This window comes from Gopherus flavomarginatus, chromosome 1, assembly GCF_025201925.1.
Source record: "Gopherus flavomarginatus isolate rGopFla2 chromosome 1, rGopFla2.mat.asm, whole genome shotgun sequence".
Taxonomy (NCBI): domain Eukaryota; kingdom Metazoa; phylum Chordata; order Testudines; family Testudinidae; genus Gopherus; species Gopherus flavomarginatus.
Genome location: NC_066617.1, coordinates 74,182,146 through 74,254,234, shown reverse-complemented (window position 1 = coordinate 74,254,234; position 72,089 = coordinate 74,182,146). Strand labels below are relative to the sequence as shown.

The window sequence follows — 72,089 nt, the reverse complement described above, 5'->3', positions numbered from 1 at the left end:
CAGTCAGCTGATGTCTGACTGTTACGGGGTTTGATGTACTTCTGTCCCCTTTCTGGGACCTCTGAGTGCAGTCCCCTCAGGTCTCAGATCTTGTGCCTTTACCTATCCCAGGATGGAATTCCACAATTCTTCCACTCTTTAGACCAGGCTCTGGGCTGAAGTTCTCTGTGTGTTAACTGTGCTTACCCAGCAGGCCCAGCTCAATTCTGGCACCCAGAGTTCTTCTCTTAGAGAGTCTATGACCACGGCTATACAGTGATAAGGCAGCCTTCTTAAAACCAAAAGTATTATTTATTTAATCGGTAGGAACAAAGCATTAGAGAAAAAGGATTTTAAAACAACAAACAGCCTCCAGGCATGTCTGGCTTAATTTAGGCAACCCTAACTTCTTCAGACATACTGGTGAGGTCCCTGTGTCATGTCTGGTTTCCCCTACAGCTCCGACAACTTTTGAGAGAGCGTTCCTTTTTGAACTGCTATAGACCTTTTGTATTTCTGTGTTCTTGGGCTTTGGTTCTTCTAGACAAAACCAAGCTGTAGGATCAGCAGAAGATAAAGCCAAAGCCCTCAGAGCCAGTAGCTCTACCATCATCCCTTAACAATTCTTAAGTGTTTGCCTAGGGTTGGCTCTTCCTGAGCCATTCTTTCACTTTCTGCTTGCTTTTCCTTACAGCTCCCTATTAACCTAAACCAATATAGTTTCATACACCATCCCAGGAACCAGGTCAACATACAGTATTCATAAATTCATAAAGTATTCAAGAACAACTCCTATTCTGTCACAGCAGGTAAAATTACCCCACACAATGTTTTATCACCTTCAACATATTTCCTATCTCAACTCATTATGCTACTTTTAAATGCCCAAACCTGTCACATTGCCCCTCCAGAATTGTACCTTAGGGATCAGCCTATGGAAAACATTTGTAGCCTAGGAAAAATGATTGGGAAGTGTCCAGACTAGGCTATAAAAAGGTGTTAACTACCTCAGTAAAACTCTAGTGTAGACTAACCATTAGTCAGTGATGTTACAAGGAGCTGAGAAGTAGGTACTGGGAAAGAGTGGCAATTGGGTTGCTAGACAGAGGAAATAAGAAGTGTTAAGGGCTGGTCTGATCTGGAAACTTACATCAGCATAGCTACGTCTCTCAGGAGTGTGAAAAATCCACATCTGGGAGAGGCATAGCTATGCTGTCATAGCCTTAGGCCGTGTCTATACTACAGTTTTGTTGACAAAAGGGAGCTTTCATGACAAAACTATGGTGGTGTACACACTGCAATGCTCCTTCCGCCAATTTAACTCCCCTGCTATGTGATATAATCAAACCACCTCAGCAAGAGGCATAGAGCTTTTTGTGATGAAGTTCAAGTGATGCAGTTTGAATATAAACACTGAGCTTGCTTATGACACCCTAAGGGGCCTCCAGGAGGTGTCCCTCAATGTCCATCGTGACCATTCTGGTCATCAGTTTGAACTCCACTGCCCTGTGTCCAGGTACACAGGCATGTGCCCCTCCCCCTTTAAAGTCCTGGGAATTTTTGAAATTCCTTTTCCTGTTTGCTTGGTGTGCAGACTTCACATAGCATCTTCTCAGCTAACCATACCGGCTCCCCGCACCAAACAATCCCGCCTCAACAGCTCTGCTCCAATTGTAGAAACTTTGATATCTATTGGTAGATTACTCTTGGCATGGAGGAAAAGGGGCATGATAGGGACACGCAGCAGTGCTGTGCTAAGGTCAAGGAGCTGAGGCAGGCGTACCAGTTCGTTGCTCTGGTGCATCACCAAAGACATGCTGCTTCTGCAAGGAGCTGAATGGTATCCTTGGCAAGGGAACCCACCTCCACAACCAAAAGCCCTACTTGGGAGCCTGGAGACTGGCCAGCAGAGTGAACCCCAAGGATGAAGTGGTGGACAAGAAAGTGGAGCTGGAGGAGGATGGGGGCAGGCGACAGGGTCATCTGGTGGTGTGATGAGCCAGAACCTCTTTTTATCTCTGAGGGTCTAGCCAGCCCCAGCTCTCTGGCTCTGGCGCACCTGATGCAGGAAAGGGGAGCTCCAGTAAGTACTCATTGTGCAGGAAGACATGAGGTAGAGCACAAGCAGCTGAGCCAGTTGCTGAAGCGCTCGTTGATGGTTTCTGATGTAAGGATTCATGAGCCATAGGAGCAAGGGGTAGGCTTGGTCCACAAGGATCACTTTTGGCACTTCCACATTCCCAGTTGGAATCTTCTGGTCCGGAAAGAATGTCCCTGCTTGCAGCTTTCTGTACAGGCCAGTGTTCATGAAGGTGTGTGTGTCATGCACCTTCCCTGACTACTCCACATTGATGTTGGTGAAAAGACCCTGGTGATCTACCAGAATTTGCAGTGTCATAGAAAAGTATCCCTTTCTGTTGATTTACTCTGTTGCAAGGTGGCCTGGGGCCAAAATGGAAATATGCATGCCATCTATCCCTACCCACCCCACAAACAGTTAGAGAATCCCATTGCTGCAAAGCCATCCACTATTTCCTGCACATTGCCCAGAGTCATAGTTCTTCATAGCAGGAAGCAATTACTGGCCCTGAACACTTGTATCACTACAGCCCCTACGGTGGACTTCCCAACTCCAAACTGATTCGTGACTGATCGGTAGCAATCTGGCGTTGCCAGCTTCCACACAGTGATTGCCACTCATTCTCCATCTTTAGTAAAGCTCTCGTTTTGGTGTCTGTGTGTCAGACGGCAGGGGTGAGATGCACACACAGTTCCAGGAAGGTGGATTTGTGCATCTGAAAGTTCTGCTGCCACTGCTCGTCATCCCATACCTGAATCACAGTGCAATCCCACCACTCAGTGCTTGTTTCCCAAGCCTAATAGCAACAGTTCACTATGTGAGCAGCTCTGTGAATGCCAAAAGTAATCTGGAGTTGTTTCTTTCCATGGCACACAGCAGCGCAGACACCACGTGTTGGTGTCATTATCAGATTTGCAGCTCATGAAATACTGCAGGATCATCCATGTTGTGTTCATAACACTCATCACAAGACTGGAGAGCAATGTTGGATCCATGCTTTCAGGCAGTGATGGCAGATACAAAGTTTGCAGTGGCTGTTGAAAATCAGCATGAAACAGTCAGAAGCCCATAGAATGATTGGATAGAGAAAACTGCATCAGCAGATGGTAAGCCTGCCCCCATGATCACTTTCCAGAACTACCAGTAGCAGTTGGTGGCAAGTTGCAGAGTGGGATAGCTACCCACATTGCTCTCTCTATTGATGCAAGAGCACCAACTGTGGATGCGCTCTGCCATCACAAGGAGAATTGTGTGGACATACAAAAATGGTTTAATTACAGTGGTGGATGATTGGCAACATAATTTAAGTTGACTTAATTTTATAGTGTAGACATAGCCTTAGATGTAGACAGTACAAGGTCGACAGAAGAATTGCAGGTTGCAGCTGCAAGGAAAAAACCCACAAGGTTAGCCTTACAGAACATACATTGTTCACAACAGATGGTTAACTCTTGCAATGAATGAAACACTTCACAGCAGTAAATACATTCCCTGGCCACATTTCGTCTTTTAAAAGAAGCGCCTACCAGAAAGGTACAACATACGGCAGAGCGCTGGGCAGCAGATTTTGGTTTGCAGGCTGGCATGGTAAGCACACAAGAAAGGGTAGGCGGTGTCAGAGCACACCTGGGGACATTTTTTGATGGGGAAACTCTTGGCACATAAACAGGCTTTTCTGGGGAGCACCCTTTGCATGGCTGCACTGGCCACCAATATATCCCAATTGTTTACCTCAGATTAAACATTAACCCACAATTGCGTTTAACCCCTGTAGTGTGATTACAAGTGTGCACCCACCAGAAATGCCTTTCCCACCATCACGGTCCTGCAACAGTAGGCCCTGAAAGGTGATTGGCTCCGGACTTAGGAAAAGGTCCTGGCTGTCGGGGAGAATGGATCTTCCACTTGCCTGCTGCACATTCTCCTCCTCCTCCTCTTCCTCATGAACAATGTCATCCTCATTGTTGCCCATGGCCTGTGGGAGGTATCCACGGAGAGTGTTGGGGTACTGGTGGGGTCCCCACTTAGAATCATATGCAGCTGCTCATAGAAGTGGCATGTCTGTGGCTCAGAACCAGAGCAACTGTTTGCCTCCCTTGTCTTCTGGTACGCTTGCCTGCGCTCCTTTATTTTCACACAGCACTACCGTGTGTCCCTGGTATAGCCTTTGTCCCCCAGGCTCCCGTATGATTTTGGCATAGATGTCAGTGTTTCTTCTGCTGGTTTGGTGCTCTGCCTGCAGAGACTCTTCTCCCCACACAGCAATCAGATACAGTGTCTCCTGTATCCTCCACGCTGGAGCACGTTTGTAGCCCTGGGCAGGCATGGTCATCTGTGCTGGTGAGCTCTCCATGCTGATCAAACGGAAATGGAATTCAAAAGTTCCCAGGGCTTTTCCTCTGTACCTAGCTGAAGTGCAGTGGAGTTGAAAGTGCTGTCCAGAGCGATCACATTGGAGCACTCTGGGACATCTCCTGGAGGCCAATCCCATTGAATTACACATCATTGTGTCTACATTATCCCTAATTAGACCCAGGAAGGTCGACTCTAGCACTATGCCTCTTGCTGAGGTGGAGTATAGGCATTGATTTTACAAGCCCTTTAGGTCAGTGGAAAGGGCTTGGTAGTGTAGACACGCACACTATAAATTTGACCTAACGTGACATATGTTGACATAATGCTGTAGTCTAGACCAGACCTCAGGGAGGTGGATTAACTACAGTGACAGGAGAATCCCTCCCCTCACGGCAGTTGCACCGCTGTAGTGGTTTAAGTGTAGACATAACTAAGACAGAGGAAAAGGAAAAGCAGATGAAGGGAGGAGTGAGAGGGTGTGTGTGTGTGTGTGTGTGTGTGTGAGGGAGAGAGAAAAGATTCATAGATTTTTATGAACAGAAGAGACCATTAAATCATCTAGTCGGACCTCCTGTGTACACTGGTCACAGAATGTCATTCAGTGAAACCTATGCTGAGCCCAGTAACTTGTGTTTGATTAAAATCTCTTCAAAAAGGCATCCACTGCTGGGGCCTAGTCACCTGTGCAGAGGAGGGAGAGGATCACCTGTTGCCCACCCAGTGCTCTGGGGTGGGGGCTGCATGTTGCCGGCCTGCCTGGCGCTCTGGGATTGGGAGGAGGCCACACAACACCTGCTCATGCTCCAGGGCTGGAGGTGCTCAGGTGGCCTGGGGCTGGGGGGCTGGCAACCACGGGAGGTGCCTCTGGGCTTTGGCGGGAGCAGGGGGATGGGAGGAGTGGGGCCTCAGGTGGAAGGAGTGGGCTGGGGCAGGGATAGCCTCCCTGAGCCCATGGTTCAGCCACTGCCCATGCAGTCAGCCCATCCTCCATCCCTTTACTAGGTCTTTTTTCCCCCTTACCACCAGACTGGCTGAGACTGGTAAACTGGTTGTGCTTTTTTCCCCCCTTCCTCACAGCAAAGCCTATGATTGGGTCTTGGACAACCCCAAGGGCTGGAATTTTCCCCATCTTAGAAGTCACAGTTTAAACCTATGTGAGAGTTGTTTAGTTGTTACAACTTTTGGCAGGTGCCCAATGCTAAAGTGCAGGAACTTGCTGATTTAGGCTCCAGATCCAGACAGCTAAAACGCAGTAGTCAGTATTCTGAGGGCATCTCCTTACAAAGTGGGGTTATTGGGTAGAGTGGCTACACTAGAGAGCTTACAGTGGCAGAGCTGCATTGGTGCAGCTGTGCTGCTGTACGCCCTCTAGTGTACCCATAGCCTTGGACTTCTTCTCAACATCCTCATTTCTTAATTTGGGCTAAGGGCTGCAAGGACTGCTACTAGTTAGCACAGTGTCAACAGCTCTCTCACTGCATGATCCTGTGCCTATTGACGTCAATGACAAAACTTCCATTGATTTCAGTAGTTCAGGATCAGCCTTAGGAGTGATAGAAGGGAAATGATGCTGTAACAGTTAGTGGTGCTGAGTAGATCTGGTTGAGAATTTTCCAACAAAATGTTTTTTCATTGGAAACTGCTGGTTTGTTGAAACTGTTCACAGGAAAGGGTTGGTTTTGACCAATTATCTGACTCAAATGTTGAAAAAATCATTTTCATATTTTCTAAATGAAATATTTGGTTTTCCATTTTGAAATGGCTTTTCATTTTGAAATTTAATCTAATTATAGTACAAAAATTGATGGTCAAAATTGAAATGAAACATTTTGAAATTCTCAAAAACAAAATGTTTCAATTAACCTGGACCAAACTATTTTTTGAATATTAAGATAAGAGATTTTTTTCCTGATTCAATATAGGATTTTTTTTTTTAATATAGCAAAAATTTTCACAGGATGGGAAAACTGTTTCCTGCCCAGCTCTAGTGCTGACTCCTCCAGGGCGAAGTACACACTGCACTCTTTCCCATGTTTGTACAATGACTATTTCAGGGGGGGTTCCTGCAGCACAAGGTTACTGTGGATTCTGTTGCAGTGCAAAAATTGAAAAACTGAGCTGGTCTACACTGAAAACTTACAGTGACATAGCTACATCTCTCAGGAATGTGAAAAATCCACATCCCTGACAGATGTAGCTATGCCAACCTAGCATCTGGTGTAGACAGTACTCTAGCTACTGCCTCCTGGGATGATGGATTACCTATGCTGACAGGAGAAACCTTCCCATCACTGTAGATGAAGGTTTCTAACCATTAGGGGAGTGAAGTTCTGGAACAGCCTTCCAAGGGGAGCAGTGGAGGCAAAAGACATATCTGGCTTCAAGACTAAGCTTGATAAGTTTATGGAGGGGATAGTATTATAGCCTAATTTTGGCAATTAATTGATCTTTGACTATTAGCAGTAAATATTCCCAATGGCCTGTGATGGGACACTATGTAGGGTGGGATCTGAGTTACTACAGAGAATTCTTTCTTGGATGTCTGGCTGGTGAGTCTTGCCCACATGCTTAGGGTTTAGCTGATTGCCAGATTTGGGGCTGAGAAGGAATTTTCCTCCAGGGCAAATTGGCAGAGGCCCTGGGGGTTTTTCACCTTTCTCTGCAGTGTGGGCACGGGTCACTTGCTGGAGGATTCTCTGCACCTTAAAGTCTTTAAACCACAAGTTGAGGACTTCATTAGCTCAGACATAGGTCAAGAGTTTGTTACAGGAGTGAGTGGGTGAAATTCTGTGGCCTGCATTGTGCAGGAGGTCAGACTAGAAGATCGTAATGGTCCCTTCTGACCTTAGAGTCCATGAGTCTATGAGTGAGTCTCTATACTGAAGCACTACAGTAGTGCAAATTAAACACTGCAGCTGTGCCAATGTAGCGGTTTAAGTATAGACATACCCTGGTTGTCAAAGAACCAGCCATATAAAGGCTATTGAAAAGTAAAGTGAGAAAGCTAGATGGTCCTCACACCTTTACATAATAAATTAACCATTTTTTAGGAGCTGGTCCCAGTGCAGCCATACCCTGGTCCCAGGAGCGGTGCCAGGGTTTTTGGCACCCTAGGTGGGGGTCCTTCCACACTCCCAGTCTTCGGGGCACTTTGGCAGCGGGTCCCAGAGCGAGTGAAGGACCCGCTGCAGAATTGCCGACGACGACCCAGAGCACGGAAGGACCTCCCACCGCCTAATTGCCGCCCTTCCAAATCCTGGTGCCCTAGGCAACCGCCTAGGTCGCCTAAATGGAAGCGCCAGCCCTGCCTGGACCATGATACCACTCAATTGGATGAGCCTTAACTGAATCACAGTAAGTACCCAAAGGCAATAAGGACACTGACATTCCAGTATATAGCCTCTTTTGTGAAACTATAGGATAAATTTGGGATAGCCGCAGGCACTCCAAGGGATATAGCTATTTCCATCCTATTTCTCCTCCCTCACCTTTCTTTAGGCCCATTTCTTTCATATACATTAATAAAAGGATTTGTTCTTTTCTATTCTACTAATTTTATATGTCAATAGAAATGAACTACTTAATGAGGAATTTCTACCCAAGATTGATATTTCAGTTAGGACCTGACCTTGCATTGCTGTTTCCTGGTAAGGGTACGTATGCCACAACAGACACCGTTATTTACAAATTTGAGATCCAATCCACTGGTAGGTTGTGATGCTGTATGGAATATGGGTCACTATTTATATTATTGATACCAATATTAAAAAATTGCTATGAATCTTACAAGATATGCCATGTAAGGTATCAGTGGAAAAGTTATGATTGCTAAATATGATAATTGTGTTTATATGTATGCATCATCTTTGTCTTGTGAGTTATAAATACATGTGATATATTGATATCTCAAACTTGTGCTGTGTATCTGGGTGACACCCACAGACAGATTGGTATCAGCACTATCCAGCCTGCTTAATGGCCTATTAAGGGCAATCAGCTATACAGTGAACTCATTGAAAGAAGCCTGGGGCTACACTTATGAGTCAGCCGAACATGTAGGGACATGCCTGTGGACAGGGGACTCCAAGTGCTTTTTCACGCCCATGTGCTGTGAGCTTGTGTTTGGGACAAAGGCTATACAAGCCACATGGCAAAGGATATAAAAGGGCAGCTGCATCTTCTCCATTTTGTTTTCAATCCTGCTTCTCACCTCTGGAGTAACTTCTCTATAAACTGAAGCTCTGAACAAAGGACTGATAGAGCCATCCAAGCTTTGGATATGTTCAAGAGAGACTTTACAAGCCAGCAAACTCTCTAATGCAACTAATAATCTGATATATGGACTCTGAAGTCATATGTATGTATCTGATTGCTTTGACCATTTAACAATTCTCTTCTTGTTCTTTTCTTTTATAATAAAGCTGTAGTTTTAGATGCTAAAGGATTGGCTGGCAGCGTGGTATTTTGGGTAAGATCCAAAATAGTATTGATCTGGTAATGTGGCTGGCCCTTTGGGGATCAGAAGAACTTTTTGTATGGTGAACAGAGTTTTAAATAACTCCTCACCTTACTGGATGCACTAATTGGGACTCACCAGCTGGCACCTCCTGCTGATGACTCTCGGAATTAGCTCGATTCCAGTGGAGTACCCCCTCCTGGTGGTGTCCCATCCGTTGTTCTGCCCTCTGCTCTCCACTGCTGTTGCTGGACCCGCATTGCTCCCTGCTCGGTTGCGTCCTCTTCGAGGCCACTGCCCTCCAGCAGTGTCCCTTAGTCCATCTGGACCCCCTTCTGGGGATCGGTGATCAGCAGTCCTCCACTCCAGCCACCATGTGCAACCCCACACCCCAAAGTCTAATCCTTCTTGTCAAGGATCTGACGTAGGCTGTAACAGCCGCTCCCTACGGCCCATGGCTGGGTGTACTGCAAGGAGGAAGGAGGGGACCCAAGTCCACCCTCTACTCTGGGTCCCGGCCCAGAGACCCTCTGGCGTCAGCCTCACGGTCCTCTTTCTTTCTCCTCCTCTGTCTGTTCCCCTGGGCCGCTTCCCCTACGGCCCCTTGCTCTCGCTAGGCCCTTCCCTTCAGGGTCTGCACCCTGGTGGCTATGGGCTATAGCCTTCTAGCCTCCCTGAGCCTGCCCAGCACTGCACTGCACTATCTGCAGTGCTAGTCTCCCCCTTGGAGACTGACCTTCCCCTGTCAAAGGCCTGGGATAGACTGACCGCTCCTGCTCTGGGCAGTCTTTATATATGGGTGAGCCTGGCCCTGATTGGCTCCCCATAAGCCCTTTTCTGATTGGCTTCTGGGCTGTGCAGGCTCCCTGGCCTGCCACAGCCTATCCTCCCAGGGAGTGGGGCAGTCCACCCCACTACAGGGAGCCAGAGAACTGAAATGCTATAGAGGGGTCTGTGTGATTTATTTTTTTTAGCTTCTTGATAACCAGTGTGGAGGATCAAGAGCAGAGTTTGTGAATGGTTGGTGAATCTAAGGCCTGTCTACACTGGCAAGTTTCTGCGAAGTAAAGCAACTTTCTGTATTGTAACTCCCAAGGTATACACACTGCCAAGCCACTTAGTGCGCAGAAACTGCGCAGTTGCAGCGCTGTAAAAAACCCACCCCAATGAGAGGCGTAGAGCTTTATGCGATGGGGGTACAGCGCTGTGGTGCCAATGTAGACACCCTGGTCGATTACAGCACTGTGATTGACCTCCGGGAGGTGTCCCACAATGCCTGTTCTTGCCTCTCTGGTCATCAGTTTGAACTCTACTGCCCCACCCTCAGGTGACCAACCTTCATCCCCACCCCGTAAATTCCTTTGGAATTTTGAAAGTCCTCTTCCTGTTTGCTCAGTAATGCATGCAATGGTCTCAGTGCATCTTTCCAGGTGACTATGCCTGCTCCACGCACCAGGCAATCTCCCACTTGGAGCAGTGCTGAGCTGCTGGACCTCATCAGCATTTGGAGAGAGGAGGCTGTCCAGTCCCAGCTGCTCTCCAGCCGTAAGAATTATGATACCTACGGACAGATTTCACATTGCATGACAGAAAGGTGCCATGACCGGGACACACTGCAGTGCAGAGTCAAAGTGAAGGACCTGCAGAATGCCTACCACAAGGCATGGGAGGCAAACTGCTGCTCTGATGCTGCGCCCACGAGCTGCTGGTTCTACAAAGAGCTGGACCCAATACTCGGTGGCGACCCAACCTCCACTGCAAAGGCCACTGTGGGTACTTCGGTGTCTCATGTGCCAGTCGAGAGTGGACCAAGCCAGGAGGATGTGGAGGGAGAGAGGGATGCAGAGGCAATGGCAGACTCAGAGGTCAAAGATGCATGCAGCCAAGAGCTCTTTTCTACCCCGGAGAAGGCTATCCCAGTCACAGTAGTCAGATCTTGTTGAAGCACAAACAGGAGAGGAGGGCCCTGGTAAGTGGATTTGATTTTGGGAATCGCTGAAGTGAGTTGTTGGGGGCAGGAGGGTTGTGGAAAGCAGGCTTGTGTCTGTCTGATGCACATACAACCACATACTTACTCTGAGTGGTGGAACAGGCTGTTGATTGACTGCCTCACTTCATGGGAACACTGATAATCTTCACGGGAATCTGCCTCAGAGATCTCCTGGCTCCAGTCTGTACCCGTGGCATTCCACTCCTCCCCTGTCACAGTCCAGCACTACGGACTACCCACTGCGCTGAACATCCATCCCTCTGCAGTTTGGCCCTGCTGAAGTACAGTAACCGCTGCACTTACTCCAAAGGAGAAGGCTGGATATGATCCCTGGATGTACACAAATCTTTAACCATGCCAGGACCCCACCTCCTCCTGGGACCTTCCCTTCCCTCATCCCCCTCAATGCTGATGTGTTTTTTGTTTGACTCTCTCCTCCGGTTGTTGTTTTGTAATAAAAGAATTGTGTTGGTTTGAAAGCAAGCTTTATTCTATTAATTGAAAGCAAACAGAGTCCTGCAAAGCAACAGACAGTTATCTTAAATCTTCATATTGCATGGTCTACACCAATCACGTTCCCCTTCTAGCATTACAAGCACTGAACTCCCAAGCATAGCAACAAATATTAGTGTCTTTCAGCTTCAAATTGCTGCCTCAAGGCATCCCTGATCCTTATGGCCCCGCTCTGCCCCCCTCTAATAGCCCTGGTCTCTAGCTTTTCAAATTCAGCTTCCAAGCGCTGAGCCTCAGTGGTCCAGCCCTGAGAGAAGCTTTCGCCCTTCCCTTCACAAATATTATGGCGCATACAGCAAGTGGCTATAGGCATAGGACTGTTGTCATCGGCCAGGTCCAGCTTCCCATAGAGGCAGCGCCAAAGGGTCTTTAAATGGCCAAAAGCACACTCAACAGTTATTCTGCATTTGCTCAGCCTGTTGTTGAACCACTCCTTGCTGCAGTCAAGGTGCCCCGTGTATGGCTTCATAAGCCATGGATTTAAGGGGTACGGGGGTTTCCCAGGATCACAATGGGCATTTCTACTTCATCTATGGTGAATTTATGGTCCGGGAAGGAAGTCCCTGCATGCAGCTTCCTGAACAGGCCAGTGTTCCAAAAGATGCGTGCGTCATGCACCTTCCTGGACCAACCTGCGTTAATGTCTGTGAAATGCCCACGGTGATCCACAAGAACCTAGAGAACCACTGAGAAATACCCCCTGTGATTAATGTACTCAGTGACTAGGTGGTCTGGTGCCAGAATTGGAATATGTGTGCCATCTATCATCCCTCTGCAGTTAGGGAAGGCCATTTGTGCAAAGCCATCCACAATGTCATGCACGTTGCCCAGAGTCACGGTCTTTCGGAGTAGGATGTGATTAATGGCCCTGCACACTTCCGTCAACATGAGTCCAACAGTCAACTTTTCCACTCCGAACTGGTTAGCAACCAATTGGTAGCAGTTTGGAGTAGCCAGCTTCCACAGTACAATTGCCACACGCTTCTCCAATGGCAGGGCAGCTCTCATTCTCATGTCCTTGTGCCGCAGGGCTGGGGTGAGCTCATCACACAATTCCATGAATGTGGCTTTCCTCATCCAAAAGTTCTGCAGCCACTGCTCATTATCCCAGACGTGCATGATGATGTGATCCCACCACTCAGTGCTTGTTTCCCAAGCCCAAAAGCGGCATTCCACTGTGGTCAGCACCTCAGTGAACGTCACAAGCAATCTCGTGTCGAAGCTAGTATGTATGCCGAGATCCATGTCACACTCCTCTTGCATTTGTAGTTTAAGGAATAACTCCACTGCCACTCGTGACGTGTTAATTAGAGCGAACAGCATACAGGTCAGCAGTTCGGATCCATTCCTGCAGAGTGCAGAGATTGCTGGGATGTGAAGTAGTGCATCAGAGGGCATTGGGACAGGACCCCCTCCGCCTTCTCACAACTCTTAGTGTCAGAAGAGGAAAAGATGCCCTGTGGGATAGCTGCCCAGAGTGCACCACTCCGAATACCGCTGCAACTGCTGCCAGTGTGAACACACCATTTCACAGGCTGGTGTCAGTGTGAACACACGACATTGGTTTCCTTTCAATGCTCTCTGAGCGGTGCTGTAACTGCTGCCACTGTAACTCTGCCATTGTAGACATACCCTAACTAAAGTGTTAACCACCAGTTTTGGGATAATCTGCTCTCTTTTCGCAGCCTCCCCTTTGACATTTTCAGTGTGGGCTACCCTAGGCACCTTGGGTCACATAATAGTGCATTGTATGTTATATCTAATATAATTCACTTCTGAAATTATCACTACAGCAGTGGATATGAGATCTTAAAATTTCTTCTCATATTTCAACTTATTTTTGTTGTTTTCTTTTTCTTGAGTTTACCAACTTCACATTATAGCTCTATCTTCTCCACATCCTGAAATTTATTCAGGTCTATGTCTAATGCCAATTTCTATGTTACTACTTTTTGGCTTCTCTTTTCTATCTTCATGAGCAACCCTAATGTAAGACAAGAGTCATAGTTTATCCCTGGAAAGTTAAAAATATTGAGAAATGAAAGATGCTGAAAGTCTACTATGTCAACAGATGTATAATCACACCCTAGCATTTCATTGTGTCCATACCATGTCATGTATCAGAGGGGTGGCTGTGTTAGTTTGGATCTGTAAAAGAAGCAAAGAGTCCTGTGGTACCTTATAGACTAACAGATGTTTTGGAGCATGAGCTTTCGTGGGTCAATACCCACGTCGTCGGATGCATGTCATTTTCTTTTGTTTTCTATTACTGTATTTCAAAAGTTCCATACAGTAGATTTCTTTAATTTGCTGTTTCCACCGTTTGAAAATGTGCTTCTCGTAGCAAATTTGCTCTCATATTACAGAAGCAGAACCAAGTACAAAACAGAAAGTTAGGAGGGAACTTCATTCAAATCTATATAGGAATTTGCATGCTTTGCTAGCTCTGCCATGTGACAGTTCAACAGCACTTCTGTTGTGCAGAACTGTTTATACACTATGTTTTTTTTTCTGAGTTGGTGTTCTTCTATTGTTGCTAAAAAGACAGTCCATCTGAAAGTAAATAATAAGCGTGAGAAATGGTAACTGCTCTAACTTTCATCATTCACTTGGTTATCCTTGTAACTTATGGTAATTATTCAATAAAAGCTAAAACGTATACCTCTTGCCACAAGAATGTGGTTCATTTTTTTTGAAAACCTGCCTTATTAGAGGAGACTCAAAGAGCTTGTCTTGTTTAGAAGAATGAGGGGAGATATGCTTGTTTTCTATAAATACATCAGAGGGATAAATACCAGGGAGGAAGGGGGTTATTTAAGTAAAGCACCAATGCTGACACAAGAACAAATGGGTATAAACTGGCTATCAGCAAGTTTGGGCTTGCAATTAATCAAAGGTTCTAACCATGGGTGTCAGGTTTGTATAATTTTTGGTGGTGCCCAGAACAGGTCCAAGCAGAGCCATCCCCTACACAGGCTGGACTGGGGCAACCGCCCTGGGCCCCATGCTTCAGGGGAATGTGGGGTTTAGGCACAGCTGTCTATAAGACGGACCAGGGCAACTGCCCCGTGCCCCGCACTTTGGGGGCCTGTGCTTCAGGGGGATTCGGGGTCCAGGGCAGTCTGGTGGTTTAGCGGGGGGCCTGGCGCCGGCAACAGCAAGTGACCTGGCCCCAGCCTGCCCCTGCTTCACCTGCTTCACCCCCTCTCTGCCCCCATTCCACCCCTTCCCCCAAGTCCCCGCTTTACCTCTTTCCAGCTTCTGCCCCCTCCCCCAGGTGACACCAGGAACCAGCGAGGTAGGGCGGGGCAGGCTGGGTCTGAGTCATTTGTTGCTGCCGGTGCCAGGCCCCCCACTAATCCCTCAGGATCCCACATCCCTCTGAAGCATGGGGCCCCCCAAAGCACAATAAACCCAAACATTGGTGGAGCCCAACCCATGTTCCTAAATATTGGTGGAGCATGGGCACCACGGGCCCATATACCTCTCCGTCTATGTTTCTAACCATCAGAGGAGAGAAGTTCTGGAACAGTCTGCCAAGGGGAGCAGTGGGGGAAAAAAACCTAACTGGCTTCAAGCCTGAGGTTGATATGTTAATAGAGTCAATGGTATGATGAGACTGCCTATAGTGGCATGTAGTCCATCTGTGATGGCTAGTAGCAATATCTCCAACAGCTGGTGATGGGACACTAGATGGGGAGGGCTCTGGCTTACTACAGAGAATTCTTTCCCAGGTGTCTGCCTGGTGGGTCTTGCTGAAATACTCAGAGTCCAACCGAATGCCAAATCTGGGGCCAGGAAGGAATTTTCCCTGAGAAAGATTGGCAAAGACCCTGGGACTTTTCTGCCTTTCTCTGCAGCATGGGGTACTGGTCACTTGTTAATTTAGACTAGAGAAAATGGTGGAATCTCTGTTTAAATCAGGATTGAGAACTTCAGTAACTGAGCCAGAGGTTATCTGTCTTTTACAGGAATAGGTAGGTGACATTCTGTGGTCTGTGATGTGCAAAAGGTAAGACTAGTGATCATGATGGTCCCTTCTGGCCTTAAAGTCTATGAGTCTATTGTCTCTGGATGTATTATTTTCATAAGATATAGATACACATAGTGCTGCAGCGCTGCAGTTCATGGCCGTTTGAAAGAGAACTGAGAAAAATGCATCCCTTTGTGACATCTGGTGAGCCTTAAGCTTTTTGCTGTTATTTCACAGTGGAACTCATCTCTTAGCCTCTTTAGTAATAGCTGGTTCAGAGGTGCGTCATCTCTCAGCTGCGAAGCTGCTCTAAATCATTCTAAGGGTCAGACCTGCCCCAGGCTGATCATAGATTTGGAGTGAGAGCAGAAAGGTGATGTACAGAAGCCACCTTTACTTCCCAGGTGTGGCCAGGGCTGCTCCAGTGCATTTACGGTTGCCAGTCATCCAGGGCTGTCCTGGAGTCTCCAGGAATAATTAAAGATTATTTCATGTGATGAAACTTCCAGGAATACATCCGACCAAAATTGGCATACTTAAGTGCACTTGAGGATTGCATTCCAAATATTTAGTTGGTAGCAGGGCTGCTGTAATACTACCTAATATGTGAACAAGGATTTCTTCCTGGCCACTGAGGAGATCCTATGACATGTAGATCATCTGCTACTGCAAGCTTCAGAGATGCTTGGAGCCAGCGGTGGGATGGAAAGTTTCATGAAGAGGAAATGAATTGGTTGTTTGAATGTTAGAAAATCACCAGAGCAAGGTGACATAAGCCAGTATGTGTGCAGTTTACATAGCTGTGGTGCCATTTTAGCTGATTGAATAATGTTAACATGTTTACAATAAAATATAACTAACGTTGCAGAATAAATATTGATTAAATTACTTGTTTCTATTCAAAGTATGGCTATACTATGGTGACACAATGGCAGCACTGCAGCTATGTCACTGTAGTGATATAGAGTAGGAAGGGATTTTTCCATTGCTGTCAATCAGGGGTGTGAATTTTTTTACAGGTTGCTATGTTGACCTAAATTTTAAAGTGTAGGCCTGGCCTGATTCTCATGGTTCATCCGTTTTTTCAAAATTAATACATAATAGATTGCATCTCAGTTGGTATACCAATCTCTCCCGTTCCTTCCTCTGTCATTCTCTGTTATTGTCATTTCATTGTCATATTGTTAAATAACCTCATCTGGGTAGCAAAATCTTTAGGGCATGGACAGTTTTTATTTCTGTAAAGTACCTTGCAAAATTATAGAATCGCATAAATCTTAAGTATGATAAATAATAAAATAAATAGTGACACCAAGTTGTTTTCCTGCGGGTATAGCCCATGTGAATATGGTTTCCATACTTTGATGCAGGTGAGTTTGATCTGTTTTGGTACAAGGTGCTGCTATGGTGGCTTAAACGAACTGCCTATTACACAATGCATGCAGGAAGAGCAATACAATTTATTGAAAGATTTCCATTGAATACCATGGCACTGAGACTCATTTAAACAACTGTAACAACTAGCCTAATTTGGTGTGGGTCTGTCAGGCCTAGTAGACGGGTGAAGTTGACCTGGTGTGGCTGGCCAGGAGAAGAGATGAGTCCCTGCCTGAGATCTCAGGGTGCAAGTGTTACATTGTGGCCTAGGGGGGAGAGGGTTGGATGTGTTTGTGTGTGTCACCTTTCAGCCCATGGGGTATGTGTATGTGTGTGTGTAAGAGCTCAGATAAAGCCTGGGGCTGGCTGTGTTATTCATGTTGTGTGCGTGGGATCTCAAGTGGGGCCTGGGGCTGGGTGTGTGAAATCTCAGGTGGGGCTGGCTGAAGGCTGTGTGTTCACGCTGTATGTCGTGAGGCCGCCTGGGCCGTGTGCATCGCCCAGGGCGAGCCGTTTGTCATGTTTCGGCCTGGCGGTGCCTGGCTCTGCACCGCCCGCGAGCCAGACCACCCCGCGCGCCCAGTTCTCCGACTCATGGGGGCGGGGCTGATGCCGGACAGCTCCCGCCCAGGCGCTCACCCCGGCGCGCGCGCGTTGCCTGGGGACAGGGGCGCGTGGGGAGGAGGGGGTTACGTGGTGACGTCATTTCTATATGAGCGCGAGCGGCGGGAGCTTGGGTCTTTTTACCGCCAGTCGCGCGGCGCCTCCTCGTCGTTCCTGAGTCACTGCGAGCCCCGGTCCGGCGCAGGTACTGAGGGGAGCGGCTGGCAGGGGCCGTTGCGGAATGAGGGGGCCTGGCTCTGGGCGGTTGGGGGTTCGCTCAGCTCTCGGGGAAGGCGTCTCTCGGCCTGGCCGGGCCCCTGTTCCGGGGTCGGCAGGCGGGGGTGGGCCGGGCCGGACGGAGTTGGTTGTCCCGGTGTCTGCGTGGAGCGGGGCCCCTCCCCTTCTGCGGGGCCTTTCTGCTCCTCCCAGGGGAGCAGCGCCGGTCAGTCGCCTCCCCCGGGGCCGCCATGGCCGCTGGGGTCGCACTAGGCCGCGCTGTGGGGGGCCTGGCGGCGGGGCGGGGAGAGGTCGGTCTGCCTGGTAGTAGCACGTGGGGACTGGGCTGCCCCCGACTTTCCCAGGGGCGCTGTCCCGCCCGATGCTGGTGTGTGTGGGGGGAGGGGAGTCGGGGTGCGTGTTGGGGGTGAATAGGGGAGGCTGTGCTGAGGCGGATTGGGCGAGAGGGGGGCTGTATGTGGGGTCGGTGGCTGTGGCGGGGGGGGTGGCTCTTGTGGGTAGAGCGTGGGGCAGGAGATGCGTCTGGGGAGGGTAGAGAAGAATGCCTTGTGCTAGCTCTGGCTCTTTGCTCTCTCTCCGGAGAGCGTGGAAGCTAATGTGCTGCGCAACTTGTTACTGACAGGGAGGCCCAGAGATTCAGAGCCTGGCGATGAATCGCTTGTGCTCCCAGCCTTGTCTCCGCTCAGTTCCTAGCTTCCGCCGGTGCATGGTATCTAGTGAGTTGAGAGCAGCATGCTAGTCCCCTCTGGGCTACATTCTTGGTGCTTACTCACAATTCCGTGTAAAGGTCTTGGTTAAAGTACCATTAGTGACTGTAAGTGATGATGAGTGGTAGCTTCGCTTGTCAGAAAGAAAACTTGTCCTATTAGTAACCTCCACCACCTGGAGTAAGTTTCAAGCAGTGCTGAGGGGTTGTTTTTATATTATCAGTTGCATAATATTACTAGTAATACCAGAATTTAGACTTCAAAAAATCCACTTGCCCCAAGAAGCCAGGGAAGACACTTACAACATGAATAGCTACATAAAATAGTTTAATAAAAAACATTCTATCTCTATTTGGTTGGTAAAATAACTCTCCAAAAGTGAACAAAGGGTAATCAATATGCTGATGTTTACTTAGTCTGTAGCCAGACATTCAGTGCCTCTGCAGCAGTAGCAGAGTGCAGTTCATAAGATTTGTTAGATTCCTTGCTGCTGTTTGGAACTTGGTGGAGGACTCGTGTACAGCATGCTGTAGTTCCTTGGGAAAAGTTAAGACCAGCAACATCAGAGGTAGACTCTGAGATACTCACAGGGGAAAAGGAATCCAAAGACCAGGAGACTGGAGTAGTGGCAGAAGAGTACCAGTGAATTCTTCTGCTCCTCCACACATCAGGCATAAGGCTCTGGAGGGAGAGAGAGAAGTGAAGACTCTTCCCTTGAGAGCAGTTTAGAGGCTTTGGAAAGTGTATGGGAGCACTCCTAGCAGGTTGGGATGCTAGGTTTCTTACCAGGGCCTTGCCCTGTGAGTGTATTTTGTGTCTGGTAAACTTTTCAAGCTCTTACCCGAATTCTACTGAACTTAAATTGAAATAACAGACTTATTTGTTTTCAGTCCCTCATAAATTTAGAAAATTCTTGTTTTAATCTGTCATTTACACAAACTTGTAAAGATGTTCACTTATGGGAATTGATGACATTGAGCAGAGTTAGGCATTGTGCAGGTATGTTGCAAAGCTTCCCTGCAGCACTTCTTTCTTGTTGTGAGACATGGTTATTCTAGGCAGAGACCGCATTCCTGAGAATGTCACCATATTATACTAAATTGAATTTCTGCAAGTCAATGACATTGGTAGAAGGTTGTCCAATTTCTGAACTTCCAAAATACAAAGCAACCACATGAAATAAACTTATTCATTATCAGAGAAGTGTCAAACGAAGTAGCTGTCAAAGCAATAAAAACAACTTTTGGAGTGGTTGAGTGTCTGTTTAGTTTGAATTATCCTAAAGGATGCAAGACACAGCATCCATCTACGGTTAATCACTCCACGGTCCAGTGGATGTTTTAGAAATGTTCAGCTGTTTGTCTTTACTGGTACCATGTTTGAGCACCAACTGATTTTGTGGTCTGTGGTCATAGGACTTTGGGATGTGCACATGTTCTGTCTCAAACTAAACTGTTCTAAGCCTGGTCATTACTTTTATGGGGAACTTGGAGAACTTAAGCAACAGCTGGATGCTGCAGAAAGTGGTGACATCTGTTGTATTTTAAATATGTTCATTATTCTGTGGGAAGTACAAAATCTGATTTAATCCACAAAATGGGTGGCATTCTCGCCTCTAAATTAAATACTGAACCAGAAGTTCAGCCTGTCACTAGGTTTTAAGATGCCACCAGATGAAATGTGAAAGCTGGTTCCTAATTGCTTGTGGTTAGAGCCCTTGGCTTTCAAGAGTAGGCTACTGAACTTGTTGTCTGGTCACTTTCTAGTTTGGGTAAATGCCTTGTAACTACTTTCCATCTGTCCTAAAACTGCAGAGCAAATCTACAGATCTTACAACAGCTGTTTCACTCCAAAAGTGTTGGTTGATGGTACATTTTTTGTAGATTTGTTTGTAAATTGCTTTTGGGACTTTTTGCATTCAAAAGTGGTGTATAACTAAAGTTAGTTAATTAAAAATAAATTGTTAATGCCACTAACTGACCTTGGCCTGCAGAAGCATAATTCCACCTAAACCACATCTAGCTTTTATATGCAAATGTTTTTTATATTTAGTCCAGTCAACACATGTATAGAAGTTTTACAAAAAGTGCTTGTAGACATCTACATTTTAGCTTCTGACTGACTTAATTGGATTTAAAAACACAATGTGGGTAGCCTGTTGAAGATTTCTTGTATGCATTTAACAGATTTTGTAGATGCAATAAAATTAGTGCAAAGTGGGCATGTAATGATAAAGCTCAGGCCTCATGTACTCTATAGCAAGGCTGGACCTTAAATTTGCAGGAATATTTCTGAATTTTATGATATACTAGAAACTTTGCAGCAACATCATTTGTTAGAATTGACCCAAGCTGCCTTGGGGGGCACCAGGAAGCAAAAAAATATGGCTTGAGAGAACCAAAACAGAATTTTTGTTCTTAAACCCTTCCTGTTAACTTTTTCATGTTTTTGGTGGTTTGTCCCAGTTCAGCCTCCTCCCCCGCTCCAAAAAAAAAAAAAAAAACCCACTTTCAGATGTGAATTTTTCTTTTAAGATTTTTTTTTTCCTGGCCAGCACTATTTACAGTTTGTTCAAGTGTGTGAACAGTTCAAAGCATTGAATTTCACCTGCCATTGTTTTGCCCATTCACCTAGCAAGTATCACATTAAAAGTGGGAACTTGGGAGCTCTCTTCCATTGCTGGTGCCGCAACTACACAGCCTGGTAGCACTTTAACGTTGCTAGTGAAGATATACCCTAAGACAGCAGTAACTTTCCTTAGACTTCAGCTCTCAAATTCTCTACAAGCAAACTATCGTTTAAGAACTCATGGAGCCTCAATTTCAGCTCCTACTATTAAGGATAAACAAGAACTGCTCAGATTAATAAAGGACAAATATCTACATGGGCTTGTACAAAAGCCTTCTGAGCAACTCGGGCTAGCTCTAACAAAAGGGTTTGATTTCTCTTCCCTCCCCACCCCCCCATCATAAAGATTCTCTTGCATGTTTCTATCAGATAGTAAACAATTCAGTCAACAAGCACTCAGCAACCCCTCTGCTAGTTTGTAGCACTGTGATGTCTACCTGACAGACTTACATCAGTGTAACTGCGTCACTCAGGGGTGTGAGAAATCTACACTGCTGAACGACGTTATAACGACCAAATGTTGTCTACTTGGGCTATGTCGGCAGGCGACCTGCTGCCACCTACTGCAGAGGTGGATTAACTACGCAGATGGCAGAAGCTCTTCTGTCAGCACAGGAAGGTCTTCACTTACGTGCTGCATCTATGATGATGCAGCATTTTAACTGTAGACCTTCCCTGAGTGCTTGTAATTTACTCTTGCTGGGAACATAGAATAGGATCCCAGATTCTAGTGAAGTGAGTAAGGAAACATACTACAGAACTAGTTTAAAACTATGACCAGTCAATTAATTCTACCCTTTTATTCTGTTGTTCAGACTCTCTGAACTGGTTTTAAAAGTGGGGTAACTAGAATGTAGGGACCTAGAATACAGGCCACACGCTACTAATACTTGCTATACCGCACAAGCTTTACTTGTGTGTTGATAGAGAAGTACAATCTAGTGTTCTAAAACTAGAACCAAGAATCAGGGACTTAAATCTGGAATTAGTGTTTAACAGACTGCCTCAGTTTCTCCATTTCACCATCAGTAAAAAGGCAATAATGCCTATCGTGAGAGGATGTTGTGGGGGCTAGTTACATCATGTATGAAGAAAAAAAACACAACCTATGAAGTATTCATCCAAAGACTTCAATGTATTATTTATTCTCCATGCCCAATTCTGCAGAGGAGTTATCCGGGAGTTGGCAGAAATGCCAGAAAGGGATACATGCAGTGGAGCAATTTGGCAAAACAATTAAGGGCAGCAAGGGTCAGTTTAATATCTTATCTGACAAGATCAACTTGTACACATTACAAAATCACCTAAAGGAAAGGATAATGTCAGCTGGCTGTTGAGATCAATTGCACTCAGACATGACATGGTTGACAATTACACTGATATCTGCAAGCCTTTGGAGCAGTGGTGGGCAACCTGTGGCCAGGATAATCTGCTGGCAGGCCATGAGACCATTTGTTTACATTGACTGACTGTTTGCAGGTGTGGCCGTGGTTCGCTGTTCCCGGCCAATGAGAGCTGTGGAAAGCAGTGTGAGCCAGCCACTGTTTCCTGCAGCTCCCTTCGGCCGGGAATGGCAAACTGCGGCCACTGGGAGCTGCAGAGGGCCATGCCTGTGGATGGTCGATGTAAACAACCTGTCTTTTGGCCTGCCAGTGGATTACCCTGATGGGCTGCATGCGGCCCACAGGTAGCAGGTTGCCCACCACTGCTTTGGAGCATTGTGCAACATGAAGGTGGCTTTTCTTCCACTAGCTTACATTAAGCATATTTTTAACAGCTGTACCTGAATAAAGCTTTTTAAAAGTCTCTTAAAATGTTGAAAAGTGCTTCAAAATTAAGTACTTTGAAGAAGTCTTTTGAAACCTAATGTCTAACAAGGCAGAAAACTCGGCAGCTCCAAGTCTGAAGCCTAGTAGCTAACTCTTCTACTGCTGGCTGCAGTTCATTCCTGCTCCCATGGAAACCAGTCTTTCAACAATAAACTGTAAACCTGATTTTAAAAAGAAAACTCTCCTGTTTTCAGCCACCAATTCACTGTTTATAGAATCAGAGAGGGCAGCCAGCAACAGTCTTGAACTGTTGTAAGTTTCAGTTACTGTGGCTTGGAAAAGCCACTATAGCAATAAGCCACAACAAAAGCATGCACATATTAATTGTAAATGTCAAGTGAGGAGGCCTATTGTAGAGTAAAAAGCACACCACTAATGTACTAATGATGGCCACATTCCAGCTTTATTACAGAGTATGGCTCATTTGCTTAAAGTTTTAAGAGATTCTAAGGTCATTATAGCACACATCCTTCCATTATGAAAAACAGTTCTAGTATAACAACAAACTAAGTGTGGAATATAATTGAAGACTTGGGAAAGATTCCAATGCTTTTCCAGATTTTCCCTCTCCCAACCTATGTTGCCTCTATTAGCTTCAGTTTTCATGCCCCAAATAACACTTACTGCTCACTGATTTAACAAATGGCAATAAAGAGCCCTAATTCACAAACTAAATCCTTAAGCACTAGTGCATGGGGATGTGAGCAAAAATATCTGAGGAACTAGCCATAATGGGATTTTGAATCATCTGTAGCCTCATTCATAATCCATAGTTGCTAAAACCCATTCGCTGCCTAGTGTTTTGAGGTTTTTGTTTTCAAAGCTTATTACTATTTCTCCCTTTTCCATAAATATCCTGACTTGAGAATGCTAGTTAGATCATATTACATCCAAAAAAGCACATTGACAATATTAAGGTTGCAAAGTCAAACACTCAAAAGTAAGGGAAATGCCAGAGTTGGGGGTGCCCATGTAGCTCCCTTGGACATGTTTATTTGATAGTCTTTAACTGCACAATCACATATTGCTTTTCTGTAGAACTTTTAAAGCTCATTCAGTGCACATGCTGAACAGTGCTCAGTGAATTGGTAGCTACCCATAAATATTTGTTTTTACCCTCATCATTCAACGTGTCCCCATCCTGTTACTGTACACCATTCAAATCTTGCATTAAATAAAAAATTATTAATTGGCTCATGGGCTTTATGGTACTCATCCTAGTATCTTGGTTCTTTACAAACATTAATGCTTTTATCTTCACAGCAGCCCTTGATGTGAAGTGGTGTTATCCCAATTCCATATATGGGGAACTGACAGAGATAAAAGCTAAGACTGTCAGAAATCACAACTAGTTTGGGGTGCTCAGTTTGAGATGCCAAGGGTCTGTTTTGTGTTTTTTTAAAGAGTACCTAGAACTGTATAGCACTCTATATATTTGGAGCAAAGCTCCCACTGACCTTTGGCTGCAGCTGTTAGTGCTTCTGCAAATCAGCCCCCAAGTGACTCAAGCTGGGTATTCAGGGGAGGGAGGGTACATGTGAAAATGTTTGCTCTTCTTACAGTTGGCCATCTCATTCGTCATGCACTTTTCTCCAACTTCTGAAGCACCTAAAGTACAGGTCCTACAGACAACAGCCTCATTCACTATACAACCCTGATTCAGCCCAAGAACATAGTCCAGCCTGCATGCAGAAGGCAGTGAGTGTCATGGAAAAAGTGTGTGTAATCATGATGTAACTAAGATTGTGATACTGCATACACACAAGGGGCCAAATTAAAGTGTCACAGGTAATTAATTCTGACATATTCTAGCCTGTGTGCTTTAATGTAGTTTGCTATATTAAGATTTTTAAATGCTTACAAGTTTAAAAAGTCATCATGCAGAACCATACTGACCTCCCATCATGGGTCATCCACAGGGCTGTGATCTACAGGTCCCCAGCAAAGTCTTCTATCCCTTAAGCTAATGGAGTAACTGATCGCAACAGAAGCCTGTTAACTTCTCTGTGAACTTGCCACTAGAGAGGGATGGAGATGCTTTGCCTGTGTGTTTCATAGCTATTTGCTGGACAGCAAAGGAATCCTGAGACTCTGGAGTAACTGGTTCTTTCCAGGTTCTGTAGTGGAATGATCTAATGGCTAGATCTTTCTGCCCATCTACCCAGCCTGTTCTGCTCTCGTCCCCAACCACCAGCATGTGTCCTTTCCTTTACCCTGATTTCCCCTCCCCTTACTCTCCCACACCTCTTGTTCTCGCCTCCCTACATTGAAGTCAGGCAGCTTCCCTTGTCTTCCAAATTGCCTGGGAGCCAGCAGGGAGACAACTGAGGGGAAGAGACTGTCACTACTCAGTTCCTGCAGCTCCTGGAAACTTGAAGGAGCAATTGCAGAGAATTTGTGCTCAACTTCTGCAGTCCAGGTTAGAGAACGCTGCATCACTCTGTGTGGATGACACTTGTGCATGTAGATGCAAGAGGATAGAGCATGTTCAGTGCTTATTCAGAGAATTTAGCCACCAAACTTTAACTAGTCTAATGAGCATGTATGAACTGAGATTTTTCAGAGGCTTATCATTTGACCAAATTTGGGTGGCTTTTCAATGGGAATAAAAAAAGGGATACCCCTACCACAGCAAGCCTCTTGCGAAATTTCACGCCCTGCTCCAAAGTATGGAGGTGAACAGCTTCTGAACAAAACTGCTAATCTTTTTAACATGAGAAAACATAATTTTTCCCTACCTTGCTTTGGGAAATGGTTCAGCCATTTCAACACGCTTTTCAAGATACTCTTCCTGAAGCAGACACTTAGCATACAAAATTTGAGCCAAAGTTATAAGCAACTGAAAACAGAATCCTATAGTGGAAAATGTAACATAACTACAGGCAACATTACTACATGTAACTTAACACCAAGAGCATCAACTGTCATTTAATCAAATGCTTTCTTTCATAACACCTATTTTATAATCACAAATACTAGTAGACTTCTGAAGGACGCTTGCTTTCTGGAGGAGAATCTCCAAGTACATTATGGCAGATCACAGTAGCTTGAACATTTGTCTCACTGGAATAGGAGCCACTTACAAAAGACTTTGAAACACTTCAGTTGTACCACACAGAGAAGATGCAAAAGGTGGGTAATACACCATTAGATAACGTCATTATCTCAGCCCTGTCTAAAAAATTAAATGTTTTACAAAACGTTCCTGTTTGTCTTTGTACCACTATTGGGAGCCCTGAGTATGGGCAAGACAGTGGTGGCAAATATGATGGTATAAATGCTAGAGGTCACAATAGCTTTCATGCCTAAAGTAAGGCCTCCACCAATTTTATGGGGGTATTTTTGGTAAAATTCTATAGTTTAGACACAGTCAGTACAACAAAACATTAGACCAACTCAAAACCTTATCAGTTACTTGTATTATCTTATTCCTCAGCCATGAAGTCCTCCTCTTGCTACAGAACTGTGGCTCCCAGCACTGGTGCACTGTCTTCACTGCCACTTTACAACACTGAAACTTGCAGCACTCCAGGGGGTGTTTTTTCGCACCCCTGAGTGAGAAAGTTGTAGCGCTGTAAAGTGGCAGTGTAGGCAAGGCCTTAGTCTCCAGTCCCATAACATTGGTACTGGGCAGAATCTTTCGGGCACTAGTGAAAAGGTTAAAGTGAGGAATAGACGCTTGTGGTGGCTTCAGCCTTGAATCATTAACTGGATTTGTTGGAAACATGGTTTGATTTTCAGAGGTATGAACATCTGCAACTCCCATGGATTTCAGTGGAAACTGTGAGTACACCAGCACCTTTGACTATCTTGTGCTAATTATTTAGGAGGAAAATGTCAACATGAAGGGGAAACAGGTCTGAGTTTCAGTTCCTCAGTAGTACTATTTTAATGTACTGTATCAGACTACAGCTACTTATTTTTTTTTCTTTTTGATATTCTGATATCTTGATGCCAGTACTAGCAAGTGCTTGTTGCATCTGAATGCAGCACTTTACCCAATAATTCAGCTGCCAGTTGAGTAGTGCTATATACGGGATGTGGTGGTTTTTCCTGATCATCATCAGATTATTCACATTGTCATGAGGTTTAGATGCATATTTCATAAACTTATGCCGTCTTGTAACTACAAGAATCTGTGGTGTCTTGGTGATCTCATGTGCAAGTGGATTCCACAGGTTTGACTATATGGCTATTTCTACATCTCTGGCAAGATGTGGAGTAGAGGGTTATACATATAGCTGCAGCGAAGGCAAGCTCATAGACTTTAGGTGATGATATTGGTCCCTTCTGACCCTAGTCTGACCTCCTGCACAAAGCAGGCCACAGAACCCTACCCATCCACTTCTATAACAAACCCCTAACCTATGTCCGAGTTATTGAAGTCTTCAAATTTTGGTTTGAAGACCTCAAGCTGCAGAGAAGCCACCAGCAAGTGACCCATGCCCCAAGCTGCATCCATGTTTGTCACTGTGTATAGCTACATGCTGCAGTATGCATCTCCAATAGTGGGAATGCAGTGGAGAAAAGTTCTGGCAGCCTTTCACTCTGCTGCCTTCCTACTGCTGGAGCCTTTCACTGCAGCAGGAAGAGACTTTAGCAGTGGAACCCTGCACTGCTAAAAACAGCAGTGCAGATTTGGGAGCCAATATTTGGGCATGTAGAGAGTATATACCCTGGGGGTTCAGACATAGGCAGTCTACTCACTATCTACACTGCTGTTTGTACCCATGCTAGCTGGGCCTATAGTGTCTGCTATACGTGCTGCTGTAAGTGAACCTTATGTTGTGTGAAGTATAACTACCTATTCCAAACTTCCTGTCCTTAAATTTCTCTTTATAGTCCTTTGTTCTTGGTTTGACTGTAGCAAATTTAAACTAACTCTGCCAGTCGGCCTTATTTATCATACAAGTTAAACATTATCTGCCACTGTCTCTATACCTTAATGTGCCTGAATCAATGGAATTTTTCAAAAACTTCTGTAGCCTTTGTTAACAATATAATATTTCATGGGAAATGTAACCACTAGCTGAATGTCACATTCACTTCTCTACTCTGAAGGTCAGTTACATATTTGGGAGAGGAGGTAGAGCAAGTGGAGGTATCTGAGCTTCTAGCTATTATCTTTGGAAAATCATGGGAGACAGGAGAGATTCCAGAAGACTGGAAAGGGCAAATATAGTGCCTATCTATGAAAAGGGAAATAAAGACCAGTTAGTTTAACTTCTGTGCCAGGGAAGATAATGGAGCAAGTAATTAAGGAAATCGTCTGCAAACACTTGGAAGGCGGTAAGGTGATAGGGAATAGCCAGCATGGATTTGTAAAGAATCTGACAGCTTTCTTTGATAGGATAACGAGTCTTGTTGATAAAGGAGAAGCAGTGGATGTGGTATACCTAGGCTTTAGTAAGGCATTTGATACAGTCTTGCATGATATTCTTATCAATAAACTAGGCAAATACAACTTAGATGGGGCTACTATAAGGTGGATGCCTAACTGGTTGGATAACTGTACTCAGAGTAGTTATTCATGGTTCCCAATCCTGCTGGAAAGGTATAACAAGTGGAGTTCCATAGGGATCTGTTTTGGGACCAGCTCTGTTCAATATCTTCAACAACTTAGATATTGGCATAGAAAGTACACTTTTTAAGTCTGCAGATGATACCAAACTGGGAGGGATTGCAACTGCTTTGGAGAACAGGATCATAATTCAAAATGATCTGGACAAATTGGAGAAATGGTCTGAGGTAAACAGGATGAAGTTTAACAAAGACAAATGCAGAGAGTGCTCCACTTAGGAAGGAAGAATCCATTTCACACATACAAAATGGGAAGAGACTGTCTAGGAAGGAGTACGGTGGAAAGGGATCTAGGGGTTATAGTGGACCACAAGCTAAACATGAGTCAGCAGTGTGATGCTGTTGCGAAAAAAGCAAACGTGATTCTGGGATGCATTAATGGGTGTGTTGTGAGCAAGACACGAGAAGTCATTCTTCCGCTCTACTCTGTGCTGGTTAGGCCTCAACTGGAGTATTGTGTCCAGTTCTGGGCACCGCATTTCAAGAAAGATGTGGAGAAATTGGAGAGGGTCCAGAGAAGAGCAACAAGAATGATTAAAGGTCTTGAGAACATGACCTATGAAGGAAGGCTGAAAGAATTGGGTTTGTTTAGTTTGGGAAAAAAGAAGACTGAGAGGGGACATGATAGCAGTTTTCAGGTATCTAAAAGGGTGTCATAAGGAGGAGGGAGAAAACTTGTCCACCTTAGCCTCTAAGGATAGAACAAGAAGCAACGGTCTTAAACTGCAGCAAGGGATGTTTAGGTTGGACATTAGGAAAAAGTTCCTAATTGTCAGGGTGGTTAAATGCTGGAATAAATTGCCTAGGGAGGATGTGGAATCTCCATTTCTGGAGATATTTAAGAGTAGGTTAGATAAATGTCGGTCAGGGATGATCTAGACAGAATATGGTCCTGCCACGAGGGCAGGGGACTGGACTCAATGACCTCTCGAAGTCCCTTCCAGTCCTAGAATCTGTGAATAAGTGGAGATGGAAATTGTTCTTCAATGACGTATATTTTAGGATATATTAAGTGCCTATTGGCATTCATGAATGAGAGCTATTGAACTAGATTTGTAGAACATGTGACAAGAGGATGTGCAAGGTAATGCTTCAAACCCTTTTCTTGATACCCACTTCCCATGCTAGTGGTAGGTGGGTGTTGCATGGATATGACCACAAGCACCTCAAGGTAAGAAGCACTTTGTTTCCATCTTCTGAGTAGGCCTTTTTATCCAGTAAACAATTGGATTACATACCCCTGTGTTTCAGGGTAATCAAGTCTACTATGTCTTCTACTTTGCCCACTGCTGCTGTGTAGTGGAAACTCATCCTAACCAGTAACAATTGCCATGGGTTCCCTTAATTGCTGTGGAGAGGTCAGTATAATTGTTTTAGTGGTCATTTAATATACATCCCTCATAGCTCGAACCACTACTGAGCTGCCACAAATCTGTGCTAAGTAAAGTGCACTGTTTAAACTTTACTGGATGTTTCACCAATCATATTTAGTGAGTGAACAATATGAAGACTATACTGATCAAAGCAGCCCAGCCATTGAGGGGAGCACAGTGCAGAAATCCAGAAGAGGGCTACTTGGAATGTCAGAACTTTTTACAGTAGATTTCCATTCAAAATAGCATTTTCAAATAACTTGTTCAAACAATTATTGCTAAGCTTGAAACCTCTTTAATTTTTTTCATTGATGTTTATGCTGCCAGCTTCACAAATGAAATTCTTTGGCAAGATGATAACCAGGAATACTAGGATCACTTGCAAATTAAGTAGCTCTTATAATGAATGTACGTGCCCTAAGTTCCCAACTTGTAATGAGCAGAGGACTTAGCTGTTGTTTCCCTCCTTAACATCATGGCTGAGGGGGAGAGGAGGCGGAAGAGATCTAAAACACAACACACATATACATTGTTTGTAATTGTACAGGTACTGTATGGTGTTATAAGGTAAAGTGAAATTTGATTGAGAGTCCCAATTGTATTTCCATAACCTTAACATGTTTGGGTTTTGTTTAAGTGTAACCTTAGCTCTGAATTTCCTGGGTTTGTAATGTTTGGTTTTGGGTTAATTACAGCATCCCTGTAACATTTTACCCTTAAGTTACTGATATCTACTCTGAACCTTAATTTCATCTTCATGTACACTTTTCTTGGAATCTGTTTTTAATTGTTAATGTCAAATATGAACACTCAACAGGAGACTCAGAATGCTGCCATGCTGTGTTTCTAGTGATTTGAAGATATGTAGTTATCAACCTTAAATAGGTTTTTTAATTTTGGCTCTTAATGCCAGAGTGCACTATTTAAATTGGGGGTTTATAGGTGCATTGCCAGAGCAGTTGAAAACAGCTGGAATATAATGTGAATCTGACTCTTAAATTTACAATTGATTTGTTGGTTTAAGAGACTGTGTTTAAGAGGACTATGCAGAAAGGAAAACAGGAGGGTGGAGAGCCCAGTCCTGAAATCTCAATATCTTTTCACTTCAAGGACTTGTGTTGTGCTCCTGCCTCAGTTTCGCTGCCATTGCTGCCTTGGTGAACAGTGGAGCTGAGACAGCAGGGTCATGTGGAATCGGTAAGACACTGATGTCCAAAGCTAGCACATGGCCATGGACTTTAAGGAGCTCAACTGGTCGCTGCTCTCTGATCTGCCTTAGAACTCTTGACACACGTCCAGTCTAAGGGCTAACTCATTAGAACAAATAGAATTGTTACATGCAAATTAGCTGTAGAGGAGGGTGCTTGATTCTTTCCTCTGATCTCAGTGGACCTATTTTAATTACCTGTGATATTGATCTAACTCTTCTTGTAAGTATATATAATGGAACAATTAGATACAAAAAATTAATTTGATTATACCTATGTTTGTAGACTGTTAAAATCAGTGAAATCATATGCAATATGGAAAATATAAAGCCTGTTCTCCTTTTAAGATTCAGGAAAAAGACTGATGCAGATATTGTTTAATGAGACCCAAAACTTTGGTTTTTTTACTCAAACTAATTAATTGAATTTCCTGAGAACTAACATCCTTCTGTACTCAAAGCATTAGAGCTATAAATTTCTGGATAATAATCCTATGTTTTTATAACACAGGGTGAGTCTATGCTTTCATTGCAAAAAAGAATTCAGCCTCAACTATGGAACTGCAATTGGCGCTTCCATACTTCGGTTATGTAACCATATTTTTCTTTGCAAGACTTTCATATTTCTAGAATTGTGCTAATTTAGCATGAACTTGGACATTTTAACCTGATGATGTAGTCAAATATATGTTAATGACTTCAATACCATTTTTGTGTAAAAATGTTTTTCGGCCACTATTCAAGCACCAAAAACAAAACGTAGCAGTGTTTCAAGTGTAATTGAAAACTGTCTCAATTTTTTCATTAAATTTGGTGTTGAGATCGTATAGTCTTTCTAAAATCATCATCTTGATTTTTAGATTCCTTTAAAATAAAACCAATCAGACTTGTGAATTTATGGATTAAATGTGTTTGCAGGTGAAATACACTTCAGTGCGGAAAACTGTTGCTTCAGATTAACAGCAGTTGCGCAAGTGGAGGAAGGGGCCACTAAGCCACCTTGCTTGCACATGGAGTCAGGTATGGGGCAACTGTGACTGCCTGTCTCCAAAGCAAAGCAGCAGCATACCTCATGAACCTCTGAGTATTAACAACACCCCAATGTCAGAGTTGGCTTTTCTAATTTAGTTCTGTAATTTATCCTGCCTCTACCTCATCTGTCAGTTCTTGTTTCTTCTCCTCCATGACACTTCTGCTGCCCATAAGTAAATTGCTCCTGTGAAGAATGTCTTTCCAGGCCCTTTGCACTTGTACCCCTCTATTTCCACCCATATAAACCATTTTTTTGCATATCATTTTTCATTTCCACACACAATGAAGTGTGTGCATGTATGTTTTGATAGATATTGTTGGTACTTGAGTGGATCGTAGGTAGCCTTGCAGCTGGTTAGTTTTCATTGCTGAAGAGAAACTGAGGTCCTAGTCAGTCATAGAGTAAAGTTAGTTCCTAGTTTTTTTTAACATAGAATTACTGTTACACAATATACATTTCTAATCTCTAAATTGGCTTTAATTTCAAAATGAACATATTTCAGTGGTCGTATTCATTAGATGCAAGTTAGTGGGAAGTCGTGGGACAGATGTTGAAATATATGCAGTTCTAATGAATCTCAACTCTACCATTTGGACTAAGTGTTGCCTTTTTACTGACTGCTTTAATATTAGAGTTTTAATGACTTAGCCAAAACTTTGTTCAAGTAATTTTCGTATTTGTAGCTAGCTAAATTAGTGTAAACTCAAGTTGACTGGATTCTTATGCCTGTCCCAAAAGTGACCATATTGTTCCTGTCTTACTGGAACAGTCATGGCTTCCCATTTCATCATCTGAACAAAGTTTTTGTTTTGTTTTTAAACTAAAATATTTAAGACCTTGCCGTAGGGCAGGGGTCGGCAGCCTCTGGCACATGGCTTACCAGGGTAAGCACGCTGGTGGGCCCAGGCCAGTTTGTTTACCTGCTGCATCCATAGGTTCGGCCAATTGTGGCTCCCACTGGCCGCAGTTCGCTGCTCCAGACTACTGGGGGTGTCAGGAAGTCACAGCCAGCACATCCCTCGGCCTGCGCTGCTTCCTGCAGCCCCCATTGCCCTGGCGTGGCGAACCGCAGCCAGTGGGAGCCGTGATCGGCCGAACCTGTGGATGCAGCAGGTAAACAAACTGGCTCAGCCTGCCAGAGTGCTTACCCTGGTGAGCTACGTGCCAGAGGTCGCTGATCCTTGCTGTAGGGAATAGAATGGGTGTGGCCAAACCGCAAAATGCAAGCCACATGTGGCTCATTTTACAGTTAAAAGTGCAGCTCATAGAGCCTACCATGCCCCTCATTCTCTGTCTACCAAACTTGCGGGGGAGAAGAGCCATGGACTCCAGCCCCACGGGGCAGCCCCAAGCTCCAGAAGGCAGCTATGCAGTGCTAAAGCCCAGCACTCTGGCAGGTATGCCCCGCTCTTCTGAATCGCTCACAATTTTCATAACTTGAAGGTCAGCAAGTTTTGGCCACCTCCAGAAGAGAATTTGCTCAGTATCAGAAACAATCCATTAGAATGTTCAGCATATTCGAAGTAATAGGTTAAAGTGTACACTCTATCAAAGTTGGTCGTCTAATTAGTGAATTAATGACAATTATTCACTGTTTCCTAATAGCTTTTTTAGAAGATTAAGACAGTCTAGCATGAGCTAGGGGTGTGACTCTTCTGTTCTCTTATGCATACTTGTGCTAACTGTAATCGAGCTAGCATGATTAGTAGTATAGCTGGAATAGCATGGGTGGAAGCAGTGGAGACATGGCTTCAGGTGGGTTTGTATTTGGCTCAAGTTACTGTATTAAAAAAAGGTCTCTAATCCAAGAAATAAACACGTATTGCTATTGAGTGAGAAGCTGGCAGTAGTGATATAGCACACATTTAAATGGTGTAACTTTGTGTTACGACGTTTTAACCCTAAAATGTTACCACCAAGTATTCTGTGTTGTACTTTGGCAGATATAGCATTGTTACATACCAATTTGTTAGTTGAAAATGCAGTGTATGTCTTAATACTTGCATTCTTCAAGAATCCCTAAAACCATACTGGGTTTACTCCTGGGGGAGTTCCGTGCCAAAAAATTAAATTCTGCGCACTATATTTTAAAATTCTGCAAATTTTATTTGTCAAAATAGCACTATATAATCACACCAGTTTCAAATATTTTGGTGATTTATTTCAAAATACTTGTCAGCAAGAATGTCCATAACTATATGGAGACACAGTCCAACAGAAGTAGAGTTTTAAAGAACATCCCCCCCACACACCTAGTTCTTCTCTGCCCTTCCCCTCCTCCCCTGAACCTAGCCATGTGCCACTCCTCAGCCCAGGCATTCACAGTGCCTCCCTCTTCCCCAACGCCATCTGCAGGCCCAGACACTCCAAGACCGTACCCTTCTAAAGCTTAGGATCCAGAGGGAGAAACAGCATGATGCTGGGTCCTGGGCTTGCAGTTTTCTGCATGCCACCACCTTCCTTCCTTTTGGAAATGCAACTGCTGGGAACCCTCCAGTTTCTTCCCCCTCCTCCTGGCCTTGTCTTATTATTTGCAAGCTGGGCTGTGGTGGGTCCAGCGGCCCCAAGTGGCAGCCAACATCTCTCCAGCCCATTTCTGTGGGGTGCGGATGCGGGAGAATTTTGCATGCACAACTTTAATTTCTGCAAAATTCTTCATTGTGCAGTGGTCCAGAATTCCGCCAGGAGTTTGGTGGTTCTTATGTTATGCAGACTTGATGGAGGGAGCTTTGTCAGTTTTCAGGTCCTAATAAATCAATAATTAAAAATTTTATTCTGATGTGTATTAGGCATAGCTTTGAAAGTTGAGGCTTATCTTGAGTATTTTGAATGCACCTGTCACCATGGTATTTAGGTGTTTTGAAAACTCCTTCACCAATGTGATTAGATTCTTTCCTTTTGAAGACATGGGAGTTAATTGCCTTAAATAGCTTAGCAGCAAAACATTCTGAGCACCTAATAGCAACAATGAATTCTTCAAATTTGTCTGAAATTGGACATGTACTGGCACTGTAAATATTCTGTCAGTTCCCTCAGAGGTCTAATATGAGGGATGAGATTGAAGTTTAACCCATGAAAAAGCAAAATCTGTGTCCAATATTTGAAGAAATTTCTTGTTCAAGACATCCTTAACTAGAGACCCATTTACCAAAAAATGCACTGATTAGCTATGCTACTATAAGTAAGCACAGTCCGTCACAAAAGGTTCTGTTTTTGTTGAGTTTTGTGCTGCAGCTGAGTCAGTTGGCTCATTGGTTTAGTCATATAACATACCTGCTGGTAATCTAGTTTGTATTCTTCATATTGGAAAGCGTCTGCAAAATATTGTATATTTCTGCAGCTTCTGGCATTGTATAAACATGATTAGTACTTCATTGGGAAAGTGTAGGAAACCAATACATGATGGGTTTACTTCAACCTGCATGAGAACAATTGTCAACCTTATACCAGAACTATGTATATCAGAACTGCTGTTTGTGGGGGACGTGGAAAATTACAGCAGTGTCATAGGAGCAACAAGAGTGAAATCAGTGGGGGAATATGATCAACATCTTAGATATCTGTACACAAATGCAAGGAGTATGGGGAATAAACAGAAAAAACTGGAAATATTAGTACATGAGCTAAATTTATGATGTAATTGGCATCATAGAGACTTGGAGGGGTACTGGAATAATGATAGGAGTATAGCTTGTTCAGGAAGGACAGGCAGCATAAAAAGGGAGGCGGTATTGCAATATACATTTGTTCCGAGTCTCAGAATGAGGGGGGAGGCAGAACAGTTGAGTCTCTGTATAAAGATAAAAGCCTAGAAAATAGAGGCGATGTCCTGGTCGAGGGTCTATTATAGACCACCGAATCAGGAAGAGTAAGTGAATGAGGTATTTCTAGAACAAGTAACAGAGAGATCCATAAATATCCAGGTTTTGGCCTGGTTGCGATGGGGGGACTTTAACTACCCAGGCATCTGTTGGAAAAGTAATATGACAAAACAATTTCCTGTAAGTTCTTGGCATGTGCTGAGGACAACATTTGTTCCAGAAAGTGGAGGAAGTAACCAGGCGGACATCAATTTTAGACTTGATTCTAATGGGGAATTGGTAGTGAATCTGAAGGTGGAAAGCAATTTGGGTGAAAGTGATCATGAATTAAGAGATTTCATGATTTTAAGGAAAGTAAAGAGTGAGCAGCAGAATAAAGACAATAAGGACTTCAAAAAAAGCAGTCATTAACAAACTCAGAGTTGGTAGCTAATGTCTCATGCAAAGAAAAAGTTAAGGGAAAAAAGTTCGAGAGCTAGTAGTTTCTCAAGGAGACAGTACTAAAGGCACAGCTGCAAACTATCCAGATATAAAGGAGAGATGAGAATAGTAAGTGGCCTTCATCAGGAGCTCTTCAATTACCTGAAAATCAGGGTGAGTTTGATTTAAATCGCTAGTCAGGAAGACTCGATTTTAATCAAGGTTTTCTACATAAAAGCGGATTCTTGTTGTTTGGTAAAATCTTAATACATATTTTTCACAACTCAGAGATGTAGGTTTCATTTTTAGAAGGTACATGTACATTTTTTAAGTGATTTGTTTTGAAAACTTTTCAGATTAGCTTTACAGCTATATCAGAAAATGAATGATTGTTTGGTTATTTCATTCACCAAAGGTAATTGAAGCAGATATTTATGAAGTCATTGGGCGGTGAACTAGCTCCAATTCAACAGGTTAATTTATTTATATTCGGAGGATTTTCTTGCCATATTTTAGGAGGAGAACATCACCAGATAGACACTTACATAATGTTTTTGTTAATTTATTCTGGATTTTTTTTCTTCAACAGCAAACATGTAATATTTTAACAAAACAAGCATATGAATTTTTGAATTTAAACATTCAAGTTTTTTAAAATCAAGTTTGTTTTTGTTAAAATTATTTTACTATTTTAGCTAAACAAAATATTTAAAAACAAATTAAATCAACTGTCAGCCAGGTCAACATGAGAAACTTAAAATACTGGCTTCTGCAGCAACTCAGTCTTCACCTTCATTTTCCTGTTTTGTTCATAATCTGGAAACAAGAAAAACAAGCATTCCTGCTTTTTCAGGTCCCAAAAGATTTCTCAGTTTGGAATGACTTAGTCCAAAGGAAGAAAATATTCTTTTTACAACGACAGAAGAAGCTACTGTCTTTTTAAAAGCGAGATTCAACAGTCTCTGAATCAATGTGCTTAAGTGACTTCCACCAGGTCACTTGTGTGACTTTCTTTAAAACATCAGCAAACATATATTTCTTGAATGGTTCACCCTTAGCTCTGAAGTTTATTATAGTGGTCATTATGGAAGGATGATTGCTGGATGTCCATGTCATAGCCAGCTCCTCTTCTTTAGCCGTTAAGGTTTGACTTTGGTACCGGGTATTGAGAATATCGGCAAGAAAATGAGTTAGAGATAATGCTTGTCCCATTCATTTTTTTAAAATGCTTGTAATTCTGTCATTGCATATTTCTCTCTTTAAGATCTCACTCAGTTCCTTCCAAATATCAACAGCATCAGCAGTAAAACCGCTGTTTCCCTGCATTTTGTTCAAGGCTACAGAAATAGGCTTCAGGGTACTCGGCATGTGGTCAACGTTTCTGTTAAGCCCAATGTTAAGAACTTCGGTTGTGACAATGCCATCTATTTTTTTTTTTATGATTTTGTTCACAAACTGTCATCAGATTAGGACAGTTCTTGATATAGCGCTCAAAACAGTCCACTACTGAGTTCCATTGCATGTCTTGTGGGAGAGTTAGCTTGGTTCCTCCCACTTTTTTCAGAGCAGCTGCTGCAAAGTTGTTACAGAAGTATTTTTGCAATTTCAACAACATTAGCCTTTATTTCTGGAACACTGAAGTCTTTGGCTAGGTGGTGCATCAAATGAGCACTGCAACTGTATGTTGTTAGCTTGGGACTCTTCTAAATAATTTCTTCTCATCTTGGATACATTTGCAGCATTGTCTGTGACCAAGCTGTGTACTAGACATTTGAAATTTTTTTCAGTTTATTATAGCTTTTACTGCTACTTTTTGTATGTATTCTGCTGTGTGTGCATTTTCTGATGTATCAATTGTTTCTCTAAGGAAGACAGTCCCTTCTGTTGTCACACAAGCACGTACAACAGGATCATTGTGGACATTGCTCCACCCATCAAGACTCAGGTTAACAATTTTACCCTATAGACATTTTGCACACTGCTCAATTTCTCTTTCATACACTTTATCCAGCAATTTGCCTGCAACATCTGCTCTGTTAGGTGGACTATATCCTGGTCTTAGTGCCTGAACCACGTTAATGAAGTGTGGGTTCTCAATCATATGGAAAGGAGAATTTGTTACATAAACAAACTGGGCAATTTTTTCATCAATTACTTTTTTGTAATCTGCTGGTTCTTATCGCAAATTTATCTGTTTGTTTCTGGATTATGGAGATTTTTTTTCTTTTTGCTACAGGTGATGTACTGTGGCTATGTAACATACATGATGTGACTGAAACACTATCATTGGCAGATTACTCTGAAACTATAGAAAATGATGGTGATTTTCAGAATCCTGTATGTTGAGGATGGATTCTCCTAAACAAAATAAGTCAATACAGTTATTTAATTATTATTACCATACTGCTCATTTAGTATTACTCATAGCATTTACTGACACTCAGTACTACTTTAAAGATGAAATTGTAAAAGGAAGATTTGCCTATTTCAGCTATTTTTTTTTATCACAACTGCATCTTAAGTGGTAGTACCATAGAGTAACAACTATATTTTTTGCTCAAACATGAGAATTCAAGAACAGTCAGAAAGAAGACAGGCAGTCCTTACGAAAGAAGTATGAAATAAAAAAGTTTACCAGACCGAAGATCATGCATGTTCAGACATGTTCCTTTAATCATCTTCACCGGAGCTTCTTCCTGAGAAGGCACACTTCTCATGATGTTTCATTTGAGCAACTAGGCCTTGTGTTTCTTTGTTGCATTGTTTGTTTGCATTTTGCACGCATGCCTGTCTTACCCAGAGGAAGAGGAACTTCATTAAAATTCCCAAACTGGGTCTCTTTATGGCCTGCTGCCATTATAGCTTTTTCCCTTCTAGTGAGAGAATGGTATGGTAGATCTCAAATCAATGAAGGCTACACTCGGAAGGACCGTAATATTTCTAGAATATACTGCTCGAACATATTTTTACTTTTGTTTCTACTGTCTGTCCCTCCCTTCTCACATTTATCTCCAGACTTCTTCTCCTTGTCCAGATCTATTCAGCCGCCAACAATCTTCATTGAACTTTTTGCAACTTTGCACTTTTAGAGAGAGATAAGGGATTGACTCTGTATACAAATTTGCAGAGAGACAATAGAATTGAGATCTGTTGTTTCTCGCCTCTATATATTTATATATTTTAAAAACATTTTTACTGTTAACATGCATATGCTATCTCTGGAGACCCAAATCCACAGTTTGAGAACTGCAAAACTAAGCATCTCTGATGGTACCTTCTAGACTGAGCACTGAATCCCATTGGATAGATAGGAAGATTAACGTAAATAATCTATACAGAAGCCCCTGGAACTCCGTAAGATTGGGGCCCTAATCCATGAACTATTTAAACTCATTTACAAATCTTTTCTTAACCATTACATGAATATATTGTCTCATACTATAGAATTTATAATCCCTGTTCCATGAGGAGATATCCAGGGCCTTGGAGCTGTGTTCCAGCTCCAGGCAAAAACCTGCAGCTCCACTGCTCTGGAGCTGCTCTGTTCTCCAGCTCTGGGCTCTGCTCCAAAGCCCTGGAGATATCTTTGAGCTATAATGTATCTTAATTAAAATGATCTTTAGATAAATTTTTTTTCCTCAAAGCATTTTATCAAAAAATCCGATTTAAATGAAAAACTGATTTTTTTTAAAACATTGATTTTTATCCACCCTGCTGAAAATTAAACAGGAATCATATAAAGAGTGAAAACATGGTCTAATCATTAATGCTACGTTAACTATGTTGGTGAGGATGGTGTAGGCCAGCTATACCGTGCAGCCAATTAGCCAGATCTTAGACCTTATCCAGTATCTATCATCCGGGGGTTAGAAGGGAAAGATCAAGTACCTCTCTATCCAGTGATGCAAACGAATAAAGAAGAGAGAAGAATAAAGTAAACAGATGACTGCTTTTATTTAAAACAAACAGTGAGATGTGGTTTGACTATTTGGATTTGAAATCCAGGCCCAAGCAGGCAGACACCTTGGCAATAAACAAACAAACCTAAAACAAAAATATCCCAGATATTTCTACGTGTTAATAGGCAGTAGATAGTATGACACTGTTGTCACAGGCGACTGATGGACCCTGGGCCTCAGCTGCTTCTTAGGAGGAGATCAACAGGCTCTGCTGATGCAGAAGAGAGGCCTGGCTCTGCGATCACCCGAGGGTGAGCAATCAACAGGATCTCTGTACTTTTCTCTGAAAATGATGTGGAGTTCAGAGATGGGTAAGCATACTCACAGTTCTTAATGCTGGTCTTCTGGTCCACGTAGCAAATACAGTGGTACCGTGGCTGCCTCCAGGATGGACAGCAACTAGGCAGCGCGTGCTCAGAGATTATATAGGCACAAGCACGGCAAAGTTCTGAGGTAAAACTGGCAGCTCCCCTGCTGGAACCTGTTTCAATCAGTTCTATGCTGACAGTTGGCTGCATTTCCCGCCAGAGTTCCAAAAGGGCGCACAAACTTCAAAAAGAAGCTAAACAAAGATAGTCGAGCTGTTTGGCAGGCACAGCTCTTTGAATTTTAGACTCCATATCTAATACATGGTTAAATACCTTAACCAGATGTAAAGGCATACAGTATAACTCATTCTAAAGCACAAGACAATTAATTTATAATCTCTATTTCATATAAAAAAACATTCTTACAAGGTGTACAAAAGAATAACACAAGCATGAAGGGACAAAATTAGAAAGGCCAAGGCACAAGGTAGGTTACACCTACCAGGGGACATAAAAGGCAATAAGAAGAGATTCTTTACTTTAGGAGAAAGAGAAAGCATGTTTGGTATTTTTTTTTTTTTTGGGTAAAGTAAGGCATTTGATGGTCCCACATTTTCAAAAGCAAGCTAGGGAAATGTGGTCTTGATGAAATTACTGTAAGGTGGGTGCACAGCTGGTTGAAAAACCATGCTCTGAGAGTAGTTAGTAATGGTTTACTGTCGAACTAGGAGGTTGTATCTGCAGGGGTCCTGGAGGATCTGGTGGAATTTAATAAAAATATTGACGACTTGAAGTGGAGAGTATATATATAAAATATGCAGATGACACCAAGCTGGGAAGGGTTGCAGCAAGCAAGCACTTTGGAGGAGAGGATTAGAATTCAAAATGACCATGACAAATTGCTGGATTGGTCTGAATTTTGCACTTGTCTTTACTGAATTTCATCTTGCTAAGTACTTGCTTGAAAATGAAAAATCAAATGCACAACTATAAAATGCGGAATAACTGACTAGGTGGTAGTACAGCTGAAAAGGACCGAGGGTCAGAGTGGACCACAAATTGAATTTGTCAGCAATGTGATACAGTTGCAAAAAAGACTCTCATTTTAAGGTGTATTAACAAGAGTGTCATATGTAAGACATAGGAGGTAACCGTCCTGTTCTCGGCACTGGTGAGACCTTAACCAGAGTACTGTGTCCAGTTATGGGTGCCACATTTTAGGAAAGATATGGACATACTAGAGAGAGAGTCCAGATGAGAGCAACATAAATTATGAAAAGTTTAGACAACCTGACACGTGGAAGAGAGGCTGCTTTTTATTTAAAAAAAAAACGTGGCTAGTCTTGAGAAAACACGACTGAAGGGAGACCTGATCGTAGTCTTCAAATATGTAGAGTTGTTACAGAGAGGTTGGTGATCAGTTATTTTCCGTGTACACTAAAAGTATGTCAAGAAGCGATGGGCTTAATCTGCAACAAGGGAGATCTAGGTTAATATTAGGAAAAACTGTCTAAAAAGGTAATTAAAGACTGAAATAGACTTCCAAGGGAGGCAGTGAAATCTCCATCACTGGAAGTTAAGAACAGGTTGGACAAACACGTGTCAAGGGTGATCTAGGCTTAGTTGGTCCTGTAATAGTGCAGGGAGCTGGAGTTGGTAACTTGAAGTCCTTGCCAGCCCTATATTTCTGTGATTCTGTGCAGTATGCACTCCTAACAAATGGGTACTTCTGTGACCTCAGCATAGTAACTATTTTGTAAACTACTGATAAGCTCTGAAAACTGATAGTATGTCTTATGCAGTTCTTAAACTTCATTTGTAATGTACATATTTGGTGTACGTAATTTCTGTATATAAAATCTAACACTCTTTTTTTTTTTTTTTTTTCCTGAGGCTTTCTGAGGTCTGAGAACATGGCGGACATTGACAAGTAAGTATACTCTTTTGGACATTTACTTTGACTAAAAATGTGTGTGAATTGATTAATCCTGTATTTTAAACTGCTGGGATTTTCTGACTAACTTTTTTTCTCTAAGGTGTATATATTAGGTTGGTGTAAAATGAGCAAATATGTAAATGGATTCATGTTTTGTTTTATTACATGCTCATTTGGGACTATAACTGCAGTAGCTATTAAGCAAAATGTAAACTGAAAATGTTCTAGTTAACTACAAAATATAATTCAACTAATGTACTAAATTACTAAAACTAGCAGCATCGCCGGTTCCACTGTCATGTTAAACATTACTTTTCTTTCTCTTGTCTTTTTATTAGTAGTGCTCAGCCAAAATGTAGAGCTCTTTGTCAGTCTGCTTCCTCCAAACATATTGTCAGTTACTAAACATACTTCAAAAGTGATATTGTAGTTTTAAAGTGTTGCAGAATCTTACTTTAAACAGGATACGGGTGAAACTTATGTCTTGTGTTTAAAACAGTTTCTGTGATTTAATAGTGCTGTAGAGTTAGTCTTGTTTTACAGAGGAAGAAATGTTGGGGGAGAGGTAGAGGTTTAAATGATTTGACCAAGTTCGCAGAGGGCATTTCTCCCCAGGATAGGATTGGAACTCTGATTCTCCGTTCCTAGTCTTGTACGTAAACCACTAAATTATTTGCTCATTAGGATAGTAAAAGTGAAATTGTTGGTGTGGAAAGTTTCCAGTTTGAATTTTACTATTTTGGTCAAATTTGCTGGTGGAAAGAAGTTGTAAATGGTGTGTGTTTTTTGTTTTTTGTTTTTAAATACCCAACCACAAAACAGACTACATCAGCTTAGTTGTTACACTGGGAACTAATACACTATCTGTAACTTCAGCTTTTTCAGAACAAGTTGTATTAGTAAACAAGTCCTCTAGTTTAAAAGGAAAAAATAAAACAAACTTCAACTCTTGAATGTTTCTACTAGCAAAGAACAGGCTGAACTTGACCAACAGGATATGGAAGATGTTGAAGAAGTGGAAGAAGAAGAAACTGGCGAGGATGCCAACAGTAAAGGTAACACTGTAACATACTTAAATCAAAAGAAATTCTAAAGGGATTTCCTGCCTCAATTTAAACTGAATGCAAATGATAAAACATGATTTTTTTTAATGCTTTTTTAAATTCTGAAACCAGAAAGGTATTACTCAAAGGGATTTTTAATGATCATTCACTTCATGCTTGTCTGCTCTCATTCTTTTTTTAATCACGAACAGCAGCAGTTCACAAAACATTACCCATGTGAACCAGAGTCATCGGCCAGTCAGTTTTTCTGTCAGTACTCTCAAATGAACTTTACTGCTCGCTTGTCTTAATTTCACAGACAAACATTCAACTTCAAAACGATTCAGTCATGATTAGTAGTGTCATAACCTATTCCCAGATTTGGACCTTAGCGTCCAAAATATGAGGGTTAGCATGAAAACCTCCAAGCTTAGTTACCAGCTTGGACCTGGTAAAGCTGCCACCACCCAAAAAATTAGAGTGTTTTGGGGCACTCTAGTCCCCCCAAAACCTTCCCTGGGGACCCCAAGACCCAAATCCCTTGAGTCTCACAGCAAAGGGAAATAAACCATTTCCCTTCCCCCCCTCCAGGTGTTTCCTCCCTGGGTTCCTGGAGAGATACACAGAAGCAAGCTCCGTGAATCTAAACAGAGGGATTCCACCCTCTCTATTTCCAGTCCTGGAAACAGAAGTACTTCCCTCTTCACCCAGAGGGTATGCAAAGTCAGGCTAGTAAATCTAACACACACAGATTTCCCCCTGACTTCTTCCTCCCACCAATTCCCTGGTGAGCACAGACTCAGTTCCCTGGAGTTTCCCACTAAAGAAAAACTCCAACAGGTCTTAAAGAGAGAGCTTTATATAAAAAGAAAGAAAAAGTACATAAAAATGGTCTCTCTGTATTAAGGTGACAAATACAGGGTCAATTGCTGAAAAGAAATATGAATAAACAGCCTTATTCAAAAAGAATACAATTCAAAGCACTCCAGCAACTATACCATGTAAATACAAAAGAAAAAAACAATAACCCCTATTGTTTTATGATCTCTGTACTCACAACTTGGAAACAGAAGATTAGAAAGCAGGAAACAGAAATCCTCCCATAGCCGAGAGAGAGACAGGCAGAAGACCAAGAACAAAGGACTCTCACACAAACTTCCCTCTACCCAGATTTAAAAAGTCTTGTTCCCTGATTGGTCCTCTGGTCAGGTGTTTCAGGTTGCGTCTTTCCAGGTGTAAGAGACACTAACCCTTAGCTATCTGTTTGACAAGTAGAAATCCACATATACCTAAAATTGGTCCCCAAAAAAATAAAAACCCATTTATATCTAGTTAGTAGTACATTTTGCATGACACACAATCCAGGTGGAAAAAGTTGGTCCTGCTCATGTAATGTAGTTTGGTTTGCAGGGTGAAAATGGAATTTGAAAAGAGCAAAGAAGTAAAAATGTAAACAAATGCCAAGAAATGCTTTTAGTGTATTAGCAGTATGAAGCCTGCAGTAGAATTGCTGGATTTGCTGAAGATAACAGATTAAAGTAACTGGTTGATAAATAGCAACAAGTTCCCATAATCCAATGGTATAACACCTAAAGAGTTCCCAAAGAACTTGAGTGAAATGGTTGTATGCTTTTGTTAGCAATTAAACTAAATTAAAATCCACGTTTATAGCTGAAGACTGGGGTAGCATGTGTTACCTACCTGTAAAAAGGCACTAAGGGAAGTTGAGTACTAGGCAAACTTGGCTGAAATAAATAAAAATAAAGTTCTAAAATACTCATATCATAGGGACTGACCAGCAGAACTTAATAGAATAAAATTATGCGTTTCTAATCCTATTGTCCTTTAGCATGTAAACAAAGTAGTGAGTGTAAAAAAGACCCCTTTGACATAATTTATTTGGAATTTCAAGAGCCTGTTTGAAAGTTCTTCACTGAATTCTATTAAGGAAACCTGGTAGTCTTGGATGAGAGTTGAAAGTTTTTTCTCAGGGATTAAAAACGTTAGAGTAGGAATAAATGGTCACTTTTTCGACAGGGTAAAAGACTGACACTTGAGTACCCTAAAATGCTGTACTAGAACTAGTGTTTAATATATTAATTTGATAAAATTGCAGATGTTTCAGTTGCATATGTTTTAAGTATAGAGAAGATGGAAGAAGTAGAAAGATCTAAGAAAGCTGTCTGAACAGTTCAATGGCAAACAAGTTGTCATTGATAAATGCAGGGTAATCCCCTTTGTAGAAGTATCTTGAACTACTTCATGTTACTGGCATCTAAATTGCAATCACTCAGAGACTGGACTGCTGTTGTGCACAGCTCTCTGAACCTCTGTTCAATGTGTAAATGCAGTCGAAACAGTGAACAATTTTAGAATGTAAGTATTGGACAGAAAATAATATGCAATTTTATGCAAAGATGGTACGACCTCATCTGAAGTAGTGTGTTCGCTTCTGGGAGAGATTAAAAAGATCGAGACTTTGTTTAATTTAGCGCACAAAAATAGGAGGGGTTTAGATGTATGTGTATGTATACACACACATCTTAACCTCTGAAAATGCAAGAACAAGGGTGTTCAGTGAAAGATAACTTTTTTAAAAAGCTGATAAAAGGGAAACTCTTATGCATTTTGGAATAAGAAACGGTGTGGAATTCATTGCCACAGGATATTGAGGTCAAGAGCTTGGTACAAGTTAAAAGATGAATATTAATATGGATATTGAGAACAGTTACAATTACATTAGAGAAGACACATTTTATAGGATGTAAGCTTCCCTGATTCAAGATATGACGGAGGTTAGGAAGCAGCTTCTCCACTGGCAAAGTTACTTTTATTTAATCTTTTTAAACGATGGGATTTCTTGTACCTATCTCTGAAGAATTTGGTACTGACCAGTCATAGATGATTATACATTAATATATGGGATTAGAGGGATTGCTGGTCTGATCTGATATGGCAGTTTGTTCCTGCGTATTAAATATTTCTGCTCAATAAGTCACTTATGCCTTAATTTCACTAGTATTTTTTGGTGAAATCTTGTATAAATTAGAGACTTGTAGGGCAGTTACTGAATCCAGTTCGAGTTTTGACAGTTGTACAGAAATTCTTCTTTTTGTAAGAATATTGACTTATTGCACAGTCCCTGTCTGGGCCCAAAGCAAAAAGTACAAATCTCAGTATCTTGCATTTCTTTATACCTATCTTATAGAACTGGAAGGGACCCTGAAAGGTCATCAAGTCCAGCTCCTTCACTAGCAGGACCAAGTACTGATTTTGCCCCAGATTCCTTAGTGGCCCCCTCAAGGATTGAACTCACAACCCTGGGTTTAGCAGGCCAATGCTTGCCACTCAGCTATCCCTCCCTCAATAATATATGGAAATATAGCTATCAATATGGAGTTATACCTACCTGTTTTTGCATCATTTCGTTTGAAATGTTTAAAAAAAAAAAAAGCACTTTTGTTCAAGACATCATTTTTGGTGACCTGTTGTAAACTTGTGTTTTCAGCAAGAACTTTCTTTTCTAATGACTGGGTCAACTTTTCATAAAATAAGAATCTCGGAGCTTTGTCTCTTTTTAGAATGGCCAACTTTTAGATTTTCCAAATACTCAGCTGTCTTTCAAAATGATCAGAATAAGATGGATCTTCACTAACATTTTTAATAGGATATTTAAGGCACAGTGTCAGTGGGAAAATGGAAGTGTGAAATGCTCCTATTTGTGTTGCATTTCCTTTGAAAAGGTTCAGATATCGAGGATTGTCAACCTGGCATCTTTCCCTAGTACTGAACTAAGTTTATTTCCAGGTTGTCTACAGGATTAGCATAATGCATTTGCAAAACCTCTCCTCTTCTTGGTTTTACTTAGCTCGGCAGCTGACTGTGCAGATGATGCAAAATCCTCAGATTCTTGCAGCCCTTCAGGAAAGACTTGATGGTCTGGTAGGAACATCTACAGGATATATAGAAAGGTACAGCTTGTTCTCATTCAGTAGTTAAGTATCTGTTTTTATAATCTTGTTCTCTGTGGAAGTGTTCACACCACTCAGTCTCTTCGCTTTCAGACAAATAGTATTAATACATCCTAAACTACCTGCTGGGACCAAATATATCTGAGAACCTAACCTTTCCAAGAGAGCAGGAACTGAGTTCTTCTTTTTTAATTTGAGGAAGGGAAGGTGGGGAGCTTGGTAAAGAGCTTAAAATAGGGCTGACATGTTAAAGTGACTTGCAGAGGTACATTTGTTTTACTTAAGTTGAAGTTTAACTGTTTGAGGTTGCTTTCATAGTCTTATAATAGCTCCAATTCTTTCAGCAATAAATATTTTTTTTAAAAGCTTGGATCTGTTTCTGTGATATGGGTGCTGAGTTATTTGTATCTTGGTATCCTTGTTACAGTATGGTCAGAAAAACTTGTAGAATGATTAAATAGCATAAAACTTCAGTAATGGAGCATTAAGATTGCCCAGTTGATAGCTCATGCACTTGAATTTTGCTGAACTCTGCATTCTGCAAATGTCAGAAAGCCAGAAAATGGAGTTAAGATAAATGCTTGCACATCCTTAACTCTTGTCACCTGGAACTGGCAGTAGCCCCTGGGAATTATCTGCATGGACTACAGCTGCATTCACTGAGCGTAGCTGTATTGAATGGTGGAGGGATAAGTTGGAGCAGCTTAGGAGAGCTGTAGTTGTGATAAGAAGAGAACTGGGTCTGTGTCCCTTCTCCTCTCCTCCCCTTCCCTTCCCCCCAACATATGTTGTCAAAAGAAAGATACTCATGTACCTTGAGGTTCTACTCTGCGTCACTTTAATACAGAATTTGGTAGGTTGTGTGAGTAGCAGGGCTCCAGAGTCCTCTTGCCATGGGTGCTCTCATGAGATGGGATATGAGCGCAGCTGATGGATATAATGATGAGTCTGAGGAAGTACAAGTTTGGGTGGTATATGCAAGTGTCAGTGAGTTGTGGAAGGGTATGAAGTGGTTGTTAAAGCATGGCATTGTCTGGGTAGTAGTCTGTGTTTGTGTTTGAGTGTCGGGCAAGGGCAAGTAGCACCTATTCATTACCTGCACTCTGCCTTGTCACTATGTGTGTTATGGGCATTATGGGGCACTGCTCCAGTCATGTCATAGGTGTTCCCTTCCCTCCCACCAACCTACCCCCAACCCAGTGTGGGAGTGTTTCTGATATGGGCAGAGTTAAAGTTGCATTGTTGTTTACCTTCACTCTGTTTCTTGTTTTTCAGTAGAGTTTCTCTGAACTTCTTCTAGAAGGGCATGAGCTACCACCAGGCAACCTGAACTCTGGGTTAATTATGGGGTTTTTGCTACTTAATATCCAATTTTTTATTTTTTAATTCTTTTTAAACAAAGAAATGTTTGTTGGTAGGAATTAGTGGTCCTTGGGGCAGTTGTTTTACCTAGTTTGCAGCCGATAAGGTACTGCAGGTATGCAATAATCAAAAGGCCTAGCTTTATATAGTGCTTTTCATCAGTATCTCCATTTTTACAGATAGGAAACTGAGGCACAGAGGTGAAATGACTTGCTCCCAGTCACCGAGTAGGCCAGTGACAAAGCTAGAAGTAGTCCCAGTCAGTATTTTCACTAGGCCAAATGGTTGTGATGTGGTTTGCTCAGTGTTCCTCCCCCCTCCAGTATATCTTGTGGGATAATAGTAGTGCATTGAAATGTTTGCAATGTGTAGTTGCGAACAGGGCCAGTGTGGGAAATCTCATCCATGGTCTATGTCCCAAAATCTTGACAGTCTTATTACTTGGTTGTTACAGTAACGTAGGGCAAGTCTACAATTATAATGCTGCAGCAGCATACAGTTGATGTAGCTTTAATTAAGATGCTCCAAGTACTCCTGAGGGCAGTCTGTACTAAAAAATTAACTTCTGCACACTATTTTAAAATTCTGCAAGTTTTATTTGTCAATAAATAAATGCAGTGGCTCCAGCACAGCAGTGGGGAGCACATGCCACTGGCTGCATGAAGGTGGGAGATCACCCTGCAGCCAGGGCTGGCTCTAGCCATTTTGCTGCCCCAAGCACGGCGGCACGCCGCGGGGGGCGTGCTGCTGCTAGCTGGTCCCACGGCTCCGGTGGACCTCCCACAAGTGTCCCTGCGGAGGGTCCACTGGTGCCGCGGGACCAGTGGACCCTCCGCAGGCACGCCTGCGGGAGGTCCACTGGAGCTGCCTGCTGCCCTCCCAGCAACTGGCAGAGCGCCCCCCGCTGCATGCCGCCCCAAGCACGCGCTTGGCGCGCTGGGGCCTGGAGCCAGCCCTGCCTGCAGCCCTCCCACCCCTTTGGACATTTAATTCAATGGTGTGGCTGCACCTGGTCCTGACACAGCACAAGGTCTGGGCCTGCCTCAGAAACACTCTGGGACCCTACCCATCTACACCAGATGTGGGGCAGGCAGGCCTAACCAGGCAGGATCCAGGTGTGGAGGCATGCTGTGTGTGGGGGGGAGGGTGGGGAGAGGGGAATCCAGGTGTGATCTGAGAGGATTCTGTGTGGGACAGTCTGGATGCAGGCAGCTCAGTGGGGGGTCTAGGTGTGGGGGGGATCTGGATACACAAAGGCTTGTTGGAGTTCCAGGTGCAGGGGCAATGGGACTCTGTAGGGGCTTCCAGGTGACAATGTTTGGGACTCAGCAGAAGGGGGGGGGCTCAGGAGGGGTGTCTGGGTGGTGGGGGAAGGTCTGGATGCAGCTAGTTGGGGGTCACTGGTATTGGGGTCTGGATGTGAGGGCTCAGTGCAGGTGGAGCATTAAGATGGGGGTTTGAATAAAGGGAGCTCAGTGCGGGGGCTCTGGGTGCAGGGGTGGGGGTCCAGAGACGGGCTGAGGTTCAGTGGGGTGGGGTTTGGGTATGGAGGGCCACCTGAGGCTTGACAGGGGTGTCTGGGTATGGGATGTTTAGATACACAGAGGTTGGGTGGATGGGGGAGCAGCTCCCCATACAGTGACCCCTCCCCCTACAGCTGAGGACCGATGGGGGTAGGAAGAAGGGGAGGATGCTGAGTTTTCTGCAGCTACGGGAGGTCTGTCATAGCCCCAGCCACTCCTTGCAGGGGAAGAGTAAATCCTGTCCTCTCCTGCCTCCAGCCCTGATGGGATTCGCAGCTGATCCTATCTCAGGGATAGAGCCACTGGCTGGGATGTCCCTAGCTCTGCGGTGATTTACCTCTCTGCGGCTGCTTTAGATGCCTGAAATGATGTACCTGCGCTATTAGGGAGTGGTGCATGACTGCTTTTGCAGCTTCCATTTGCTTCCCTGCAGAAAAATGACTGACAGGGAAGTAATCTGCGAGGGACATGAATTCTGTGCACATGCAGTGTGATGTAGAATTTGCCCAGGAGTATAAACTGATGAGAGTGCATGCTCTCCTGTCTATGTAGTTAGCTACCACCTCTCGGGGAGGTGGATTTTATCGGTGGGAGAAGTTCTTCCCATAACGTAGAGCTGTCTACGCAGGGGCTTTCGATGGTATAATTACGTTGCTATGGGGCTTGAATTTTTCTCATCCCCGAGCGGCATAGTTATGCTAATACAGGTCTGTTGTGTAGACGGGAGTGTTGAGCGAAGACTGGTACGTCTGTATTCTCCAGCTCCCCCTCTCCTTCCCATACCAAACCCTGACTGACAGATATTAGCAGTATGCCTCCCAAACCTTTCCAGATCTCTTCCTGAGGTGAGACACAAGCTGCCACTGGTTGGTGGGTCTTGTTTAAAGGACTACTGTTTATCCCCTTGTGCTGTCCAGCTGGTATGAAACTTAAGGCTAAAAATCCTGTTAACTCCTCTGTCCATGTATGCTCCTTATAATCCATCAAGAATGAGAATAAGCAGGTGAGGCTTGCAACAAGCCTAATGGGAGAAGCAAAGTCTTTTTCAAATAATGTTTTAATTTGATTTCCTCTAAAGGGCTGATGCGTACTGTGGACCACCCCAAATGATTATTTTTTGTAAACAGGCTACAAGTTAGCCTTTTGTTTAAGAGCTTGCCAGAAATGGGAATACCTTGTCCACGGGGAACTTCAAAAATCCCCTCTATTCAAAACAGGTAAAAACAATTTTGAAACTTTCTGCAAAGAACAAGAATTTCAAAATTCTGTTGTGGAAAAAGTGGGAACATTGTTTCAACCTTTTCAGAATGTTTGAGGCTATAGGCAGCTCAGGCTGCCTCAGAGTTGGGGCTCCCAGAAGCCCAATTTGGAAGTCCAGGCTGCTGAGGAGCTGATCAGGCAAGCAAGCTGGCAGGAAACCAAGCAAGCTTCCATTGCAAGTTCTGTTAAAATTCAGTTGAAATCAATACATTCCTGTGGAATGTTTAGGTTTTGACAAATTGGCATTTTCAGATGGAAAAGCATTCTATTTGGCCAAGTCTAGGTATTACTAGTTCTGTTGCAACCAGTCAGTTGCTCCTCTGTCCATGTTAATACTAATTCCAATGAAGCTTGACTCCACAAGCTGATTTTAAAGTCTTTCTGTAGGTCAGACAAACCTGAGGAGACTTGCCCTGCTTCTCCTTTGACCATGCATTCATAACATTCTTTTGCATTCAGAGGACCAAGTGCTAACTGGGTGTCATCTTGTATCTGTTTTTTCCTTCAGCTGTGATTCTTTTGGACCTGTTGCCTCTCTTTGGAGCTATTGCATAATTCTTTTATAAAACTGCTTATAGGTGACACTTCCTGTGTGAAAGGACAAAGCATGTAAAGATAATGTACATATAAATCTCAGTTGAAGTTTGAAATTAATTGGCACTAGCAGTTCTGCATTTTACTTTTATATTCAATATGATTTATACTAAGGAACCCAGATGCTCATGTAAAAGGGGTTAATCTGCATTAAATTACTCTGGCTTGAATTTGCATTAGGTGTCCAATATTAGCCTGACAGCCTCTGATGCAGAGAAACAGATGTATGTATTTGTTTCTTGATGCTTATATGGACAGGTCCTAGCACCTGTCCAGTGTCCTTAGACTCTTGCAAAATGTTACTCTAGTCAGTGACATCAAATGAGTGCTTATCATATGCTGTCTCAAAAGAATTCTTTCTAACATTTTTCTATTAACATCTTTACACAACTAACCTTTTGATTTTTTTTTTCCACTGTACCATTCCTTCAAATTGAAATTGCAGTGGAGTATTAATGATAAATTTGACCTTAAATTTTGGAACATCTCTTTTAGAACTTATGAAAGGAATATAACTGAATGTAAATGTCATTGAGTGGCTAAACTTTTTTCTGAACCTTCATGAATAAGTTTGTTTGGTATTGCATACTGCAGACCTCTGCTTCAGCAAAAGCTTGCTGCCGAATTATTGGTGACCTATGGGAAACTCTCTTGTTCGATGTTGTTAATAGATATCTTAGTAGTAGGGGTGGTACATTCTTGTCAACCCTCAGAATGATGGTGAGGAAGGGTGGCAATTTTGCATTTTAAAACTAAGCTAGTGTTGCAATAGTCTCGGAACCTGTAAGTAATACAATATGAGTAAAGCAGTGCTAGATACTTAAGTTGTCAAACTACTTAATTGAGTCACATCCAGTGCTTAACAGTGCCTTCAGTTGTCTCTCCCTTCTTAAAGCTGAAGGTGAGAAGAAGAATAAAAGCTTTCTGGTTATTGTCTGTTCTGATCAATATGGCCCACTTCTTTAATAAAGTAGGCAAATGCTAATGCGCTCAATCTTTTCTAGTTCCTAAAATAACTTTAGCTACATACTCCTTTTGGGTAGACAGTCTTCCAAATTTTAAAATATCCAATCATGAAATCACTATTTTGTCACTGATAGGATGGCAATGGAAGGGTTTTAACTTTTTGCTTTGTCCTGTATTGAGTAAATAATACTCTTTTTCTCCGGGGTTCTCAACCTTTTTCTCGCTGAGGCCCCGCTCAACATGCTATAAAATGCCAGGGCCCAGCAGGGGTTGTGTGGATGGGGAAGCTCCAGACCAGGGAAGTCCTTAGGCATAGGTGTAGTTTTACTTCTATTTGGAGGGACGAGCTGGCAGGGCTCGAGTCTGGACCCCGCTGTGCGGAGCTCACCCCCTGACTTACTCGGGAGGCCACCCAGCCTCTCTGGACTGTGAGGGGATGCAAGCAAAAAAATAACTTAAAGGGGGAACTCAGATCAAAAAGTTTTTTTGAAAACTGCTCATGGTGCAGGGATGGAGTAGCAGGGTCTGTGTGCAGGCAGGGGGGTAGCTCAGGGTGCTATCCAGTTTGGATAGCCATACACTGAGTAAATGGCAAAATTTAATTTTGTGCTCTTAAACATAAAAATATCACTGTGTATAATTCTTACAAATTGAGCACCATCCTTGAGAATATACCCTATCGTTCTCTGATTCAAGTAATGTACATTTTTTTTCATAAAGTTTGCATAAAATACTTGAGTTCAGATCCTCGGTTGTGGCATGGCCACTTTGTGCTCCTCTGCCATTGGGACATAGGCATGGAGCCAGTGTAAGTGGCCCCAGGAAGATCACTGCAGCATAACAGGATCCTGTGGTATATAGGCTCTGATACCCTGCATTCTTATGTCAGTTTAGAGGGCAAAGCTGGGACTACCATACATTCTGCTGATCAGCCCCTGGGCAGCCAACTGCGGCTAGCCGGTGTAATTTAGAGAGCTTGATGTAGCCTAATGCTGGGTGACTGGGCCAGTGTACCTCCAGTCCAGGATGGGAGAAACTTGGAGGCCAGCTTTGCAACCCATCTCACCAGAAGCTGGACTTTATCCACCTCAGCTATAGCCGGGCCTTAATGTTTTAATGTTATATCGTCATTGGAGCCCAGATGTAAGGAGAGCATCCAGTTGATTACACATAAAGCGAAGAGCTCGAGGGGTTTCAGCTACTTAGTGTATCTTATCAGTGTCACTTCAACACTTTTTTTTCCAACATGTTTACTTAATACATTGGTCTGTCTAGGAAAAATCTTTTTAATTCATGGGAATATTATATAATATGTTCTGAAATGTTGCACCAGCCTCTTGGCTTTCAACTACCTAAAATATAGATGTAAATCCTGACGTTACTTGATTTTCTCTAATGAAATAGAAAAAAAGTCGCTTGCCATCTTGATGTGTTGGACCATCTTTGCAGGGATTAAAAAACACTATCCTGACAATCATTTACTTTAAATTACTTTAAATTCAGTTAATACTCTACTATTTAGAGAGCAGCCTAACATTATTGCTTAGGATCTTTAAGCAAACCTTATGTAATAGAACTTAACGTTTGTCTCGGTTCTTTGGAATGCTTTGCCTCTAGCCTTAATGAAACCTCAGATTAGTTTACGCATTTGCATTAATGCCGAATCAGCATGAAATAGTGAGTTATGTTCTCAGTTGTTCTTCTGTCAAAAGCTTAAGTATGAAAAGTATTGTAATATAGCATAACACAAAACCAATCTGTACTATGTAAGATGGCTATGGGATGGGCAGGGAGTGATTGAGAAGGGGGTCAGTGTGTTTTATGGAACACTTCTGTTAATAGTAATCATAATACTGTATAACTGAAACTTTCAGCTTGCCTAAGGTAGTTAAGAGACGGGTGAATGCGCTCAAGAACCTTCAAGTTAAGTGTGCACAGATAGAAGCAAAGTTCTACGAGGAAGTTCATGAGCTGGAAAGAAAGTATGCTGCTCTCTATCAACCTTTGTTTGATAAGGTAACAACTGTGCTAATTTGACTTTATTTTTAAGATCTACTTAAGTAAAATCCCAACAGAAAGGATTATAATGGGAATAAACATCAGTGGTGCATATCTGTAGCTATATGGTGTTACAGTCCTATGTGGGCCAGATGTGAACCCCTTAATCCCATGAGTGAATTGAGTCCAATAGGACCACCCATGAGAGTAACTAGTGTGATTAAGGGTCTCAGGACCTCGGTGGTTATTTTGAAGGGGCATGGAGTAAAGTGTAATGTTACTGTTGAGTGGCAGATGAGGTCAAGAAGCAAATGGAATGCATTCCCCAAAGGGAGAGCTTGGATTACAGTAACTTTACTAATTGCAAAAACATACAACAGTAAACCTGAAAGACTTCATGGTTTTATTTTCCAGCGAAGTGAAATCATCAATGCAACTTACGAACCTACAGAGGAAGAATGTGAATGGAAAGCAGATGCTGAAGAGGAAATTTCAGTGAGTATCTCCACTGTATCAGAAGAGAATAATTGATGGCATATTTCAAGCTTTAACACACTATGCAAGACCCAATACTGTAGCAAAATTTAAAATGCCAGCAATGAAATTCTCATAATAGCTTTTTGTAACTCCTATAAAGTAGCTGTGAATTTTGAGTTTTCATTATGGGCACACTGACTTTATCATAAAATGATGTGCTTTAATTGAATATTTGGTACTTGTGATAGAATCATAGAATATCAGGGTGGGAAGGAACCTCAGGGAGTCTAGTCCAGCGCCCTGCTAAAACTCTTGTTAAATTTTAGAAAGTTTAACATTTTTATTTTATCAAGGAGGAAATGAAAGAGAAGGCCAAGCTTGAAGAGGAGAAAAAAGATGAAGAAAAGGAAGACCCTAAAGGAATTCCTGAGTTTTGGCTGACAGTATTTAAGAATGTTGACTTGCTTAGTGATATGGTTCAGGTAGGTGGTGACCTAAAGTTAAATATAATCATAAGTTATAAAATTTGTACTGGTGTGCTCCTAGAAGTTGTGGATATAGTGATATGATTTGGCTGTTTTGGTACCTTGTCAATGGAATGATGTACCGTGCTCCCACACCTGTTCAGCCTGACACATCTTATTCTTTAGTTGCCAGTTACATTCCTTACACAGGTCTTCACATATTTAGTGATGAAATGCATATCAAGTTATGAGAAATTGCCTTTCGTGATTGAATAAGATTGAGGATGCTTATATAATTGAAATTATTTACTGTGCCTATTTATTACTTTACTGTTGCCCTCTGCTGGTCAAATAATTGTGTAAAATAGTTTCAAATGCCTATTGCAGGTTCTTAGCTACTGTGAAACAAATACTAAATATATTTGTGCCCCTTGCACCCCAATGCATTTTTTATTTTGTAACTAGCTTAACTCAGATGCTTTTCGTATGAAAAAAGCTAGGCATTGATTTTAAAATCATTTTATTTAAAGGAACATGATGAACCTATCCTGAAACATTTAAAAGATATTAAAGTGAAGTTCTCAGAAGCCGGTCAGCCTATGGTAAGCTTAACATCTTAGACAAACTGTGTATTTCTGCATTTGACACTGGGGACATGGTGGTGGTCTTTGCCTGCCAAATATTTGATGGTGCCTTTTGGATTCTGAAGAATTTTTAGTTTGTTCATAGTGAGAAATGGCACTAGCCTACTGCTAATACAGTTGTATATAAAATGACCACATATCTCTTGTATTATGATAGTTTAATCAATTAGGTACAAAACCTAGCTTTAGTGAGTATTTGCATCTAGGAGTTTCACTTTCAGATCTGGACACAAGTTCAAAAATGTAGTTGCTGATAATTATGTCCTTGAACTGATTACCTATGTTGCTTGCAAGAAATTGTGGTTTGCAAAGAAGTTAAAATGGCTAATTATTTCTGTAGTAGTCTAGAGGCTTAGCACTACATTATAGCACGCAGATCACTGTTTATCGAGTGATCTCACTTCAAAATGTATGAGGCAGAAGATGAAAATCATAAACCTAGATGCCAGTATTAAATTAAGAAAACTTTTTTTAAATTTATTGTAATTTGGAGATAGAAATTGTGTTAGAATTTTGAGTCTCATATATTGGGCAGAATTGACATTGAGTAAACCACTTTATTACTGGAAGACAGGTGTACGTTGATTTAGGATATCTGATTCTTGGCTATTAGGTGTTAATCCATGATTTGGAATTTAAAGATGGGTAAATATTGCTCTGTTGCTAATGCCACTGTCTTCCGGCAATTGTTTTTAGAGTTTCACGTTAGAATTTCACTTTGAATCAAATGACTTCTTCACAAATGAAATGTTGACAAAATCATACAGAATGAGATCAGAGCCAGATGATTCAGATCCCTTCTCCTTTGATGGACCAGAAATTATGGGTTGTACAGGGTAAGTGTGTTAATATGGAATTTTTAAAGTAGTTAACCACCTTTTGATGGCTCTTCTTGAATATTTGGCTGAGCTTGCAGTCATAGAACTGGAAGGGACCTCGAGAGATCATCTAATCCAGTCCCCTGCACTCAAGGCAGGTACGTATTTATTATACTTACATTCAAACAATGGTCTTCGATTCAACTTGCTGGGATTTCTGTGTTTGGCTATGCATGACATTGGCTGACTTTTGAACACTGCATCCAATCAGCTCTAAAATTTCAGACAATGTACTAGGCAACTATGGTCAGAACCTTGTTAACTTTGGGGGGAAGGACGATAGGGGCATAAATGCAGGGTACGTGAAGCTCCAGCAGCTCTTTAGTACAACCACAACCTCAAAACACCTGTGCAGTTGTGTAAACAGCAAAAAAACTGGCTCCTATACCCATGAATAGAGTTAATATGTTGACACTCTGAATGTCTTCTCTCTAATGGATTGAACCATTATTCTTTCTAAATTTTATATAGCATCATTCCTTGAATTGATTTTTCTAGATCAAATACACAGTTCAGGAGGACAATCCTATAATAATTGTTAAATTGAGACTCCTCAAACTTAACTCTGTCTAGGATCACCTGCAATGTTCATCAGATATGGAGATCAATGCAATCAGTGCTTCAAGAATGAATACTTACTGACTTGATTTTTGTTTACCTGAGCTCCCTGCCTTCCTTCCCAACTTTTTTGGGGTCTTAATGAAAGAAGCTAAGTAAATGAACTTGAGTGGAGTTTGTCCCTTGCTGTCCTTGGCAGGTTGCATACATTGTAGATAGTTCCAATGATTACTAAGTGCCATGATCCCACCTGTAAGCAAGTGTGCTGCTTTGCAGGCAGTCATTACATTAGCAAGTAACAATTCTTAGCCTTCTCAGACTCGGCATACCTCTGTCACAGCTATATTTCCTTCTTCTCATTTTCCTCCGTTTTCTCCTCCACCCTAACCTGGTATCATTAACATATTTGGTTGTGTTTTTCATGTTTCAACCTTTTTTGTAGCCTTTGATTGAAAAGCCCTCACACCATCACTGGTGCCAATTTAAATTACTGCCCCCTATTCAAATTGTTTCTGAAAATGTACTTTGTCCATGCAGCATGTCCATGATTCATGGAAGGAAAGTGACACCTGGTCAGTGTCGACAAGGTTCATGGGATAGGGATTTCTTTCATAGTCTTGCTCAATGTTGTTCAAAATTATAGTGCTTGCTAGTCTTGTTCTAAAGTAAAATTGAGCTATGCTCTTATCCTTCCACCTTCCAAGGCTTAAAAGTGAAATGTAATATGAGGGGCCCAAAAAATTATTCATGCAGGAAATAAATGCTATGGGATACTTTTCTGTAAGCTCAGTTTATTTTCTTTATTTCTGATAGAAATATTTTCAACAAGAAAAGTGTGTGGGGTGGACATCTCTGGATTGGAAGGAATTTTGGAAGTAGAATGAGTGATATACCTCAAAATGAACTACCCGTGAGAGTTATGACTAGCTCAGTGTGTTCTCTAAATACATAATAATTTTCAAGATCACTTTAAAAATATTCAATTGGCTGTACTTAAATAATTATTAACTATATCCTTAGACTAGTGGTAACTTTAGTATGTAAAAACAATGTGAAGTTGTAAGCATATCCCAATCTGATAGCTATTTTCCTTATTTCTTACAGGTGCCAAATAGACTGGAAAAAAGGAAAAAATGTTACTTTGAAAACAATCAAAAAGAAGCAGAAACACAAGGGACGTGGGACAGTTAGAACAGTGACAAAAACTGTCTCCAATGATTCTTTCTTCAATTTCTTTAGTCCTCCTGAAGGTAAGTATTGTCTGGATTCATTTGCAATGAATTATATGTAGTATCTTCAAAATTACTGGTACTTATTTTATTTTCTCTCTTTCTTACAGTTCCTGAAAGTGGAGACCTGGTAAGTTGAAGAAGAAATTCAATACACCAAATTTGGAAAGAATGTATGCTACTTCAGCTATAATTTGGGAGGATATTAAACTATTCTACCTATTTCTGCATGTAATAAGGAACACTCTTCTCTAGTAAATACTGTTTAGCATATATTCTGGCTTACTTTATGGGAAGAGATATTCAGGTTGGATAAGAGCATTCTTACTACTAAGAGTTGTAATTAGTATATTTTGGGCTTGTTCATACTTGTGAAAGATAAACTGGAGTTGTCTTGTAAATGTTAAAATTTGAATAAACTTGGGGCTCATGAAGGTGAGGAGGAACCAAGAATACCAACCTAAGATGAGTGTTAAACTGACTTGAACTACAATCTCCAAAGGAGACAGATTTAATTAACCTACTTATCTAGTTACCCCAGAAGTGCTGTGTCTACTCTATCCACTTACCATTTCCACCACTGCTAAAACTGGGGAAGTCTCAGGTGTCCACAAATGCTTTTTCAGCTCTACTGTTCACTTGGCTACCAGTCGTGGGAAGCTTTACAGAAAAAGCCTCATCTACATGACAAAATATGAGAAAAGGTTTTCAAGACACACACGAGTGTAGATTATGCTTTTTATATAATGGATCTGCTTTTATCACCAGAGACTCTGAATATGCTGCCAGAAACTCCACAACTAGTGTAAACTCAGTCCATAGGTGTTTTGGCATCTTACACCCTTTTTTCTTTCATTTTAAACACTTTTTTTTTTTAAAATTAGTTTTTCAGATGTAAACCAGTAGAGTTCCATTTACCCGAGTCTGCTAACAGGAGTGAACTTTAAGTGTTGTACCCATCTCATTGGGTTGTCAGTGTAAATGTAACTTAAATATCATGTTAACTGAATTATGGGTGAAATATTACTATCACTGTAGCTGAATTAATTGGCAGAGACATACCTTAGGAGTAAGCTGTGAGTCCTTAAAGCATTCAGATATTAATGTATTTGTAAGATATTCAAGGGATTTTTAGTGCTTAATAGAATTTTAGGAAGATTGTGAAGAACCCTAACATGATCTGGAGAAGCTAAACATTGGGGAAATGGGGAAACTTTCTTTTTAATACAAGTCTTGGTGAAAAATTTGACTTAATGAAGGAACTTAATGTCTTTAGGTTTCTGTGTTAATTTGCACAGAATTTCAGAGACTCTTTTCACAGGTTGCTTTTTTTAATGTGTGCAAACGCATACATTGTTTACCCTAGTTTGCAAGTTGTCCCTTAGTTATGATCCAATAAATGTCAGAATCCCTGAACATAGTCCCATTGAGCTGAACTCTTTTGAATATCTGGTCACATCAGTGTGACATTAGTTTGTGTTCAGACTCCTAAAACAAATGAGTTATGAATTTACTACTTGACTGTGTTTCTTTTAATGTCATGTGCAGGATGATGATGCTGAAGCAATCCTTGCTGCAGATTTTGAAATCGGCCACTTTTTACGTGAGCGTATAGTCCCACGATCAGTATTGTACTTTACAGGGGAAGCTATTGAAGATGATGATGATGATGTAAGTTATGTTTTTAAACTGTCTAAATTATGCTCAAACAATACTCTTAATATTTAAGACTCCTAATGTATAAGATTTCTGTAGCTTTAGTAGTGTTTGTGGGATTTTGTGCATGAATCTACTGTCTAGGTACTTCCAGCTCTGTTCAGGGGAGGCCCCCCTACATTGTGTTACAAAAGCCACGGAGGGCAGTAGTGGCCACTCTACGATATGTCTACACTACAAGTACTACACCAGCACAACTGTATTTGCTCTCCTGTAGCACTTGTAGTATAGACACTTGCTACAGCAACAGAAGGAGTTTCTCGGTTACTGTGGTAAATAATCTTTCTGGGAAACAGTAGCTAGGTTAACAGAATTCTTCAGTCAGTCTAATTGCATCTACATTGTGGGGGGTAAGGTTGACTGAACTGTTTCACACAGTGTGTGTACTTTTTTACAGTGCTGAAAGATGTAGCTAAGTTTTAGATGTAGACCAAGCCTTAAAGGTATGGAGGAATATGACATTGACTCTATGCCATCAGGGCATGACTCTTCACACAATGGTGTGAGCTCACCTGTGACACTGGAAGAATGGTGACATTCAATCTTGGGTTTCTTTCCTGATTCGAGAAGGGGATTGCGCTCTACAAGGCACAAACTCTTTTCTATCTATTTACCCTGTCCACCCTGTAAGCTGACTCTCCCTTTTCCCCCACCCTATCCTTGCCTTCCTCCTTGCTGTTCCAGTTCTCCCTGCACAAACCCTAGTCCCTTGTCCAATCCGTGTTCCCCATCCCCTGGCTTGCAATCCCTGTATCACCAGATTGTCTCTCTCTGTCTCTGTCTCTCTCTGTCTCTGTCTCCTCCTCTGATCCTCAGTCCAGCTTTTGTTCCCCTCTGCATTCAAGTTAGACCATTTCCTAAGCACCTCTGCTGAGGAGGATGGGTAAGAGGCCTCCTGCCCTCGTTCCAGTGATTTTTCTCTCTCTCTCACCTCTCCCCAAATTCCAGTGTGGAGCAGCACTTCCAGGGAAAGTTCAGCCTCACTCCTGTAGCTCTGATCTGGAACTTGCTCTGTGGAATGGCACGTGCAGTCTGGTCAGCGCTAGAAACTGTGAAGCTTGAGCCATACTCAGTGAAGACAATCTTTGGAAATTCTATTTGTTAAACTCCAGCAAGTCTTGACTGAGTGTGTGCAAGCTTCAGTTTTTCACAGACTTATAACTTGGTCAAATTTGGGTATATTTGTCATGGAGGCACAAAAAGACATATCCCTGGAACACCCCTGCCAAATTTCAAATCCCTGCTCCAGAACTTTGAGAGCTATTCAAAGAAAAAATCACTGTAATTTATTAACATGGACAAAACTGTATCTCCATCTAACTGCATTCTTTAAAAAAATTATCCTGAGGCTGACACTCAACTTGGAAAATTTCAACCCAGGCAATTAGTTTTGCAGTATATAAGCAACTGAAAATGTGGTCTTGTTAGGGGGTGTCAGACATTTGTAATAGGTGTGGCTTTCAACTCTGCCTTTAATGAAATATATACATATACGTGCAAAATGAATGTTAAAACTTACTCATAGTTAAGTGTTATCCTTAAAGTAGGAGACAGCTGTCTTTGTTAAAGCTTATTTTAAATTATCTGCTCAAAAAAATGGCTTCAGTATTAATGATATTGATCACTGTAACCCAGATCTAGAAAAGTTTTTTGACAAAGCTAAACTAACGTAAATGCCCCCTTTGAAAAACAATGTACTTAATTTTACTATGGAAATTCTTTGGCTTCCACATAACTGCTTAAGATCTAGGATGATAGTGTTTACAACATTGTACAATGAATTTTTTTTTCTCTCTTAGTATGATGAAGAAGGTGAGGAGGCAGATGATGAGGTGAGTTACAAAATGGGTTAGGTGAGTAAAATGACACATGAATACTTCATTTTGGAATGGAATGGTAGCTGAGCAATTGGCAAGTTACTTATGTTTCTTGTTTAGTTAATTGTGAGTGACAAAAATGCTTCAGTATTTCTCCAATCTATATAAAACATTATTGATTCAGATGTTTTATAAATGTAAGTCTCAGGTGGTAGTAAAAGCAAATATGCCAGATATTAGTCTGCCCTCAGATTTGTACTAGTGGCACAAGTATATTTAAGAGTAGAGCTTTATCCTAAATGCAGTGTAGAAATTTACTCTAAAAGCTGAGTATGGGTAAACACTAAGATACCTCATTCAAGTTCTTTTCATTTCTGCATTATGAAAACTTATTATAAAAAAAACTTATAAAACATCAGAAGAACATTTAACCTGTTACATATGTGTTTAATCTGAACAAGAGCAATTTCTAATTGATACTTTCTATCTTTCAGGAAGGGGAGGAAGAAGCAGATGAAGAAAATGATCCAGATTATGACCCGAAGGTGAGTAGTAACAATTAATGTATTTAATTAAGATTACACAATTAAATTGTTGCTTTAATTAATCTGCAATATGCAATTCATAATTCCTGTAACAAACATGCTTTTGACTAAACTGCTCTCTCAGATGGTTTTAATACTCCACTTTTTACCTTCTAAGACCTGCTGAGCAACATTGTCACTCTAATTTTTGTTTTAATAACTTTTTTTAAATGTGGCCATGGATCTTTTTTAAAGAAGTTAGAAGTATTATGACAAAATGAGTGTTTAAAAATATACATCATCAACCCTTTTTTCGGCAACTAAAAGCTTTCCTATTCATAAGTTAAAGAAAATACAACTTATCTTAAATGAGGGCTGTTAAAATCTTTGATTTAGTTGGGTGAGTTTGTCGCTTATATATTTATTTATTTTTGCTATTCTCTGTGACTTAAAGTATAGCCTGCATTTGGTTGCACTATCAATGAGAACATATCCTTTCACTTGGGTGAAATTTCTTGAGTGGGGCTGAAGCTGTATTTTAAGACTTAAGAGTAAGGAGAGGATTTGGGCTGTCTTCCCTGGAGATGATTGTCCTCCTGTACTGAGCAGAACCTACAACAGTGCTCTAAAGAAAACTAGGTGTAGCTTTCCTGCTAACATGCAGTTGGATGTAAACACTCCCTTTGGCAGGGAATATTTTGCTTGGCTAAGAGCCCATCTCATTCCAGTCTTCCCCTGTATGTCTTCACCCAAAAAAGGGGAACAATACAAATGTTTACTCCCTAGAGAGCAGAGACTTCGGGATGACAAGAGGACAATATGGATGTGCAGCAGGGATTGTTAATCCTCTGTTTTGCATACTCCCAAATTTATGTGAATTCTCATAGCTTAGTTTGGAAAGTACTGGACATCGGAAAACTCATCCTCTTGCTCTACATTAGCTCCTTTATTCTAGATGAGCCACTGGGATTTTTGAACCCTAGTTTTCATAGTAGGTAGCATTTATCCAGCTACTTTTAGGGCCATAAGCAGTGATCAAGAAGCCAAGCCAGGTCATTAGTAAGTTTGGTTCCCACTCAAAATCAAATATACATGACATTAGAAACATCACTGTTACTCGGATGACAGTGGGTAGCTGGTTATATTCGTTACATGATGCCTGCTCAGGCTAGTTGCAGAAGAAATATTGCAGAAAAAGAAAATACGTATCAGACAAAGGCAACTGTATCATTTTGGGGAGAACATATGATGTGTTATAAAAATGCAAGATTATAATGGGAAATATCCATTATCATTTTTGGACCAGTGCTATTAGTCACCCACAATATGGTAATATCTACTCTGATCTGCAAAAGCTAAATGATGGGGATGGGATACTCTGAAATGGACAGGTACTAGGGATGCTCTCATTGCAGATACACAGAAGCAGAAACCTATAGATAATTCTCTGCTTTTCCCTCCCTGTCTGCTAGAAATCTCTAAACAATGTGCAGACAGTATCAGCCAATTTTGCAAGTTGAGTTGTTAAAGGATAGTGCCAGCCACATTGTAGAAGAATTTAAAGAGAGTGCTAGCTTCAGTGGGCATAGGTGAATGGCTCTGCATAACACATTGAAAGATCAGCAGGCCATATGAATACATCAAACTTGCTTCTCAACAGTGCTGGCAGGGCTTAGATGAAACCAATAATGGTATATCAAATAAGGCCAAACAAAACTGTTTAGCATTTGCCATGTTGCATCCAACCACCTGCATTCCACTGTATCCTTCACTGCCCATGGGGGGGGAAAAAGAGTTATGGAGAGGAAAGTAATGCGCACAATGCCCTTCCTGCTGAACTGCTTTAATCTACCTGGACAGAAATATCAACAAATTGATTATTTGCAAACTGAGACAAGTAGGGCTCATGAACCTGCTGTGGGATGTGCTAATTGGCCAACTCTTTGGCCTTGTATGTTGGTCAGATATTGCCTGTGGCAAGTTTTCAAATTCTATTTGATGCAACTGAGGGATGCAGCAGTTTTGTTGCTTAGCCTAGCACGGGACACAGAGGAGGGAGTAGTGTTCAAATGGATACACAAGTGCCCCTTGCATACAGTCCTATGCAGGTCCAGTCTCAGTATTCTTATCTGTATATGTAAGTGATCAATTATCACGTTTCTGCACACCACACTTGAATGAATCTTTTCCCTCTTATGCCACTCAGCATGGCAAGATGGCAGTTGCTACTGCTGCTATGTCAAGAAATAGAACAGAAACAGGGCAAGGGCCAGGGCTTATGATTTAAGACCATAGGGATGACTGACTATGTGTGTGGGGTGGGGCAGGGGAGGGAAATGAGGGGAGAAAGATGTCATCAAGGTGGTAACACTATTAGGATGTAGGACTGAGCACTGGTGTTCCCCAGAAGTAGCTGCTGTAGAGCCAGATTCTTTTTAAAAAGGTGTGGGAGGAGAAGGTGGGAAGCTAGTAGGCCCTTAAAAATGGGGCGCAGGGAGCGAGATGTGTACTAAGCAAAACAGAAGGTTGTACATGGCCTGGCAGTGAAGAAGGAATCAAGTTGATAAGATGAAGAGCAAGTACGTGTTAAAACACACCTACAGGTTATTTCCATATGCACCATTATGGGAATTCTTCAGCTGCACACAGCGAGAAGCCAGGGAACAATTATTTACCTTTGTACACCTCCCATGCACCTGGAGTGTCACTAAGGGTGTTTTGCTTCTGCTTCACACCAAAATGCACAACAGTCACTATGACTGCTTTACCACTTCCCACTGAGCAATCTCACAATCCTGCATGTTCTCATTCACCAGCTCTTCTGCATGTCGATGTAACACTAAATGTTGTCATTAAAGTCAATTGCTGGGCTGACTGTAGAGGGTTAAGTGTTTTATCTCAGATTTGCTTCTGTCATGGTTTCACAGATCATCTGTTTACTCATGTTTGGCTGTCTGAGCAGTGTGGGGCCAATATAACCTTGCAAGAAGATGCTCTAAGCATTTACTTCCGTTTATGTTTAAGTAGATGTTTAGAACGGATGCTGGAAACTCAAACATTGCTCCATTGTCGGCCTACCAGCTACTTGACAATTTACAATCTCTCCACTAGTTCAATGGCTTTCAGTCTGTGGACTGCAAAAATAAAATTTCAGATGCTGGAAAAGGCATACTTTTGACCAGAAAAACAAGGTGAATAGCCCCACCTTACAGGTCAAAGCCTAGAAGTGTTGTCATTACCATAGAAGTCCACAGTTTAGGGCTCTCTCTCACGCTGTGGCCAGTGCCATGCCAAAGATGTGCAGCATTTATAGTTGAATTCTGTTCAGTCAGTTTTCAGTTTAAGACTTCAGGATCTGCAGACCACAGGGTGAATTTCCAAAGGGGACCGCAAGTGAAAAAAGATTGCAAACCACTGCCCTAGATACTGTGCTTAGTATATCCATGTACATTTACTGGAATGGGTATGAAACCACCCTCTGCCAGTTCTTCCATCACCACAATTGACTGAGACTGGTCCTTGATTGAGACGGTTACTATAATGAAAGTACTGTCACTGTTAGGTAGGCTGAATCTGAGTGTGCCATATAATCCAATATACATCTTACTACTCACCCTACCATATTGTTTGTAATTTTCTTTAGTAATCTCTCACTTCTCACTAGCAAATTAGCAGTCATCCTGTTTTTGATGTCTAGGGGCCAGGTTCTGCTGGCTCATTCAGGTATGCCATCACAGTCTAGTGCCGTCACCCCAGAGGTGGCTCATTCAATCACTTACATGCAAAGGGTATTCAGCATGTCATCTCAGTGACCATCATCTAACAAAAGCACAAAATCCTGAAAATAATTATGCAGGTCAGGAACCAGGCTTTCAAAGTGTGACTTGTCTCCTGACGGATGACATTAGAGCAAGTAAGCTCTCCACTACTGGTATTAATGTGAATTTTTGTCCTTTTATCAGGAAGATTTAGCTTCCCTGTTAGCCCAGATGACACACACGTAATGGCTCTACTGTTGAACAGTGCAGATGGGAATTGGTTTGCATATACATCGGTCATGACAGGTGCTGGGAAATATGGCCATAGAAGCCATAAATACCATGGAATAAATGTTATTTCTGTAGGCTTTATATCTTGGGAGCTTTGATGGGGACTTGTGTTACCCTCACCAGATTACCTCTCATGTCATTATACAGATACATGATGACCTGTGCAGTGAGCCTGTATGTTTGGGCTGCCTGTGCTCACGGGGGTCAAGGAAAGTCCTTGGCTAAGACTCCTGGAGTATATGGGCACCTCTTCCATTTCTGTGCCAGGCCAGTTTTTTTTCCCATTCTTTTTCCCTCATTTTTTTTCAAGATAGACCACCCTACCGTAGTTAGAAGTGCTGTGTTGCTGCCAATGGCTAGTGCAGCCCTCACCCAAAGGCAAAACTGAGGCATTCTCTTGAATTTGGCAATTCAAAGATATTCTTAACTTGCTGAGTGCACAGAGATTTGAATACAATGTGGTATAGTATTATCCACAGTGTGGATAAGGGAGAGAAGATGCAAGATTCTTAGACTAGAAAACACTTGCTTGACAGCTTTTAATAAGTGGCTTAGAAAAATAACTTGATGTGACATCTGTACTCTGACTTTTTTTTTTTAATTCCTCAACAGAAGGATCAAAACCCAGCAGAATGCAAGCAGCAGTGAAGCAGTGTGTATGTGGCCTTGAGGATTACCTGCACTGTAATAGCCTAAACACAACTGTTAGTTACTTACAGCCTTATGTTTTGTATCTTCTTGGTAGAATTAAGTAAACAATTCGTTAAAATGAAATAAAACACACAAGTACCAGTTTAAAATGTAGGTTCATTCTACCTAGCATTTTAATAGTATACTTTTCTGCCAATATGTAGAATGCAGTAAATACCCTAAAGCATGAATGTTAATTCATCGCTACATAGTTTGGTTCTTGTGAAGTCTTTCGTCATTAGACTGCAGCTGTGAAGATTATCAGAACTGTTAACTGAGACCAATATTTGTTTAGAGAAAATCCTCTCCTGAAAAACCAACCAAAGTATTTTCAGCCCAGTAGTTTGAATGGGTTTGTCTGCTTGCACTAGCTGTGCCTTCATTACCTTGTTAGAGAAATGGCAGTGACTTGTACTAACTAGGAGATGATGCATTTCTGGATTTGACTACTTCAGACGACTAGTATAATTCATTTAACTTCCAACAAGACCACATTAAATGTTCATAACTGTCTGCTTGTTTATGCTATGGGTTTTGTATTTTATGTGACAGTGATCTACAAAGGAAACCCAGTAATCATATTAAGGTTATTGTTTACCACTGGGGTGTGAATAAAACCTAGTATTTTCAGAAGTTAGTCTTTTTATTATGCTGTGTAAACTGTTAACATCTTACACGCTGCAGCTGGTTTTTTTTACTACACAGTCATTTTTGAGAACTTTTTATAAGCAGACCGTTAAACACTCAGCAATGTAAAACATCAACACAACTGCACTGTTCTCCTTCCTGGACAGTTTTATCTAGGCTTTTCATTGTCAATATAATGGGGATAATAAGGTCATGTTGCCACGTGTGAATTTGAGCTACATATTTCTTTGACTACAGTCAGCATATGTCATTTGGGAAAACAAATTCAGTTTCTGCTGCAGTTCGTATTTATAGGTAAATCTGGAACCATGGAATAAAGATGTACAAAACTCTTTTCATAATGCCTTCGTGAACTTCAGAGGTCACCACTTGATCAAATGAACTCTGGCTTATATTTTAAATTGCTGTGTAGACCTAAAAATGTCTAGATTCCCCTAAATACCACCTGGCTAGAGGAAATAGTAACCCTTTTAATGAGTCAGTATAGACAGTTCTCCAAAGTGGGAAGCTCCATTGTTTATCTTCAAACTATGAATCTGGGAAGATGAGATTCAGGCCTTCTGAGTGCAAACTACTAGTTCAGTTTGGGAACGATATCTGTGTATAAGAGGAATAGACTCACTTGACAAATATGGAGACTGCTAACAGGAAGTGCAGCAGCAGCTTAAGACCTGTGTGGTAGAAGGAATACTTTTTAAAGGCAGTGACCTCAGGATGAGAGCGGAGGCATCCGAATTCCTTGAATAGCTATTTTTGCTTCTTTATCTCTTCTTCTCCCCGCCCCCTCATCTCACCATCACCCCACCCCACCTACAGTAAACCACCCTGTTTGTTGACTTTTATCAGTCTGGAAGAGATTGGGATGCAAAGAGCTCTACCTTGACTCTATCCCTTTTAATGGAATTGGGTGTTCCATTTTGCAGTCCTTATTGCATCAATTTTGGTCATTTATGCTTACTTTAGTTCTTGTTTGTCTTTATGTATTCTTCCACTCAAAAGTAAATGTTTCCTTTTTCTTTTAGCACCATTCCTGCTCTAGAAACTACATTTTTTTAATATGGAACACAAGCTTTAAATCTACTTATTCATAAAACGGCTGCTAAAATGTAACACTTGTAACACTGAAAAGTCAGTGGAATTCAATGTTTGTACAACCATCGCCTTTTCTTTACAATCTTTACGAACTCCAGGCTGGTTGTGGCTTTCTGAAACGTTTTCCTTCTACACCCTGTTTCTAATATGACATAGCCACTTTCATCTGAGGCTCTCAAAGTACTTTACTGACACTAAGTTCATTTGCCTCTGTTGTGAGTAAAGATACAGGTATCACTACCCTGCCCCTGACAGACAGCAGATTATGGGACTGGGCATCAGTCTGGCTTGTAGCAGGTAAGGCTCTATAACAACCTAGGACGGGGGCAGTCAAATTTTTTTTTCTTTCAAAGTCCAAATTCCTTAGTCAAGGTATAGTCAAGGTCCAGACTTTGTAGGAAAACAAACAAACAACTAAGCAAATAAGGTTTTGAAGTAGATTCAAAGGTGTGGGGTGATTATTTGGCCTGCAGTCCGCCTGTTGACTACCCGTGGCCTAAGTCCATAAAGACAATTCTCATTGAAACTTAGGAATTATCTGAGTTGGAATTCAGCCAAGGCATGCAAATATTACTTCATTGTATAGTAGAAGGCACTATGTTCACTAAACCTTCGGTGTGGATTGTAGTAGTTGTGACATTCTTTCCACTCTCCCTCCGCTTTTACCAGGTCATTAGTTAATTCACCTCTACCTTGATATAATGCTGTCCTCAGGAGCCAAAAAATTTTACCGTGATTGAGACGCGATACATCGATCAATCACTACCCGCCGATAAAGTGGGTAGTCTGGACATACCCTCAGTGATTAACTTCAGAACTAATATCTTTAACAGTGTAGGTGGGGAGAGTTAGGCAGAACTAACGTCGCTCAGTTGTATTTTATTAATCTTCTGCCCCACTCACCTATTGTACCTTGCATGCAAAATAGAGATGTAATTTTAAAATTTACAAAAGTAGCTGATTATATCTAGTTCATTCTGCATCAGGGACTGGTTCTCATTTACCATCTCAGTCTTGACCTAATTTGGAAACTAATCAAACAAGCATTTCAGTATAGCCAAATGTAATGTCATACATTTACAACCAAAAAAAAAAGTATGTTACCCTTAAAGAATAGGGTGGTATCCTGGAAATTAATTCCTCTGAAAAGGAGTTAGTCATTGAAGATAATTATTTTTCTTCAAGGGCTGGTCCCTATGTGTATTCCACATTTGGGTATGCATGCACTTAGGCCAGAACATCTTGCAAGTAGTATCCGTTGGTCCATGCCTGCGCCCTGGATCTCCTTGTGCTCTGTAATTTCTGTGGGTAGCTCTCCCAGTGTGCAATTCGTCACCTGCCACTTGGAGTTCTGGGAATGGATCTCAGTGTATCATGGGTGCAGGCTTAGCGTCCCATGATGCACTCTTCTTTCCTATTATTCCATAGGCTTCCGATTACATTTTGAGCTGTTTTTCAACAGCCCCCATAAAAAGTGTGCCCAGCATCTGTCTGAAACCATGAATCTTGCACTGCTCCCCAGCCTTGAGATGGATGTTATCAACACAGTGCACCTGATCCTGTAGTATTTCATGAGCTGTAAGTCTGATAATGAAACCATGGTGTCTGCCCTGCTATGTGCCATTGAAAGAAACAACTCAAGATTGATGTTGGCATTCACAGTTCAGCTGCACATGGACCATCATTAGTGGGCACGGGAAACAAGCACTGAGTGGTGGGATTGCGTAGTGATGCAGGTATGGGATGACTAGTGGCTATAGAACTTTTGGATGTGCAAAGCCACCTTTCTGAACTGTGTAGGGATCTCACCCCTGCCCTGCAGCGCAAGGACCCCAAAATGAGATCTGCCTTCACAGTGGAAAAGTAAGTGGCAATCTGTGGAAGCTGGCAGCTCCAGACTGTTACCGGTAAGTTGCGAATCAGTTTGGCTCTCACAACTGTGTATGTCCTGCTGTCGTAATGAAACATGCCCATAGGGATGGAGTGCAAGGGTCAGTGCGACAGGCCAGGAATGTGGGAGGAGTTTGGGAAGGGTATGGAAGGCAGTTGTGGGCTGCAGGAGGAGGTAAGCATGGATGTGTTCCACCTGCAGTGTGCAGTCTGGGACCTCAACATCTCTGGTCCTCCATCAGCTTTATCATCTGCTGCTGCCCCTGTATTGTCTGCTTCCACTCTTGTCTCCTCTCCTAGCTATCCATTCTGAGTTTTTTGTTCTCTGTCCA

At 42.0% G+C, this 72,089-nt stretch overlaps 1 protein-coding gene across 8 annotated transcripts; it reads left to right on the top strand.

The window, feature by feature from the left end:
- The first annotated feature begins 17,413 nt into the window (after positions 1-17,413).
- NAP1L1 (nucleosome assembly protein 1 like 1) lies at positions 17,414-68,760 on the top strand. 8 transcript variants are annotated; one of them, XM_050935620.1, is made up of 17 exons: positions 17,414-17,531; positions 24,290-24,515; positions 26,469-26,510; positions 42,322-42,358; positions 43,331-43,419; positions 47,276-47,378; positions 54,958-55,099; positions 55,496-55,576; positions 55,912-56,040; positions 56,553-56,624; positions 57,363-57,502; positions 59,207-59,352; positions 59,442-59,461; positions 60,880-61,002; positions 62,847-62,879; positions 63,359-63,409; positions 68,050-68,760. In XM_050935620.1, exons 3-17 carry the CDS (start codon positions 26,492-26,494, stop codon positions 68,083-68,085), a joined length of 1,221 nt encoding a protein of 406 aa, XP_050791577.1. In that variant the 5' UTR covers positions 17,414-17,531; positions 24,290-24,515; positions 26,469-26,491; the 3' UTR covers positions 68,086-68,760. The 8 variants fall into 8 exon arrangements, with proteins under 8 accessions (XP_050791577.1, XP_050791584.1, XP_050791581.1 ...); XM_050935627.1 differs by lacking the exons at positions 24,290-24,515; positions 26,469-26,510 and adding an exon at positions 39,177-39,256; XM_050935624.1 differs by lacking the exons at positions 24,290-24,515; positions 26,469-26,510 and adding an exon at positions 31,806-31,907.
- Positions 68,761-72,089: the final 3,329 nt, after the last annotated feature.

What these genes read in the sequence shown, in the direction of transcription:
- NAP1L1 (XM_050935622.1), top strand. An exon ending in AACATGGCGGACATTGACAA is followed by an intron (nt 42,359 to 43,330) that starts GTAAGTATACTC and finishes TGTTTCTACTAG; the next exon opens with CAAAGAACAGGCTGAACTTG. An exon ending in CGAGGATGCCAACAGTAAAG is followed by an intron (nt 43,420 to 47,275) that starts GTAACACTGTAA and finishes GGTTTTACTTAG; the next exon opens with CTCGGCAGCTGACTGTGCAG.